The sequence below is a fragment of the Rhipicephalus sanguineus genome, chromosome 9 (genome assembly GCF_013339695.2).
Source record: "Rhipicephalus sanguineus isolate Rsan-2018 chromosome 9, BIME_Rsan_1.4, whole genome shotgun sequence".
Taxonomy (NCBI): domain Eukaryota; kingdom Metazoa; phylum Arthropoda; class Arachnida; order Ixodida; family Ixodidae; genus Rhipicephalus; species Rhipicephalus sanguineus.
Window position 1 is genome coordinate 56943978 of NC_051184.2, and position 72089 is coordinate 57016066.

General features: G+C 47.2%; 1 long non-coding RNA gene across 2 annotated transcripts; it reads right to left on the reverse strand.

Moving 5' to 3' along the window:
• Positions 1-1589: 1589 nt before the first annotated feature.
• On the reverse strand, positions 1590-58774 carry LOC119405204 (uncharacterized). Of its 2 annotated transcripts, none has more exons than XR_007417535.1 (3): positions 58692-58774; positions 9041-9086; positions 1590-1694 (listed from the first exon to the last, which is right to left on the reverse strand). It is a non-coding gene; the product is annotated as an uncharacterized LOC119405204 (long non-coding RNA). The 2 variants fall into 2 exon arrangements; XR_007417536.1 differs by lacking the exon at positions 58692-58774 and adding an exon at positions 14146-14289.
• Positions 58775-72089: the final 13315 nt, after the last annotated feature.

Sequence of the window (72089 nt, forward strand, 5' to 3'; positions counted from 1 at the left end):
TTACGCTCGCCCCGAGAGAGTTGCGGCCGGGCTAGAGGGGAGACAGGACCCACGTCTGGTTTCTCTCTAGGCTGGACGTGGTGTGATTTCTTTGCTTAACTCTTTAACATGCCGCAGATGGCGACTATAGCCAAAGTTCTGCGTCTAATGAGCGACGCTCTTCCAGCTGCCACACCGCTTTCTTTGATTACGCTCTCACCGTTAACTACTACAGCTACCACAAGGGTTTGTTTAATCATTGATCACGAAGGTTAGTGTTCGGGATAAGGATGTACCACCAAACGTCAGTGTGGGTCCAGTCACTTTATTCGGTGCAATAGCTGCCAAACACCAACAGACATTGTGCAAGCTTTCTTATATCAATGTACAGTAAACATTAAGCTACTTCTGTAAGGACATGTTTTACTTTCGTGTTATACCGATTGCTATGACGGAAGGATCAACGATGTTGATAACAGCGACACTGTTTAAGTAGCCCTAATATGAATGTCGTATCATAATCCATTGGGTCACCAATGTTGGACAGACTAAAAAGCTCCTCCCAGTCCACGTTAGAACAACAGGGACTTCTACTTTGTGATGAATAACCGTCTTCTTGGCTATGGAGCTGCCGAGCCAATTATTGATTTGCCAAAGATACAGTCGCTTGGTTATGTAACACAAGCAAAGACTTCTCGTTAATAATTCCGGTCTCTCTCATTCATACTTGGGGACACCTTTGGTCAAACCATTCAACCGGCTACTGTGCCTAAATATAACGTCGTAATACTTGGCTAACGTCGTAGTACTTGGCTGTAACGTCATAGCACTTGGTTCAACCTAGCTATAACGTCGTAGCACCTAGCTAAATACTATCAACGACTCAGAAGCAACCTAGAAACAACCCTGATCTCCTAGCTAAGCCCTAGAGACAACCCAGAACCAAACAGATTAGACTCCAGAGTCATCCAGTTTTGCACTATCAAGGCTTGCGCGGCTTAGTGCTTTGTGCAAGCTTCGCTAATTTTTTTTATTTGGCTGATATTATTTGGAATACATTGCTGCCTTATTCAACAGTATCCTGTTTTGGGGTAAAATGTGCTGCATAGCTAATTCCGACTGCATTTTCGTGGAGGTGAAATGCGCGAAACGTCCGTTTGCTCTCCGATGCCACAGCGCATCAAGGAACCGAACGCGTACAAATTCCAAGTAATTTACTGGGGTTTCTGTCATAGCTTATTCGCTGAGTAGTGGCATAAAAGGCTAGATTCATAATCGTTCCAAAATGAACAGTCATGCACGCTCACACATGTAATAAAATCAGACCAGCGGCAGCGTCGTGGATGAACCGCACTGACCCGCCCGAGTTCCTTGTCACCTGTCAGCAAGTCACGATATACATGACACAGCGCGCGTCCTAGGTACACGTTGTTTTGAGTATAAAAAGGTCAAGGGCCAAGTAAGAAACGGTTGAGCTTCCTGTCGCTACTGCATTGTGTCACTTCAGTGGCAACGACGATAGAATCGTGGCCGCCAGAGTTTGACGAGACAGCAAGCAGCTGGGATGCCTACCGTGTGCACCTGGAAGCTTACTTCGAAGGCAACGAGATCGCGGATTCTTCAAAGTGTCGGGCACTTTTGGTAGCATTGCTCAGAGACAGCGTGGTGCGAGCCATTCATGGACGATTTCCATCGACGCCCGTGAACAGCTTAACCTAGGAATAAATAGCGAAGATGTTAAAAGCAAAGTACAGCCCGCAGGTGAACGAGACTATTGCAAGTCGGGCATTTTTCGTGCGGAGGCAAGGAGACAATGAGAGGCTAAAATATTTTGTGGCGTACTTGAAAATCTTGCAGAAGACTGCAACTTTGGCAGCTTTATAGACAAAACGTCACGTGACCGGATAGTCGTTGGGATCCGGGACGACGAGGTCAGGCAGTTCCTGCTGACCCAAAGAAAGCTGACCCTGTAGGAAGCTGAGGAATTCGGAGTGTCGTCATCACCATGCGAAGGGTTGCCCAGCAACCATATAAATACGCCATAAATAGACATACTGCGCATGTGCATATCCTCGGGATCGTTATGAAAGAGGTGCGTCTGGTCATGCCGAGAAAGTTTATAGCCATGGTTGGTTTCAAAGTAAAACCGCACACCTGAAGAAGTTACTGCCTCTCGCGATGCTCGACGTGCTGCAGGACGAGAACGATATCAGCGGCGGTGATCCGACCCAGCCTACTTGTAAAACAAAGCGGCTGACATGAAGACCGAGAGATGCATGATCCGAAACATACGGTTACGACTTTTTTTCCCTTTTTAACCAGAACACCCCAGCAATGGAACCACATTCCCAATGACATAGTCCCCATCAATGATAAGTTTTTCGAAAGGCGGTAGCTAACGTTGTTTGAGACCTTTTTACATGTTCTTTTTGTCGGGTTGCTGTTTAGTAATTCAGAAAAGTCAGCTAACATTGTATATAGAGGAATTCATATGTTATCTTGTTTCTTTACATTAGTACTTACAGTCCTTCGCGCAAACCATTGCATAAATGCTGTGTATGTATTACCATACCTAGTGTGTTGTTTCATTGCGCTACTATATCACTTTCTTACTGTATTATATTTCTACCCAATTGTTGTATCATTTCTCTTTTACCACACCACTTACAATACACTCGGGCGTTGTGAGTGCAATAAATAAATAAATAAATGATAAATAAATACTAGGCGCTAGAATGAGCGGGAAGCGGCAAGGAAACGAGCCGGGTGCAGTCAACCCGTAGCTGGACTGGCCAAATACGAGTGCCGAAAGGCCCGTGCGAGCAGATGGAGCCAATTGTAGGTTTGCAACTAGAACATAACCCTATAGAAGCACTGTTGAAAGCCGCAGAAAATGCTTAAACACAGGTAAATACCGGATAGTTGGCGACAAAGTAGAATGAACTTAATCTATAAAGGCAAGGAAGAAAAGGATAGCATACGCTCGTATCGACCACTAACCATTACATCGGTACTATACAGGTTGGAATTGCAAGCAGTAAAAATGAAAATACAAACATGAGGAGAGCATAACGATATTTTGGGCGAACTTCAGAATAGATTTCGAGTCAACAGGTGGTTAGACGATAACCTGTCTGTTCTCACTCAGTGCAGAGAAATATCTGACATAGAAAATAAGCGCTTTTACGCGGCTTTTCTAGGCGTCCCTGGGGCACACGACAACATAAATCAGGAAATTTTGTGGGATATATTGAAAGGAATGGGCACTGGCGACGACTGTATACAGATTTGAAGGAGATATACCAAGAAAAGACAGTTTGCATAGCATGGGAAGGAATATGCAGCAAAGAGAACATTGATATTAGCAAGGGCCTGAGACAGGGATGTCCTTTGTAACGGCTGTTATTCATGCTGTACATGGTGGGCATGGAAAAAGCGCTAGAAGGTAGCAACATTGGATTTAATTTGTCACACAAACAGGGCGGCGTGACTATTGAGCAGAAGCTTCCAGGTTTATTTTACGCGGACGATATCGTCTTATTTGTAGACAGTCGAGATGATATACAGCGGCTGGCGGATGCATGCGGAAGGGAAGGGGAAGCTCTAGGACTAGGATTTAGTGTAACAAAATGTCCATTGATGGTATGCAACGATCCTTGTGATCAGGCGGTGTCAATACAGGGCCAAGAAATACCGAGAGTGAGCGAAGTACCTCGGAGTCTGGATAAATGAAGGTGACAGGTACATGGAGGTACAGGAAAAAGCCTCGGCAGCAAAAGAAATGAGGAATGCTGCAATAATGAAGCACAGAGCGTTGTGGGTATACAGTAGTTTCAAGGTGCTTCGAGGTCTGTGGAAAGGTGTAATCGTTCCGCGGCTTACTTTTGGAAACTCACTGGTGTGCATGAGGGCAGAGGTGCAATCGGGAAGGGATGTAAATCAAAGAACTGTGGGACCCGTCGCATTGTGTGAGGCTGTAAAGGGCGATATGGGATGGGGAGGTTTTGAGGCGAGAAAAGCTCAGAGCAAAATATTGTTGGAAGAAAGGCTAAGAAATATGAAGGAGAGTAGATGGGCAGAGAAGGTGTTCCGAATATTTGTATAGGAAGAGCGTGGACGCACAGTGGAGGAAAAGAACTTCGAGGCTCACTAGTAAATACATGGCTTGTAGTGTAAGCAATATGTCAATAAAGAGCGTTAAGCGAAAAAACCGGCTTTCAGTACCTACCGAAAAGGCAAAACTGAAATAAGGAGGGAGGCATATATTACGATAATTGAAGGGAAAGTGCTTTACTGTTTGAGGCGAGATCGGGTTGCCTTAGAACGCGTAATTATAAAGCAAGATTCAGTAAAGAACAATAAAAATGCACATGCTGCTGGGAAGATAAGGAAATGGCGGAGCATGTTCTTATTAAATGTGGGAATATCCACCCTGGTGTACGTTTGGGCACGAGTCTAATATTATGAAGTTTTTCATGACCGAGTGCAAGCTTCTTAATTATTTTTAATGGTTGTAGAGCTGATGTGTAGAAGTATAAGTGGACAAAGTTTAAGAATTACAAAAAGTGGCGCTTTTTTAATTGTCTTCAGAATTTTCGATTGATCGGTGTTTCCAGGAAGTTAGCTCGATCGTATTTCTTTGTTGAAAACATGTACAAATATAAGCTTGAGCAGTTTGATGAATAAGTATGCTTAAAAGGTAATGCGGAACTCTTGCCGCTCTGCGGCCAGCCTTTTTTGAAATAAAGCCTTGCAAAATAAAGCGGAAAAACTTCTCCTGGACCGATTTTGAGGATTTTATGAAAGCATCTACGCTATCCGTAAAAACAAAACACACCTGCACACGAAGATCGACATGCATATAATTAGTTAAGGAAACTTAGGCTACCCAAGCTTAATAAATGGTGGGCATTTCGTAATCATAGTTTGCCGAAATAGCAGAGCAGGCAAGCGCGGCACTCCGCCTCTTCTTTATTATAGATTCCCAGAGCTTCTAAAAAACATTTTGGCAACAAGACCAATTCAGGATTCCTTCTGTCCACTCAAGTAACAATGTATAAGAAATTGAAATGAATTTAAAAGGCTGACCAGCCATTGATTGATTGATCCTTACGTGGAATCGCCATTAATGAGGTGGGAAGAGTGAGGATTGGTAGTTATGTGAAGGTGAGGAGGAAGGAAAGGTTAAAGCATGGCATAGCTTTGGGTAGTACACATCTTTTCCGATTCTCACGCCAGGTGGCGCCATATTGAAATGCGCGCACTCTAACGTGCAAGTTTGGCGAAATCGCCATCTTGGTCTGCGCGTACTCGAACCCGTGCGCTGTCCGTTGGTGTGAGATCTCTGCTAAAGCCTGTGTTTGCTGATTTTTCGTTTCTTTAGACTGTTTTCTTCGATATCGTCACTCGATATCGTCACAGTCTGAACCGTTCAGCGGCGCGCATTCGCGCTTGCAACGCAAGAATGAGCTCTGCGTCTGCGAACGGCAGTGCTTCGTCGTTGGTACCAGTAGCAGCAAGCGCAGTACAAGGTCTACCACGGCGTGAAGTGTTAATAATCGGTAAATAGAGCGTTTTTGCAGCTGTCTAGCGCTATCCTTTATCGGCGTCTACGGATTATCCATCAGTTTCACACCTCCGCGCATACTCTTTCACGGCGCGTAAGTTTGTTAGCTGTAAACTGTAAACATCGCACAGATACCTTGACCTACATTCACCCCGACGACGTCGAAGTCTAGGTCGAGGACATGTGTGAGTGGCCAGAAATACGGCGAGTGAACATTGTTGAGGCGAATGCGTGGGGTCTTTGTCAGGTGTGCAACTACGAGGCACTGGAGTCGCACAACTACGTGCAGTCTGGCTGGGTGGGTCAGTTGCTGGCGCATAATGTGAAGGAAAAAAGTTGTGCTGGTGAAGGGGAATTTGACGCCGTCGCGAGCCGTCAACAGTAGGCCCCATCACACGTGGGTTTCCTCGAGGCCCTCCGGTGAAGTACGGCGCGCGCAGGCTGCACATGCGTAACCGGACAAGGAGAAGTTTGCAGCCATGTCGGGCGCTGTGTTATAGACGATATAAAGTACGAATCCGTAACATTCTTACGAGTTACTAGGTGAGTCATCAGTGGCTTGCGTACCTTCCTATCCAGGATGCTGCACGAGAACGTTGTTCTCGTCGGTTTTCTCGCCGCCAACGAAATACCGGGAAGAGAGGCGAGACAATGGCGACTGCGGAAGTTCTTCCGATTTACTGAAGCCACCCACTGCTGCCGCAATTCAGGCGACGACGGAAAACGGTGCAGCGCGAATGTGGCACACTTGCACTCATCGCGTGGCGTATTGTGCTGTGGACACACGATTGCACCTAAAATATTTCTCTTCTGCTGCTTGTTCGTTCACTCGTACATGACATAGCGATGGCCAGATGACTTGATATGCGAATGTAGTAAATTTTCTGCCATGATAGCCACTTCGTATCGGAGACAGGCGCACAGCACAGTCACAAAAACGCGTACCGAAGCAACACAAACGCAGCAATGGCACAGCCCAAAGCACAATGGCAACACTGAGAGCATGCCCTCTAACCCTGCAGCTAACTGGTTCGAGGTTTCTCCTGTGAAAAGGTCTGTAGTTTCGCAAGCAGTTGAAAAGGGAAGTAAGGCTAAGGACGATCGCTGTTACGCTGCGTAGGAGAGACAGGAGGATAGAAAGAAGGGGTTGAACACTGCATAACACCGTACAGTGTAGGAAACGTGCAGTGAGCTGGTGGCGCCGCAGTGCGGGAGTGAACGAAAGCTACCGGCCCATTAGCGGAGCCGTGTCAGGTTGCTAGCGGTGCTTCGCAGTGTTGCGTATAAATTGCTGTGTCGTAAACTCCGCCAATAACTATAAGAACTATTCACCTGGAGCAATATTTTCAGTTTTCCGCTGTGACGATGCTTGAGAAACACGCGGGAACGCTGCATTAGTGATCCTACAAGTACGCTTATAAAGTGCATGCAGCTATTTCGCTGCGAATTCACGCTCCACGAAAATTAACTGATATGTTTGCCCTGCTGACAGAACCTAGTGGCAGCGGGCAATGTGATCTCGAGTCCGCGTACATTTCCATCGACAAGCCATCGACATGTCCAGCAATTTTCCTTCGTACGTTGCTACTGTTTTTCCATCGGACCGCAGGTCGCAGACTGTGCAGCTCGTAAGCTCGAACAGTTAGCGAGAAGCCCCCTCATGCTTGGCGAAATGCGTCGCGAACCAATTTATTCCCCTTGTACTACCATTGTTCTTAATGTCACTGTGCCTGCAAGCAAAGCCACACCACGAAATTTTATTGTGCTACGTCATAGCTAAGATGTCACGTACAAAGCTAGCATGTGACAAACTTACTCAGCGACTCATGTAGCCAGAGCAACGTATACGAACGAAGCTCAACTGCAAGCACGGAAAACTTCGAGGAGCTTCCACGCCTTACTAAATGAGGCAAGTGCAGATTGGTGATTGTACAGTTCGCTTGAGCCTATCGCAAGGGGTTATCTAACACACTTCAGACGCAAATGTGATGGTTTACTAAAAAAAGTCACAGTTTCGCCGCAAGGGCGAAGCAATGAATGCGATAGCAAGAAATTAATGCTATACGAAGTGAGGCTCGCCAATGGATACTCTCAGTTTGAACAGCGCTCCTGTTGCAAAGGCGGCCGAAGCAGCGAATGAAACTAGCGTGCTTCAAGTGCCGAGCTGTGACACTTGATAGTTCGCGCTCATCTTCTGTTTGTTCGTTTAGCGGCGTCTCTTGAGCTCGAGTGACTTTCGTACGCTCCGTAACATGAGCGCGGACATCACGGTGAAAGCTTGAAACATTACTCTTCCCCTTACCACGAGAAAACCGCGCGACCAGACAGCGGAAGAGCAAGGTTGTCCCTGCGCAAATATAAGAAGAAGCGAGTGAGCTCGCCGACGACTTTTAAATGCGCCAGTCGCGCTCCTAGCACCATCTCGCTGGTAATGAAGAAACGCTTATCATCTCCTGCCGTCTCTGGGTGTGTATATAACGCCCGCCGTTAGCTACGTGGAGGATCTGCGTTTCGTGGCGTAGTGGATAGCACCACTCGCTGCGGAGCAAGAGGTCCCTGGTTCGATTCCGCGCTTCGGAAGCATTTTTCTGATTTTTCTTTGGGGCTTTTATATATATATATATATATATATATATATATACATACTTATACATATACGGTGCATGACGGCGGCGACGGCGACGGCAAAATCCAGCCGAGACTGTCCATATAATTGCTATCGCAATAAAATAAGCAGGCGCAATGACAAGGAAGAATGGATACAAACATCGATGGTGACGGCCTACGTTTTGAGGTTTACGCTGGCCGGCCGAAGTAATCGTCCTTTCAAAGCACTCCGTCGGACGTCTGTGCTTTCTGTCACATCGAAAACATGACTGATTCCATATACTTTGTCCTTTCTCTTCGTCTGAGACCATAAAATAATTCTGCACTGCCAGCTTTCTGAGACCCAAGCCTTTTAATCAAATATGTCGCCTTCGCGCGAACGCACAAGCATGCAATGTGGGCGTAGCAGATGGAGAGACGACTGCTCGTGGCACGACAGTTGAGAATGAAGTAGCCGCAAGCGCCTACGCGTGGCGCTGGTAGCGCATTGGTGCTCGTAAATCATTGCGCCACCTGTAGGTGCTGCACGTTTTCCATGGTATTGCAGCGGGTGGGTTACATAAGTAAGGATGAGGAGGATTGTTGTAACGTTTAGGAAAAGCGAAAGGAGAAAAGAGGCTAATATGGAAGTAGGTAAGAAGGAAGGATAAATGAAAAAACATGCAGGAGATAAAAACGAAAGGAACATTAAAGAAAGAAGAAGGAAAAGAATGATGAAGAAACAACTCAATCCGCATTCGCTGGAATGTGGCGCCTGTATGATTGCCAGCACCACTGTTTACTCAAATTTTATACGCGTAGTCATGGCTTTAGATTTTTTTCCTATATAGGAAAATGAAATGTGATATTTACGAGGTATATGTAAAGAATTGGCAGCGTAATACTCACATGGTTGAAACAAGTTGTACCTGAGCTACCAGCGCTGCAGAGGTAACTGAAAGCGTAAAAACAGGTTTTTTTTTCTACTAGTGCCGTTAAAAACGGCACTGCGTATTTCTACGCAGTCCATATCTCTACATGGCATTCAGTAAAGGCAAGTGAGAAGCTCAGCATTGGAAATAAAGTTCTCAGCTATTTTAACCATTGACATCCCAACGAAGTAACAATGCTTAGCAATGATTGTCCACTTCACCCATTGATATTTTTACTTAACACGAAGCTGTAGCAAGGAATATTATTAAACACCTTCTAGGCCTGTACGTGCCAATTCCACGAATTGATTATAAGGCATACCGTAGAGTACTCCGAAAATGTTCCCATCAGGTGTCCATCAGGCAGTTTTTATGGAGAACCAACTGTGTGTTATTGTCAATGTTTATGAAGGTTTGCTTAGGATTTGAGATGAAATTACTCTGATATTTAAAAATAGACGAATGTGGGCAGCTTCCAATAGTGGGACAAGGTTGGGCTAACAGTGGAGTTTGTAGCCGAACTAGATTATTAGCGAGGTGTTAAATGGAAAGGTCTGAATGAGCATTATTTTGATTAGAATTGTCCTAATAGTGAATATAGTAAGTTGCAGGGTCCTAATTAGCATGGACTCAATGAGCGAAAGCTTAATTAAGTAGTTCTTATTTATCAAGGCCTCAACTAGCATGGTCTTAATTATAATATCACATTTAGCGCGGTCTGTCTCTTTCTATCTCTGCATATTTCTTTCTCAGTTTCTCTCTTTGTATCCCACATATCACTCCCATGTGTTTATTCTGTACTACTCTTCTCTTCAGGCTGCACACGCATTGATTAAACGCAAACATTGCACATCCATCGTGTCGTCCTCTATGTATGTGCAGGCCACAGGCTTTATTACTCGCCAAATTTCTAGGTGATGCAGAAAAATTATACTATAGCTATGCTCAATTCTCGAATGTACGTACATCCTAAGAGCAAACTGCAGGCAAGAGCACCTCTGGTTATATTCGGTCATTTATAAGACGACAGAAGAGGACAAATAAAGGGCGCGCCGGTCGAGTTATTATAGAGGCGCAGTTAGAGAGGTGCAGTTGGGCCCGTGGAGCGGCTTCTGCAAGCGGAGCCCTGGTCTGAGGGCCCCCCACCGCAAACCAAGAACCTCCGAATACCCGGACCCTCTCCGCAGAAATTTTGTTAAAATATATTTTCACCACCACCACCAGTTATAGAGCGCAGCTTTGTTTCCTGTTAGTGCAATATGGCGGAACGAAATGCTTAATTAACACCGCTGTTAAAAAAACACAGTTTCGCCGCAAGGACAAAGCCATAAATGAGATAGCCACAAATTATAATGCTGTATGAAGCAAGGCTAGCAGCTGACTGCAGATTGCTCCAGGATGCGAAACGATTTTGGTGCTGTCTATCGTCTGAACGTGAAGCCAGCGGCTCAGCACAGCACGTACATGGTTATACGAGCCTTCTGATGATACTGCCGAGATTATGCGCCCGCATGATCAAAGTTCGCAGCTGCGGCCTGTTCCGGTGACGCCCCTCCTCCTCCCCTCGCCGACGAAATATGGCCGGAGCGTATACCCCCTGCTGCAGGCGCGTTCGTCGCCAGCACTCGCGCGCTTTGACTCGCGCGTAGATGATAAGAAGCTATGGGATATGTTATATATTTTTGCACTTTATGCGAGTGTGATGTGCAATGTTGCGTGTGGCCGTGACAGGACGAAATCTAGGACAAGCCATCTTCTGGCGATGATCAGTGTGGGGCCACGGCAAGAAAACTTGTAATGTTTATTTTAAAAGAGAAACATTACGGACCACGAAAAACGAAGCGTGTTTTAAAAATTTGCTATTATTTCTTTTTTTATCTATACGCATTCTTGAATTACCTTCGAAACGTTAAGATGCAACGTCTTGGTCAATCCCCCAGTGCGGGTGTGTGCCACAATGTGGAGGAAAGAAACAACCATGCAATGCGGATGAACGAGATGATAATATTAATTGTTCGGGTTTTACGTTCCAAAACCAGGAAATAATTATGAGGAACGCTGTAGTGGAGGGCTCCGGAATTTTCAACTACCCACAATTCTTTAATGTGCACATAAATATAAGTACACGGCCTGAAGCATTATCGCCTCCACCCGCGAGCTTCGGGTCGGCAGTCGAGCATCGTAACCACTAGACCGCCATTGGGGGTGTGAGAGCGAGCTGTTGTCTCGAACGGCAGTTCGCTCACCGATGGATTGAGCATGGGCTACTGGCGACCACATGCGCTGCTACAGTTCCGATTAAGGCCGAGATCCTTCTCATCGCCCTGCTCTTCTGTACACCAGCGTCCTGCCGTCACAGTGGCCTGGAGTGGTGTCTCCAATCCAGGGAAACCTCCTGTCTCCAGCGTTAGCCAGTTGCCGTAGTGGCCTGGCGCTTTTTCGGCCTGCTTAAATTAAATGATTTACGTCCGACCATGAACGGAGTCACGGTAGTGTGTAGCCATCACAGGTAACCTCACCAGTTGTCCGGAAGTGCCCGAGAACGCAATGACAACCTTCACGACCTTTAAGCAGACGACATACACCGGCGAATTTCGGGATGAATGTGTCCTAGACACGCCGCTATATAAAGAGACAAGCGTCTTCAGAACAATTTTCCTAATCCGCACGCATGTAAACTGTTTGTAACCTGTTAACCTCTCTGTGCATTGTCTCTATTGCCTGTAAAAAAAACTTACATTGCTGTACCGTTCACTAAAAACATCCTTGGCCCATGTCTTTTTTTCCATCACATCTGAACATGACGGCGATGCCGACAGCAAAAACCCGTCCGGTGTGTTCATTTAGTAGCTATCGCAATAACAATACCCATAACGTAGCCTGATTTGCGGCAGCATAAGAACAAATTTGCTACAAGAACCGTAAGATATAAAGCGTGTTTTATTTCAACATTTAATGAATACAACCAATTTGACCCGAGTGCATTCGTGTAACCGTAGCCGAAAAACAAATTCAAGCTGCAGAAAATGAATACTACAGCTCCACGAAATACGCTCGGCAACATTGGAAATGCATTTTAATGTATGGTAAGGCGGAACAAAATGAGACGCGCGGCAAAACGCGACATTTTGAATTTGCCGCCTTCTATAGCTAATACAAAAAGCACCTTTTCTTTTTTTTCTCTATTTCAGCGATAGGTGCCGGTAGTTTTCGACATTTTATGTGTAAAAGTTGATGATTGCTCGCAGCGTTCGCGCGGGAAAAATTACGCTGCTAATGTCAGTGTGTTCATGACACGCCAAAAAGGGGCGAAAATCTGCTCGGCGAAATTTTCGGATCCCTGCATGAGGCTACTCCGGCATCAGTACAACAATGAGTTTTTATGTTGTTACTTTATGCTACATGTCAACAAAAGTTTAGTTCATTTGGTGCAGTGGGCCAAAGGGGAAATTTTTTTGATTTCAGGCATTTGACAGGGGCAAAACGGGACAAAAAGACATTGAAATGCCTTAGAGAGCGTCCTATTAAGTGAACCGTTTATTTACGCTCATTATATATGATATTTTTTGTTAAAGATGGTGCGGACGTACAAGAGAATATCATCTGGAGTTTCCTGGGGGAAAACGACATGAAAGAAAGCACTGAATGCTTTTCACGAGTTTCGGAGCAGCACAGCGCCGGGTTCTGTGTGGATTCAATGCGTGGAGTGGAAAGAGTGGGCGCATGAAGACTGCGTGGCTTCCCACGGAGTGAATTTGAAGTGCTTCTACTGCAAGAACTGAAAGGATAAAATTTTTTCACGCTGTATCCTTTTGCCTCACGCGGCGCCTTGTTTTGCCCCGCAGGTTGAGGCAAAATGAGACGTGGTGGATTTTTTGTTTCTTTTTAAAATAATATTTTGAAACATCGCAGCATGGCCATATTTATGCAGCACATACCTTGTGCCCAACAGAAATTACCCGTGTCGACATCTTACAGTAACGAGTGAAATAAAAAAAAAGATATTGCCTAGTTTAAAATTTTTGTCGCATTTTGCCCTGCCTTACCCTGAATTATATTCTAATTTGAAGTGTATTCTAATGATTTAAAATTTGAATTTGCAACATGTAGCGGTAATGAATTAGCTGATAATCTGCATAGACTCTGGAAGTGCACATTCTTGCAACGAGCGGGAACCAAGAATTTAGATCATGAGGGCGCGGTCAAGAGAGCTAGCGCGCGCAATATCGACAGACATCAGTAGAGGGCTCGTATACGCGCTGCGCTGTTTTCGCTTACTTCAAATTGATACGACAGCACGAAATCCGCTTCACTCCCTGCAGCGTCTGTAATCGTTTAGACCAGCGTTTCGTAGAGGTAGGAAATATTAGATCCAAAATACTTAGTTGCTAGCCTTACTTCGCATAACATTATGATTCGCTGCAATAGCATTCATTGTTTTGGCGTTGCATGGAAGTCGTGTTTTTTTTTTCAATCAAATTTACTCTTCAGGGATTCCTCCCATTGCTCCTTCGTAAAGGGTGGAGAGGCATTAAGGGTTGGGCACAGCCAGAGCATGTGGTCGAAAGAACATGAGTAGCGATTTACACACCCAACTCCAGGCCGTCCAGAGGGCCCACGACATCGCGACGGAACTTGGACTTCCAGTCCTCTCGTGGGCGGGAACACCAACTTGATCTGGGGGCCTCCGGCTCCCCAGATTCTTGTTCCTCAGGACTTCAAAAAGTTCTTGTCATGTCATGTAAAAATTTACTTATTGGTATTTTTTCGTACCAGCCCTGGGAGTAGTCAAAAATGCTTGGCACATCGAGGAATACAGTAACATTTTACCTTCAGTATTCACTGGAGCTAAAATTAGGTGGTAGAAATCACGTGCGGCCTTCCATTATGTCATGTCTCATAGCCTCAGTAGATTTGGGACGTTAAAACGCAACGAACAATCAAACAAACAAACAAACACGCAAACAGAACACATGGTATGCACTAGTTCGAGAAAATTCAGCCTAGCTATCAGAAACGTATGTTATCTACTTAGCTCTAGGAATAGCCAGAACCTGAAAGAAATGAGCATAATTCACTTACACAGCAAAGCAGAGCATTAAAATCAGGCAAATTACTGTATGTCTATTCATGGCAGTTGTCTGGAGGAAGTCAAAGAACGATTCTGCATCTTACCATGCGATAGCTTCTCCCATTTATAGTAGCACTTACATTACGTGGCAAAAAAAATAGATACAAGAAGGCGTACATCTCATTGTAATGCTGCCAGATGAGAGGTCGATTTCACTGACGCACAATTCAATTGAAGCTGTTGAATTGCCGGTCCGCGTTGTCAAAACAATCGGAACGATGACGTCCTTTTCTTACTCCATATAACAGTATCCAGAAAAAGAGAAAAAGCGGAAGCAGCAGACTGCAGTGCCAAAAGGTTTCGACATGTGGGGCACAAAGTTCAGATAAGAGCCGATATGTTATTTTGGTCACATCCACAATTTATTTTTAACAAGGAATAGTGTAGATTTGCGCAGACAAATATATTTACATTAGGACTAAAGTCGCAGTCCCCGAAGGAAGCTTTTTTCATCTGCACTGACCTGGCAGTCGTGTTACTGACCAAAGATCCATCTGTCTACCATAATTAGTTACTGCAAAGGGAAAAAATTGCTCTCATGTTTTCCATTAGAGCTCCGTCATCATATGTTTCTAAAGCGTGTCAGTTCTGTAGGCAACTTCTGTGAAGCACTTTGGCAAATCATGATCAAACTCACATTATATTGAATTGCCTAACACTTCTCCTGCTGCAAAAAAAAAATGTTTCCATACTTCACGCATAAGCGTAGTAAGTTCCTATGGCACCAGCTTGAGGTGTTCCCTGTCCTTGCCAGTGTATATTGTGGTATAAGGGTCGTATAAAGGAAAATGGGGTGCATGACAAGGTGTGACGACCCCGTCCACTAGTTGTGAAACCGCCTGCCACGGTCTCAAGCTTTATTATTTTACACCGAATCAATATACGGCCAACCTCGAATCCCTGATATGGTTATGAGAGACACCGTGGTGAACGGATCCGGATATTTCGACCACCGGGGGTTATTCAACATACGCTTAATCTAAGTGGACGGGACTGAGGCCTTTTCGCCGCCACCGCGAATGCGGCTGCCGTTGCCGGCATTCTATCCCGCGAGCTTCAGGTCAGCAGTCGAAGGCCATAACCCTAAGACCACATTGGCGGGTAACTTGCGAAAACAACACTGCATTTTAAAGTAATCTTTTCAGTTTAACAAAACTAAATGCGGAGACATTTGGCAAGTTTATTTATTGCAGCATAATAAACGTGTAGCATTTCATAGCCAACCTTTGGCATTTTGAGCGCTTCTATCTATCTATCTATCTATCTATCTATCTATCTATCTATCTATCTATCTATCTATCTATCTATCTATCTATCTATCTATCTATCTATCTATCTATCTATCTATCTATCTATCTATCTATCTATCTATCTATCTATCTATCTATCTATCTATCTATCTATCTATCTATCTATCTATTGAATAAAGGTGTCGTCGCCGGTAGAATGGAAACGAACAAAGGTTTAATGACTCAGATAAAAAAACACGTCCATGCTAGGCAAACGTTCGTATTTGCACACCCTGCTTGAGCTCTCCTGTCTTGCCCACATTTCTTTCTCTTCTTTCTTCCGATGCACATTCAACAATATTCCATACTATCTATCTATCTATCTATCTATCTATCTATCTATCTATCTATCTATCTATCTATCTATCTATCTATCTATCTATCTATCTATCTATCTATCTATCTATCTATCTATCTATCTATCTGTCTGTATGTCTATCTATCTGTCTGTATGTCTATCTATCTATCTATCTATCTATCTATCTATCTATCTATCTATCTATCTATCTATCTATCTATCTATCTATCTATCTATCTATCTATCTATCTAGCCGCCTACGTCCAGGTGCTCTCATGATTGCCTCCTTAACATGGTGGAGACCAAACTTGGTATGGGAAGGGTAAGAGCTTTGATAAAACGGCTGCTTGGGCGAGTTGGTTCATGATTAAGATATATTTACCAGCGCAAAAAAAGACATGACATTTGGGAAGGATACACACACATAGCGCAGCGCTATGTGCGTGTATCATTCCTAAATGTCCTGTCTTTTTTTGCGCTGGTAAATATCTTAATAAGGGTAAGAGCATTTAACGAATATGACTGTCGGGTCATGACATGAATAATGTGAAAATCCGGTCGCGTACGTCATCAAACCCTTTCCTCAGGATACGTGTGACACATACCCATTTAGCATGGGCGGCGGTGTACGATTATGCGCCAGAGCCGATTGACAGTTTTAGGGGCGAAGCTCCTAAAGCCGTGGGTCTGTCCCTCCTAGCTCGTACGTGACCGCCTATGACGCGCGTATGTGCCAGTGCTGATGGCAACGAAGCAGCGCCAGTGTTTTTGGCCCAGCGCAGGGACGAAGAAGACGTTGCAGTTCTTTCTCTGATCTATAAAGCGTGTTTGTTTGTCGTGCTCCGTGTCCTCGTCGATCCCACGTCGTTACACTGGTGGAGGTGCGGGGTAAGCTTCATGCTTGGCACTCCATCGTGGAGCCGACAATCGAGCACGGAATCGCCACCACACGTCGAAACACCGGTCCACCGATTCAGTCGCCGTCTGCTAGTCGACGTCATGACCGCGTACCTCGCACCCAACCTGTCTATCGGGGACGTCAAGTCGTTTATAGACGCTGCGTTACGTGACTACGACAACAAGTACAACCGTCCGTTTATGCTGGTTGGGGACTTCAACGTGGACCTCATTGCCAATGACTGGATCGTGCAGCACATGCTTTCCAAATACGCACTCAGATGTATCCGTATGCAACCTACCACGATCCGAGGGACGTGCATAGACTTAGTGTTTGCAAACTTCCCACTGCAGCCAGTACAAGAACCTCTCTCGCTTCATTTCACGGACCATAAAGCCGTCATAATGAAGGGACCTCGCAATCCAGCCATGGCAACGACCAAGAAACGAAACAACAAACGAACAAGAACAACATAAAAGTTGATTTTGTATAATATATGCGCAGTCTTACGTCTTTCTAATGATGTAATGGCTAACTTTCACGGGAGAGTTACGGTTTTCCGATGATCTCCCCCTCTCGAGCTTCGCGCACTTATCATCATTCATTCCGTGGATATGGCGTGATTTTTTTATCTACCCAGGAACGACGAGAGCAGACATTGGTAACGTAAATGCGAGAGCGTTTAGAAAAACCGACATCGGCATGGTGGACCCGACCAGTGCAAAGAATAAAAATTTGGATCCCAGCAGGAACGGAACCAAAGCATTTTGCGTGGGATTCGAGTAGTCTACCACAGAGCCGCGCCAGGTCTAGAAACTGCTGGCTATCTGATTTTACAAGAAAGCAATAAACACTACATAGTTACTCCTACGATACAGGCGTCATATTAGATTAACGACTTTGGTTGCAGTGTTGGCTGCGCTTTTATAGCAGTCCAATAAACAATAAATATCATTTCTATGATTCAGCAAGCTATATTGAAGCATTGATCGACTTCGGAGGAATACATTATCGAAAGTTACGTATGATATTCATATGATTGCCCCATGAAGTGCACTTGGTTTTGATAATACAGGCGTATGTACTGTAACATGAGGGCGACAGTACGTCGCACAATAAGTTACCCTTTAAACGCCAGTGTTGTCGACGTGCCTGGTAAGTCCACGATGTGCGCACAGCTACTGCACTTACAAAAACACGTCGATCCACCTGTTAACGATTGGCTCAAAGCCATTAAATACAGCATTGAAGTACTTGGTGACTGCTTCGCATGAAACCTATTCTCACAACCCGTGGGATCTGCCGAATTCTTTCTTGCACAGGTTCAAAAATCTACCACATCACCAGAGTTAAGGGTAGCTTCATTTTAATTTGGAATTTACAAGTTGATATGCAGATAAGTGCAATACTTACATCACAATTACTGCCCATAGGCTTCTCCACAAAAAATGTAATAACACTGCTTATATTACTGTTTAGAGTGAATTATGTTTTAGAGCGTAGATACTTCAGTTTACTTTGGCTTTATTGGAATTCTGCAAGCTGGTTACACTAAAACTTGCAGAACGCAGCAGCTACAAGATATGTTCTGTATTGGGAGTAGCAAGCGAATTGTGGGCAGCCTTTGTTAACCATGATACAGTTCTTGGTATATTTATGTTTTCAAGAAATACAAACCCACAATTAATGAAAATCAGTCTACAAATCCCAGGAGAGTTGAACACTGATACAGCGGTGTTTAAGGTGCATTTTGTCAATCATGTCGAAAACGCCAAATATATTTTCGCTGTCAGAGAAACGAAGGTGATTAACGGCATTCTTTAAATGTGTTTAGCAGGTGCTTAGCAGAAAAGAAGTAACAAATATCACATGAAAATGTAGAGCAGCCACCAATCACACAAAAAGACACTCAATACCTCATGTAGTGTCTATTTCCTACGGGCCTGTAGTAAAGTTTTAAAGAGGAGACCGGACAATGTTAACAAGCAAGTTGGGGAACGCCAGAACAGTGTAAAAATGAACACATGTCACTGCGCAGTACAGCGCAAGGAGCGTGTATGCAAGGATTTGTTTCATAAAGACAGATTTATAATAAATGCAAATATGAAGAAGAATGGCCTCGGTGTTCAAACAATGTTCGTCATCTTGGCAGCAGGAGCTTTAATATACGCGAAAGAAAAGTTCATCTTGCTCCGCCTACGCGAATGCTCCAAAAGTGTGGGCGTGGAAACGAACTAACCGGAACTACGTCATAGTCGGTAGTATTGGCGGAGCCGCGCAGGGCTGTCGTATCTCCAACCGTGGCCTCCGTGACTAGTTCCTGCTGCACCTTGCTAGAAGTGATCGCAAAGGTCATGCTTTAACAGAGCTGATGGAGCCGATGTCGCGGCACATCGAAGATAACGTCACCACCTTCGCTCGGTAGCTCAAGAAGCCTTGCGGCTGCAGCCGCTCTTTTTTACTAAGAAAGGCAATTTGCGTTCACTTCTGTGAACTCTTACATTGGTTTTCGAATTCAGCAGGGATCAAACTGTGATTACACATTGCAAAGTCATCTTTTTAAAGGGCTTCAGCTACCCTTTAAAGAGCTCGTATCGCAGAAATTGCGGCGTCGCTTGCGTTGCTTGTGAGCGAACAATCATCATCGTCCCTGACCGTAAAATCGAAATAGATGCAAATAAATAAATAGTAAAAATAATCGATCCGAGCAGCAATAGAGACCAGGCATTCTGCGTGGCAAGCCCGTGCTCTACCACAAAGCCATGCCCGTGCTCGAAATTGTCTGGGAAAAAGAACTATATGAATGTTCAGTAGTGCGAGGGGTGTCAATATCACATGTAATATTGTGTGGCAGCAGCGTAAGACTTCACCAGACGTCAACACATATGAGTCACGACGCGAGTGGGCCGCTTCGAGATCTACCCATAACAAAGCGCTTAGGCATAATTATTGGTCATCATCAGCGTACAGCATCAACAAAATGAGCGGATGCGAAGGTGCGCGTGTTGCCTTACGGACGCGTAGTGGGTACATTGAGAATTGGTAAAAGGAATACTTACGGCGTAGTGGGCATTCGCAACTGCACTTGCAGTGGGCATTCTAGGATAGTTTGAAAGGGCCTATGTTACGTGCACAGACGTTCCTTTCCTTGCGGCACAGCTGAGGTGTCTACCGAGAAGTGAAGCCTGGCTAGTTATTTAGAAGTCTACGTGAGTGCTGCCCGATTGCGCTATCGTGGTTTACTCTTGAAGGCGAAGGTCACGAGTCCCCCAATTTTTACGAAAAAATAAGTGCAGTTTATAATTGCCTATGCACGCACGCACGCACGCTCACGCATGCGGCGGTGAAGAGCAAACGAACCGGCAACCTATTCCGTTTAGTGACGTAACCATTTTTTTATTGCGCAGGGGCATATGGTACAAAGGCGGTCCAATTGCGCCTCTTGCGCAATTGTGCTACAATTCGACCTCTATGCTTATTTCTTGCGCCCATTTAACTGCATCTTGCGCCGACTGCGCAAACCTTCATATTTCGCCTGCGTAAATGGCATTGGAGTGCTTCTAAGACAAAATATTCGTGGTTTGGCACAATATGCACACAGCTCTGTTATTGGCGCTTGAAAATGTTGTCTAAAAGTCTCGAAGCTCACCGCTCTCAGGACTTGCAATTAGGCCTAAGTGATTTTCGCCATGCCACGGTATGCTTATTTTAACGTGGCGCCCGCCGTCCATCGGCCACCGTTTTAGGTCCTGGGCTGAAAACAGTGTGAGCACACATAATGATCAAATTTGTCAGGCGTTATGTGCCACAAGCACATTGCGTTTCATGTACATGAAGATTCGTACGCGCAGTAGTTTCATAACTTGCAAACAAAAAAGTGTTCCATGAGCAGCCAATGTGGTCTGGTGGTTATGGTACTCGACTGCTGACCCGCAGGTCGCGGAATGGAATCCCGGCTACGGCGGCCGCATTTTCGATGGAGGCGAAAATGGTTGAGGCCCGTGTACTTAGATTTAGGTGCACGTTAAAGAACCCCAGCTGGTCGAAATTTCCGGAAGCCTCCACTACGGCGTCTCTCAAAGTCATATCGTCGTTTTGGGACGTTAAACCCCAACAGTTATTATTATTAAAAGTGTTCAGTGTCAATCGCGGTGCGCCAGGATCTACGGCATAGCGATCGTAACACAAAGCCTGAATGCGCGAGACGCGTCAGGCACGAATTGGTGCCGCTACCGCTCGCGCGCATGAAAGCGCTCGTCGCGTGCTTTCATTGCGAAGAAGACAAGATGTGGTGGCAAACCAGCGCACATGAAAACTGAGCCATTCGGACTAGAGCACTGCACGGGCCGGATTTTACGGCCCAGGCCCGGCCCGGGCCCGCTTTATGAAGCCCGAGCCCAGCCCGGGCCCGTGGTTCCAAGCGCGGGCCCGGCCCGGGCCCGGGCGTACATGACCGAACCCAGCCCGAGCCCGGCCCTGGCCCGTCGTTCCAAGCCCGGGCCCGGCCCGAGCGCGGGCGTTCATTACTAAACTAATCCAGGGCGCGCTTGTTCATGACCAGGCGCGACCCGGGTCTGCTAGAGGATATTTGTTGTTGATGATGATTATTAATGATGCCGTGCGCTTTCCGTCCGTGCGATCGGACGGAAAATCCGGTGTGTACATGCATCGAAATGTTGCTTTGCCCACGGTGGTAGCTCAGCGGTTAAGCTGTTTCGCTGCTAAGTCCTAGGACGCGGGTGCGATTCCCGCGGCCACGGCGGCCGCAATTTGGTGGGGGCGAAGTGCAAGAACACCCGTGTATATACTTATCTTTAGGTGCACGTTAATGAACTCGAGGTGGTCGAAATTGATCCGGTGCCATACGGCGTATTGGTTTGCTGGATGGCATTTCAAATAAAATTCGCGGCCAAATTTCAATACTGTTCCACAACTTCCTCAACGGTATTGCAATTGATCCACAATGTATTTTCAATGCCATCTGTTGAAATTGCTCAAGACGATCTCTTTGTTTTTTCAATAAGAATTTTTGTAAGCGTAGCCACATTATCTGAACTTCCACGTGAAGTGCGAACACTTTTACGAGTACATTCTCCTGCAAGAGGAAGTGTTGCGAGCAGTAGGTAGCCAGCTCAAGTACCACATCGAGGCCACAAATACAAAAATAATCGATTTGTCTGGAAGATACCGCAATAAAGAAAGCTTATTTCGCTGGCTCCCTATGTTAGTGTAAGCAGCCCATCCTCCCCCCCGCCCTTCAATCCAAGTGCCAATTATCTTCATTGCAGAGTTGTTAACAGTAGAAAACACAAATGTGGTAGCGAAGGGCGAATGCTAATCCACAAAATGTACTTTGTGTGTTGAAACTGAAATGCGTGCCTCTGAAATTTGGTTCAAATTTGAAAGGAATCTCAAAATAGTGTATACCGATCAGTAACAAAATAGAAGCCCTGCAATGGGTCCTGCCATTTATGTCGCGTAAAAGAGCTGTTGTCATGTGTTCAGTGTCGTTCCTTTTCCCATTTCGAAGACGCACTTTCCAGCATTTCACGAAATACGTTGTCATTGAAGTAACGAAGGCGGAAAGACCACAGAGTCTTTGTAATGATTTTAGTTTCCTCTGTCAGTAACTCCGTTCGTTAGAAGTCTCTCCATTTACAAGCCAATATTTACGACGTTCGGAAGCATTTTTATAGCATCGACCCTCACAGGAGACTCAGAAGCAAGGAACGCGCGCATATAGACAAAACATGTGTTCGCACAAAGGCAAACACTAGATCAATGTTCAATGAAGATATAGACGAGAACGACACGCGCACCACACAAATTCTCGCGGTGTTTGAAACCGCCCCTGCCCGCCGAACATTTCTTGATATTTCCGTCGTAACGGGAGGGTCAGGTTTTACTATTTATAGAAAGACGCGGTCGAGCTGAGAGAACCACGAAGAACGTATACAAAAAGAAAACAAATCGTGGAGTTTCAAAGGTTAATAATGGTAGGTCCGGTCCGGTCTGTAGGTCCGGTGCACGTGTCGTTTGGGAAAAGAAAGGGCGCACTTACGAAAATTGTATGTTCTACTAGTTCAGTCAAGTTTCGACTTTCGCACGGCGTTCGTGCCATGCTACGGCAGCAATGTTCACCAACCGTGTGTGTGTGTTCTTTCGGCTGACATGTATTAAAGTTTATAACGCATTAACGGACCTAGCTGAAATAAATGGGGATTTGCAGGAGTTAGCTGCACGTGGAGTACATCACACCCCAAGGTAGATTAAAAAGGGCAGTCAATGACTCCTCAATGGTATATCGTCATAACTGCGTCAATGATTTTTTTACAATCTACTCAACAGAACTATTGTTGATTAAATATATCCTGAATAATATTTAAAAAAATGCGCGAAAGGAATTTTTTATTGGAAAGTGCTCAACAAAAATATTCTTTACTCAATAATCCCTCAATAATATTTAGATAAAAATTATTCAATGAAGTTTTCATTCCTAAAGGCTCAACAGAAGTTTTGTTGAGGAATATTTCCCGCAATGGCCTTTTAATAGGAATGAGCCAATGACATTTTTATTGCGAACTGCTCAAAAGAAATGTTTTAACGAAGTACTCAAGCAACTCAATGAGCATTGCGGAATCACTCAGAATCAATAATGTTAATAATTGGATAACAATCTGACTATAGAAAACCTACATTTATTTTCATAAGGGGTGAACATTAAAAGAGTTGACTGTTGGGCTAGTTGGTGTTTGACATCGAAACCATCGTAAGTAGCGCCACTGGACAGGACGCACCACAGTGCTCGCCTGTTCCTTGCTGTGTGTCCCGTCTAGTTGCGCTACTTACGATGATTTTTATGTCATAAGCGATGGCGTACAGCGCGCGGGTGTCCGCAGGGCTCATGTTTCATGTGCACTGGTTTGTCACCAGATCATGTCTTTTTCACAATTAAAACATGCGACGAGCGCAGTGATGCGCGCGAACGGTAGGGGCACCGCTTCGTGACCAAGGCGGGCTCGCACATTTAGGCTTTGTGTTACGATCGGTATGCCCAAGATCCTGGCGCAGCGTCATTGACATGGAACAATTTTAGTTTAGAAAATATCAAACTATGGCACGCCCGAATCTTCATGTGCAAGAAACGCAATGGGCTTTTCGCACATAAAATCTGAAAAATTTTATTATTATGCGCTCTGGCACTGTTTACAGTGCGCGGTGCTTAAAACGGTAGCCGCTGGACGGCGGGCGCAGTATTACAATGACCATATAGTGGCATTACAAAAAGCCAATTTCTATGTATTATTTCAAGTTCTGAGAGCGGTGAGCTTCGAGAAGTTAGACAAAATTTACGACCGTCAATAACGGAACTCACCTGCAGATGTTTCGGATAGGCTCATTAAAAAGATATTAAGAGGGGGAGCGGCAGTGTGGAAAATGTGTGTGTATTTGGTGCCAAACCAAGAATTATTTGGCCCAGAAGCGCTCCGCTACCGTTTACGCAGGCGAACTATGAAGCTTGGCGCAGCGTGCGCAAGATGCACTTGATTCGGCGCTCACTATAAATGTGCATAGCGGTCGAATAGTAAGAAAATGGCATAAATGGCGCAATTGGACCGCCCATGTACTGCATGCCTCGGTGCATTGTCAAGTGGTTAAAAGGGGAATCGTGATGCTAAGTTCTTGGAAAACCGTAAGAGAGTCTTGTCCACAGAAGACACAGTCAAATCCTCGCCACCAGTATGAGCGGTCGCCGGTTGGTGTAGAGGCTCGATGCACGTCACATGTTAAAGGGCCCCTCACCAGGCCACATAGCAAATTTTAGTTAAACGCTGGAAGTTGTTGTGTGCCGAATGAAGAGTCATATGCCACAAGAAGTTTTCAAATCGGTTCATTACGAGCTGAGAAAAACAATAATTTGTGGCGGCGCGAAACCATGATGCGAGGAGGCGAGTTTCAAACCCTTGCCACTCGCCCCGTGTAGCTTTAGCAATTCAAATCCCTTCCCTGTCCTCTTCACTTGACGCATACGCTTGAACACGTCATGCGCATGCATGGTCACGTGCGCATGACGCGCCCGAGCACGCGAGCGGCGTTGCACGTACGGCCGCTACCTTTTTTAGGGGCGAAGCTCCTTAAGGCGGCACCCGTTCGTCCCTCGTCGTGCTCGTAGTAGTGAGTAACAAGTCTTACCCTTTGACCTCCAAGGTGGTGCCGGTGGGAGATTTCTCCTGTGCGTTGTTGAACAATAAAAAATTCGCAGCGTGCGCGTTAACTAAAAGCCGAATTCTTCTGTCTCTGTAGAAGTGTAAGTGTTAGCTAAAAGCCGACTTCTTCTGTCTCTCATTCCCATTAGCAGCCATTGTTTACCTCCAAGGTAGTGCCTGGTGAGATTTCTCCTGTGCGTGATTAAACAATAAAAATTTTGTTCAAGACGCCGTTGATTGATGAAATAAACCAACGAAAGACGCCAGATGTTTTGTAAAAACAAAACGAAAGAACGCCAGATGTTTCTAAAGCAAAACGAAAAAGACGCCAGCTGCTTAACGAAAGACGCAAGGTGTTTTCTAAAGCAATGGTTTTCTAAACAATGAAAATTCACAGCGTACATGTAAAATTAAAGTGAGCTGCAAGTCGTCATAACTCATCGAACCTTTAGTATAAACGCGCCCGATCTCACGTCGGTGATGATGTACTGGGCAGAATTCACGGAAGATTCACGGTTTACCGATGAACCTCCGCAGCTTCGCCCACTCATCATCATTCACTCCATGGATATGCTGTGATTTTTTTATGTAGCGGCCGTGGGCGTTTTGTCGGCGTTCTTTGTGGTGTACTGCCTGTTTCTTCGGGACGGGCATGAAAGTTGAGACATTTGTACGGGCACGAGAGCGGCGGTATCATGAGCCAGTGTCGCATTAACGTTTACTTCGACGCCGTAGAATAAATGAGCATAACGAGTGCTCGAACGCGCCAGAACATTACTATCGTTTCCAGGGCTGGCGTCTGCTCGATGCGCTAACCGCGGGGACACGAACGCATAGGAAAGGGAGGCACATTAGCCCCGCATCTCGCTGCAATTCACGAAAAACAAATGCAAAAGACGCACGCATTCCCTTTGTGTGTCTCATTATTTCTCTCAACTTTTAATAATCTGTTCAAGCAACAAATTACACAAACTACACATGTCGTGTCAAATAATTATCGCAGTGTCACGTGCTACTGTTGGCGACGTCAGAGCACAGTCGTCTACGTAGAGGAGCGACGTCAGAGCACTACCATCTACGTAGGGCCATTTTCTCATGTACGTCATCCCCTCATTCTCTAAAGCGCGCGCCCGCGAGAGGAAGGGCAAGCAGCGTTCACCTTAAAATTTGACCCATTTCCGCGGCGCGTAGCGTTGCAAATTTTGGCAGACGTGATCGTGAACGCCCAGTGTATACATTGCGCTCGTTAGCTCAAAATTGTCAAACCTGGTGAGGGGCCCTTTAAGGCGCATTCGCCCTTGCTTTCGAACGAGGCCAGAGCGGCAAAACTGACCAGAAATCCTTTCGCTTTCCGCCTATGTAGCCGGAAAACGAGGCAGCGAGCCCACGTGCAAAAAAATCGGCCCGACACCGATTTTTCCGCCACGCGATAGCGGAAGGCCTTTCTGCTTCAGGGGAAGCACTTAGTATGACTGCACTCGCATGTAAACCAAGTGATATACACATCCGGCCGCAAACTCAAAATGGCAACCGAAATGCCTGTGGTGATTGTTATCGGCGCACTCGCAAACTAGCCGTGCTGCCCGAGAAAATTCACAAGCTTTACAAGGGCGCGTTCCTAAAGAGCCTGATTTGGAGTAGGATTGTCCACAATGTAGTGAAGAGGAAGAAGCCACGTTCGATCGTCTGTTGCTGTGCGCGTGATCTGCGTTCCTGTTGGACCGGCGCTACTTCGACTGCACAAGTCGTCAGTACGTTGTTAATAAACCGTCGTACGACATCTGGTGGAGGTTGCTGCAATCCCTGACCTCAACCTGGAACTTCGTAACCGAACGTTGCCCGCTCCTTCAACCGCTGCGATGACCGACATTGCCACCAGTCAGCCCGACACCGCCGCGGCTTCCAGCTCCAGTGGCGCCATTCAGCGGTACCGTGACCCTCCTATTTTTAGCGGAACAGGTGAGGCTGACGTGGAAGATTGGCTTTCCAGATATGAGCGCGTCAGTGAGACCAACAACTGGGATGACCCGGCCAAACTCCATGTCGTCATCTTCTATCTTTCTGACGTCGCCAACCTCTGGTTTCACAATCACGAGCGTGAGATCCATACCTGGTCTGAGTTCAAGACAGCGATCGCAGAAGTCTTCGGCTGCCCGACTTTACGAAAGCTGCGCGCTGAACAACGTCTACGCCAGCGTGCTCAACAGCCCGGTGAGACGTATACGAGCTACATCGAGGATGTAGTAAATATTTGCTCCCGCGTCAATGCCTCCATGACCGAGGAGGAGAAAGTTAAACATATCCTCAAAGGCATCGAGGACGAGGCATTTCAGATGCTTCTTGCGCGGAACCCTGCTTCTGTCGCGGACGTCGTTACTCTTTCACAGAGTTTCGATGAGCTGCGTCGACAAAGGGTCCTTGCACGCAGCGCTGTCGCAGCTGCCGAACCGCTCTCGAGCCTCACATTAGCCTCCCACCCGTCACCCGCTACGTACATCACTCTCTAGCCAAAAGACTTTATTCGGGAGGAGGTGGCGCGCCAGCTCTCTATGCTGCCTCTGGGCGATCGATCCCTACAGCCTGACGCATCACTGGCTACTCCCATCAGGAGGGCCATCCGCGAGCAGCTTGCCGAATCGGTACCTGACCCAGCCATGTTGGCCCAGCCCATGTTGCCCCAGCCATGTCCCAGCCAAGTGACCCAGCCATGTTTGTCTGTAGGTGCACCTCTGACCTATGCCGCGGTCGCGGCGCGACCTCCGCCGCCGACCTTCGCCTTCTCTGAAGCAATGCACCCGCAAACAGCCCAGCGTCCTGCGCCTCCTCCAATGCCAACTCGGAGTCAATATGCTCAGAATCCCTGGCGCGCACGCGACAACCGGCCCATATGCTTCGCTTGCGGTTTCGCCGGGCATGTGGCGCGCTTCTGCAACCGTCGCGTGTCACCTGCAAATCAAGCAGCCGCAACGCCCGGATACGGCTACCCATACGCTACTGGCGACCATGCCACGCGTCTCAGCTCCGACGTTTCGCCGCCTCCACGACGACCTTTCAGCAACCATCGCTCCCCGTCACCCCGTCGTCGCTCGCCTTCACGCTTACGCAGTCGGCAGTCACCTAGCGAGGGAAACTAGTTGCTGCAGTTCCGCAGGCACGAACTGCTAGCTTCTCAACTTCTACAAGGCCTGCACAGTCACCACGCAATTTACTCGACGTCATAGTAGAAGGAACTGCCGCAACTGCGCTTATTGGCACCGGGGCTGCGATTTCAGTCATGGACGAGAACTTTATTCGAAAATTACGTAAGGTCACAACGCCGTTCTCCGGCATGCTACTGCGCACCACAAGTACGCAGCACGTAGCACCGGTTGCTGCATGTACCGCGAGGGTGGTTATTGACGGCGCGCTCTATATCGTCAAATTCCTTGTGCTTTCTTCATGCTCCGACGACATCATCCTCGGCTGGGACTTCTCGTCTCAGCATCGTGCCATCATTGACTGTGCCCGGGCCGAGGTGGCGCTCTTCCCGTTCTCTGACGACGCATTGCCTGACCTTTCTAAAAGTACAGCCCAAAAGCTCACTGTTGTGTCCGACACGGACATACCACCGGCAATGTCAGTGCTTGTGCCCGTCTCTTGCTCCTCCGCGCCAGATGCTACCATCCTTTTTACGCCATCGCCTATTTTTCTGCGTCGCAGGGCTCTCCCTCTCTCGTTTGCCGTTCTGACTACTGCATCTGGATCATCGGCTATGCTTGTGTGCAATCCGTTTCAGCACCCCGTCACCTTGCTTCGAGGAGAATCTCTTGGTCGTGTCGATCCTGTTGATCCGTTTCACATCATCGAGACTTCGGATGACACGCCTTATTATGAGCTCGAGGCCCTTACTTCTCCCGTTAAGCGCACGTCTTCTGCATCATCATCAACTTCGCCTTCATCAGACATCTTGGAATCTGTCTTGGATGCCGACCTGCCACCTCCGTACCGCATGCAAGTACTCGAGCTTCTGCAGAATTTTCTCTCATCGTTTGATTGCGATCAAACGCGCTTGGGCCGTACGGAGAACGTCAGTCACAGCGTCCACACAGGTTCTCATCCTCCATTACGCCAGCGACCATACCGTGTGTCGGCAGCCGAGCGTAAGGTGATTAACGAGCAAGTCGATGAAATGCTGCAGCGTGGCGTCATTCGCCTTTCCCACGGTCCTTGGGCGTCACCTGTGGTGCTAGTACGCAAGAAGTACGGGTCAATACGCTTCTGTATGGATTACCGTCGGCTAAATAAGATCACTCGTAAAGAGGTCTACCCGCTGCCTCGTATAGATGACGCACTCGACTGCTTGCAAGGAGCGGAGTACTATTCTTCTTTAGATCTTTGCTCTGGGTATTGGCAAGTGCCGATGGCTGAAGGCGACTGCGAGAAGACAGCTTTTGTGACGCCCGATGGCTTATACGAATTTACCGTAATGCCTTTTGGGCTCTGCAATGCGTCCGCTACTTTCGAGCGCATGACGGACGCCATCCTTCGTAACTACAAGTGGAAAACATGTCTGTGCTATCTTGACGACATCATTGTATTTTCATCAGATTTTCCGACGCACCTTGTTCGCTTGCGTGAGATACTGACCTGCCTCACCACTGCCGGCCTCCAGCTCAACATCAAAAAGTGCCGTTTCGCCGCCCGCAAGCTGACAATATTGGGACACGTTGTATCGAAGGATGGTGTGCTTCCTGACCCAGCCAAGCTTCGCGCCGTCGCCGAGTTTCCCAAGCCCACAACCCTTAAGGCGCTCCGCAGCTTTGTAGGCCTCTGCTCGTATTTCCAGCGCTTTGTACGTAATTTTGCAACCATCATAGCACCACTGACGAATTTGCTTACGGCTAGTAACGGTATGTCCGCTTGGTCAACCTCGTGCGACGAAGCCATCAAGCAACTACGTCGCCTACTCACTTCCCCGCCTATCCTTCGACATTACCACCCCACAGCACCACGGAGATCCATACCGACGCTAGCGGCATCGGGCTTGGTGCAGTCCTAGCTCAGCGGAAAGACGGCTACGACGAGTACGTCGTCGCCTATGCCAGTCGCACTTTGAAAACGGCCGAAGCGAAGTATTCTGTGAGAGAAAAAGAGTGTTTGGCCAATATTTGGGCTCTCAGCAAATTCCGTCCATACATATATGGTCGTGCTTTCGACGTTGTTACCGACCACCACGCCCTTTGCTGGCTTTCTTCGCTGAAAGATCCGTCAGGTCGTCTCGGCCGATGGGCGCTTCGCTTACAAGAGTATGACGTTCGCGTTGTCTACAGATCGGGCAGGAAGCACTCTGACGTCGATGCGCTATCTCAATCGCCGATAACTTCGGATGTAGCTTCCCCATCAATGCTCTTCGAAACTATGTCAACCATCGACGTCACGAATATGCCGCTTGAACAGCGAAAGGATCCCCTGCTTTCAACTATCCTAAACGTCCTGCAGGATCCATCGGCCACAGCTTCTAGAACGCTTCGTCGCCAAGCCGCTCACTTCACTGTGCGCGACAACATCCTTTACCGCAGAAATTACATGCCTGATGGTCGCAAATGGCTGCTCGTGATACCACGGCACATGTGGTCTGACATTTGCGCTTACTTCCATGCTGCTCCTCACCATGGTCACGCCGGCGTTCTGAAAACGTATACTCGGCTAAGGCAACGTTTCTACTGGCGGGGAATGTATCACTTTGTGTGCCAGTACGGCGGGCCAGCGGCGTTAAGTTCACCAACGCCCTTCCGGCGAGTTACAGCCGCTACCCTGCCCTGCTCGTCCCTTTGATCGCGTCGGCATAGACCTATACGGCCCACTTCCCTGCAGTTCATTGGGTAACAGATGGATAATTGTCGGCGTCGATCATCTGACGCGCTATGCAGAGACTGCAGCACTCCCAGCCGCCAGCGCTCGAGTGGTTGCATTATTCATTCTGCGGAATTTCGTCATTCGACATGGAGCACCACGAGAACCGCTCAGCGACAGAGGGCGCGTCTTCCTCTCCGACGTCATACAAGCCCTTCTCGCTGAATGCAGCATCGTTCACCGCAAGTCTACAGCCTACCACCCATGGATGACAAATGGATGACAAATGGAGGAACATGGATGACAAATCAATAGAACACCTCACTGAGTTCATCAACAAGTCATGGAGCAACGGAAATGTTCCAGCTCTATGGAAAAAGGCCACCGTCATCCTTATTCCCAAGCCTGGAAAGCCACCCAGTCTCGACAATCTTAGGCCTATCTCGCTCACTTCGTGTGTGGGTAAGGTAGCCGAGCACGCAATCCTGAACAGGCTCTCCGGATACTTGGAAGACAATGACGTCTATCCCCACCACATGATAGGCTTCAGACCTGGGCTTTCTACTCAAGATGCCATGAAGCTAATCAAGAATCAGATCATTGATCGCAACACGAGAGACACGAGAGCCATTCTTGGCCTTGACTTGGAGAAGGCTTTCGACAACATCCTACACTCTTATGTTTTGGGAACGATCTCGAGCCTTGGTCTGGGCAAGAACTTTTATGACTACACGAGATCCTTTTTGGCGGGCAGAGAAGTCACCCTCAAAGTGGGAGACCTCGTTTCAGAGTCCGTTAAACTTGGTTCTAAAGGTACGCCACAGGGGTCGGTCATATCCCCGACCCTCTTTAACCTCGCCATGATTGGTCTGTCCAAAAAACTCTCGGAGGTCGACGGCATTAGTCATACTATATATGCAGACGACGTCACCATATGGTGCACCGGGGGCAGCGATGGATATTTGGAAACTGCGCTTCAAGATGCCATTGAGGTCACAGAAAGCTACCTCAGACGTACTGGACTCCGATGCTCACCGCGGAAATCAGAGCATGACTTTATCGCAATGACGGGAACGTCATGGTGCGATGATGTGCATATACAAGTAGCACTCGTCGTCGTAATGGAGTAGCGCTCGAACACAGCTTGCGCAGTCTTAGACTACATATTTAAAGGATATTACATTCTTATAAAAGCGGCTAGCCCCCACAGTATCCACGATTGGCGTTGTCCCGACACGACGCCTGATCAGGGTATTTTTCGAAGCAATTTCAAGCACTGGCGTGGGTCTCTGGTAGAGACTAATGTGCGGAATGCCAGGGTTCGATTTCGGCTAGAGCCGTGATATTCAGTTTTTTGCCTTTATCGGGATTTTTCGCCCATTCACAACGCCGCCAACGCTGGCACCACATTTTGCGCAATACGGGCCCCTTAACCAGTGTTGGGCAGTATCGAAGATGCATATGTCTTAGATAATATCTTAGATAATCTTTGTGTACCTTGTGTCTGTATCGCGATACCTCTCGTGTGAGTGTATCAGTATCTGTATTTCTGATACATTGAAGAATGTATCGTGTATCTTAAGATACAAGATACTGCGATCGCAACACCACCGTGCGAAACCACAAATGCTGACTGAACTCCGCTTCTCAATCTGATATTATTGCCAGTAAGCCACCACAACTAAACTAAAGGCGGCGGCATCATTTTATCTTTCCGCCAGAGTTTTAAAGCGAGTGCAGGCGATGAGCTGTGAGCGTCCCTATAATGGAGCAGAGTCACCTGGTAGAGGTCGCGCCGTCTCGATAGACAAGCGCACGAACGTCTACGCCCAACAGACCTTTCTTTTTCTCGTTTTATCTTGTTTTTAGTTGTGTCGGTACCATGATACTTGGCTCTTAGCCACTGTCTTGTGCGACACACTTCAATGAATGCGGCGTCTTTCGCACAAATTCTGATGTATCTGTATTGTAGTTATCGAAGTTTCTATTGCGTTGTGCTTCATTACGAAGTCTGAAGAATTCAAGAATGGGGTTGCTTTGCGTCTCGTCGATTTCCATCATCGGCGATTTGAAGGACATCGTGGATGTAAACTAGACTTACATGCAATGACATTGACTTATATGAAAATAACATTCTAACATCTATAGAACCACAGGTAGCAATGCTGCATCTAACAGAACAGAACATTGAGCTAACAGAAGCTATATTGGCGTACTCTTTCTGAGCTGTCCTCCTTTTCCATCCCATACATTGCATATGTGTCTGTATTGTTTTTTCTCGTCTGATTACTGCAATATGTCTTTAACGTGCTGCCAAGGCAAGCTCTCTGCTTTATTCCTACTTTTAACTTTCTGCGTCACTTCTGCTACTGTTTGCGCACATATATTCTACTTGCGTTTACTGTTACGTCAAGGCGATGTTGAGGACATATATATAATAATCTGCGCATGCCTGGAGTATGCTCACATGCCTGCTCACTACATAGCAGAATAGTAAAAGTGAGTTTGCATTAAAATAACGTAAATCATTAGGAGCCATCTTACGGATGTTGGAAAAGGAGAAACATTGTTCTACAGAATGATAAATTTTTCTCATGAGCATCCCAACGAGTGTTTTTCCGCTATTTTCCATAGGCACTGAATTTTCTGTTGCCTTGCCTTAAATGCTTAATTGCCACAGCTATTAGGGGTTACCCGCCGCGGTGGTCTAGTGGTTATGGTGCTTAACTACTGACCCGACGGCCGCGGCGGCCGCATTTCGATGGAGGCAAAATGCTAGAGGCCCACGTTAGGTTTTAGGACTCCAGATGATCGAAATTTCCGGAGCCCTCCACTACGGCGTCTCTCATAATCATACCGTGGTTTTGGGACATAAAAGGCAAGTATTATTATTAGCTGTTGGGGGTGCCGAATGTATCGGTTTCTATACTTATTCACTGTGTTTGATGCGGAACCGCTTTTCTATTTTACTTAGATATATTTGTTTTCCTTTTTTAGCCTTCCCAAATGCTTTTACTGTTACTAATTAGCACGTAATGGAAGCTATAGGTGACAATATAGTGGGAATAGCGGCGGTGTGCTGCAGCCCTTTGTGCACCTATACAATATGTCTTAGATATTTCCGGGCTGTACATATTCTCTCGTATAAGAAAAATTGTTAAAAAATTGGGCATTACTGAGTACGTTGCTAACGAACGCTTGACGCCAGCAGAAAAGTAGAATGTAAAATCATTGCAGTTTGATGTCCTCTGTGTAAACACAATGCGTAGCAAAGAATGTCGCTGTCAGCGTTCTTACTGCTGCACCCCTGTTCGGTGACCCGGTATTGCGACAACCGCAATACGTTTACGGGCAAGGTACAACTCCCCAACGCTATTTGCACCATCATGCGGAGGCTTCTTATTGAAGTTGTGATCAGATGGCAACCCACTAGCTCGTGGGCAAGCAGAGCAGCGACTGCCACCAATTACACAAGCGACAAGCAAAAAACGCAATCAGCGAAGTTTATAAAGAGTTGTCATCTTAAGCAGTTAAAGCAACGCCAACAAGTTGTTTCGGAATGAAACAAATGTGCCTTCGCCAAGAAATACAAAGCTTTTGAGATATTAACAGATATTGTATTCAAATAAAACAAAATTGATCGCACTTAATTATTTTCAAGCGAACATGTCTGCGCGTAGACGTTTAGTGCTACATTATCTAGGTATATAATGACAATTTAGCGAATGAATCGATGTACCTTAAGACACAATTGGAAATGTATCGTGTCGGATACAATCGGTGTTGTGGTATCTTGTGTCTTTATCTCAAATAATTCTTGTCTGAGTATCTTGTATCGTATCGCGATACAATTTCAAAGTATCTTTTCCCAGCCCTGCCCTTAACGCCAACGCAAAACTCTGTGTTGATAAACTCTCAACTGTGAACATTTGATACAATGAACCGCCGTATACGGGTATGTGCCACACGTGACTGGTTGAATGGCTTCATCACGTACGCGGCAGGGAGTTCACGTTATTCACGTCATGACCTGCGAATCGTGTTTCCCGTGCAAACATGTCCTCCTATACCACTTTTGGTATCTACCAAGTTATGGAGGCGACTGCGAGAGCGCCAAGACATAACCTATGTTACATAGAGCGATAGAAATGGTGAAGGTGCCTTTGGTTCGCTAAGAAATGCTTCGCGTTTAATAATAATAATGATATTTTCAGCATGGCGGATCGCAGGTCACCGCCTCATTATAAAGGGGACGCTGTTACCATTTGTCTATCCACTGTCATTGAAAAAACTCGCATGGTCCCCTATGCATTCGCCTAGGATGACTCGCAGACCGCAGATGACGGAACCGACCGGCGTTAGCAAAATAAAAATCACCCCCACGCAACTAACAAATGGAAGACAGCGGAGAAGGTAAAAAACCATGCATGTGAACAAACAACAATACTAGCACCGGAATGTGTGACTCATCATTCGTCTCTGCCCTATGCTGGGGACATGTGAATTGAGACAGTTCCAATTTTAATGAAAGAAATATTCAGTTTTCGGATCGATTTAGAAATTCTACTCTCGTAGATGTCCCATCGATTGTCTATATTTTTTGCGGCTCGATGACGAGCGAAAAGTGGAAATCACCCTGTCTTATAATAAAATCGTAATACCGATCATCTACCCCACGTTGCCCGAGAAATTCTGGAAGTACCCTACAAATAGGGTAATTACCCTACGGTTAGCAACACTGCTCAAGCTGCGGGTATGATTTCCCATATTGTTCAACGAAGCAATCCATTTGCGAATGTCAACAAAGCGGGTGGTAATAATGAACGAGGACTCGCTGCAGTAACAAGGCGAGGCTTTACAACGCCACCTTCGATGTACAGTTTCTTTCCGGCTGGAGAAGCAAAATCTTTGTTAATAAAAATTGCTTGGGCATTACGTTAAAACCAAGATATTATTGTGATGGGCGCCGTAATGTAGGGCTCAGGAAATGTTGCCGATGTGGTGTTATTTACCTTGCACCAAACCCTATGTACACGAGCCTCTGGCATTTCGTCGCCATCGACACGCGGCCGCCACGGCTGGGATTCAGTCCAGCGAACTTTGGGTCAGCCGTGCAGCATGATAACCACTAGACTACTGCGGCAGGCCAGCAATCTCGTAGTTAACATATTATTATTATTAATATGCTCTGAACAGGTCACTACCATCTCTACATAAACATTTCATTACCCTAGAAGACTCATCGTAAAATGTTCCAAGCGAATTCCAGTCCTGGTAAGTTTCTTATAATATTTACTGCCCTATAGAAGAACAGTGTTTTTTTAGTATTGCGTAAACGTATTCACCTAATTAGAAGACAAACTCAGATTATGACGGATGACTAATTTCGCACACGAATGCATATTTTGTGTACACTTGTGTGATTCCCAACTGTGGTCTGCGGTGACCGTCGTATATTTACGAAATCCAATAAAGTGATGCTTCTTGCAAGAGAAATGAAATAAGCCAGTCACCAACAGATGCTGACTTCATTGTTTATTTAACATTTCATTTCATGAAGTACACTTTTCTCAATACAATCTTTGACATTGTTGACCAACAAATGCTGCTCCATGACGGCCTGGGCACGTGCAGCCTTCTGGGCATGTGTTGTTGACGCATTCCTGAAAGAGACGTTAGAGCATACATCATCGATCATCCTTACACCAGAAAAGCTTACATGTATATTTTTTTCCTGTGCAATGACTGTTTTAAAACGATAAAGCTGCACGGGGCCTGACCAGTTGCACTTACGTGAGGTGGTTCAAACTAGTTCGTTCGAACACGTTCTTTATGAAACCTTTCAATAGTTCTAGCGGTTTTTTAAGCTATTGGTGGCGAAGACTACCAGTGGATGGTGTGGCGCTGCGGGCATTTTACTGCAGCAAGCCGAATCACGTGAAAATTTCTTTACTTTTCGTAGTGCTGTCACGATTTCCAGGAGCAGGCATGCATTTGCGTATTCATTCAGGAACATTTGTCTCTAGTACTTCGCAATCATCGAATGCCACAATGGCAGCAATAAGATCGTTTTTGGGCCCTCGGATGACGGCTTCGTACGTTTGACAAGAAGCTCTTACAGACAGCGTTTACATTGGCCGGTTTTTGTGTCCTTGGTGCAAAAGAGACCAGCGGAGCTGACGGGCGCACTCTCGCTTCTGCTTTCATCGGCGTTTTTCATAAGCGTGCTCCTCCTCGGGCGTTCTCGCAATGTGCGTGGACCCATACTTGACACGCATGACAGCGCCAACGCAACACGTGGAGTCGACTGACGCGGCGAAACGGGTACGAAAGGTGCATAGCTAAGTTGATTTTGCTGCACAGTGTTACGACGAGCTCTATCATTCTTCTTGACAGGCGCCATTGTGCGTGTTCTTGTGAATCAGGCCTGTCATTCGTAGGGTTTCCCCATTAGTCGGTGCTTGGACCGAGGCACAGAGCGCCACATTTTTCGGGAGAATGCTTACGCCCGCGTGGTCCAGCGAGCATGCAATGCCGCCGCAAACGGGCTCCGAGCAAAACATCAGAAAAATTTCGGACACCCCTTTCTGGCGCGGTGTTGTCGGCATGAGATGGCACTTCTCGAGAGGTTCTCATCAAGCCACTGCATTCCTTTACTCGACTGCAGACATGAAGGTTTGCACGGGCTCAAGTAAGCGTCTCCATCTTCCCCGAGGGCAACGACACCTATCGTCAACACTTTCAGACTTCATCCTCGCTGAGGTTCAGGATTGGAGTCGTGAGGGCGTGGCGCGTGAATTGTGTGGTGCACTGGCATTCCCCAATCGGACTTCTCGACCTACGAATGCATTATGTTACTAAGTGCCTCCTTTCTGGAGGCCTGACGCCGAGACGGCAAGCCACAGGATTGGCGGGAGCTGCGGACACCGGTTTCGAGGCCCTCAGTGTTGACAGACTCGGGGCTTTTATAGGCCGAAGAGTTCTTGTAAGAAGCTATCGCTGTCTTGATATCTCTCATCGTGCATTTATGTAAATAAACCTCTGTTCTCTCTAGTACGGACGCGCCTTCCTCTCTGCAAAAGATAGGCTAACGGGTACGTAGCGGGGGGTCCAGCTAGGGTTGACGTGACCCGTCGGACCTGAGTTCTAAAAAAACCTCCCGGGTCAGCGCACCTTTGACAGATAAACTAAGCCATTTGATCATGTCATCCTGTGACGTCACGATGACATCATTGCTTCCTCAGCGGAAGTCACGTGGTTTTTTTTATCTGCTCGCGGACGGACGCCACAAATCGAGCAACTGTTCTTTTTCCAGCGGAACAGGAAGAATGCTACCAGCTGCGTTACATATTGCCACGTGCGTTTCTTGTTATTACTTTTGCTGTATTCGGTTTTCGCCCACAAAGGCTGTCAGCAACGCTCAGCGCAAACCGCGCGTGATTGTTCGAGAAGCTTCGCGATTATTGTAGATCGTTTTCTTAAGATTGCGCGCAAGACGCGAACACTCGAGCTTATTCTAGAGCTTGCGTGACAACCAGCGATAACGCTGGAATATTCGGCGGCATATGTATAAATGCCGACGCGCTTCACCGCTTGTCGACGGCCGATGCCCTGTTCGCCGCTCTCAGTGCATACCATATGTATTGCTGTAAATAATCTTTCCTTTTCTCGGCCACAAGTTCGGCCAAATAAAGAGGTTCATCTTGGACACGTCGCCTATGGTCTTCGTCGACGTCACGACCACGTGAGAATATAACTGGTTCAAGACATGTTTTAAACAGAGAAGCTGTTTACAAATCGTTCCTCGTGAGTCGATCGCAGAAAGCTATGATGATTTTAACAGGCACGTGCCACCGTGCGGCTACTTGGAAGCAAGAATAGAGAGAGAGAAAGAGTAAGAAAGAAAGAAATAAAGAGGGAGAGAGAAGCAAACAGAGAAACGGAACGAAAAATATAAAGACAGCGAAAGGGAAAAGTTCTTGCCGAAAAAAAGTTATTTACAAGGCGGGATTCAAACCCGCGTACCCTCCATCCGAAGGCGAGCGTCCTAACCACTCGGCTGTCCAGGCACGCTAGCAGAGCATATCATATCCTTATATAGTAGAGTGTAGCAAGGGGGTTGGAAAGGGAAGTGAGTGTGAGGAGGAGAGATGGGATGGTGAGGAGGAGGCTAAGGAGTTGAGGAGAGGGTAGAGCGTAGCACGGGTAGAATGAGAAAGAGAGAAATAGAAAGGAATGCAGAAAGAAAAAGATAGAAACAGAGAGAACATCAGCCAAAGAGAGAGAAAGAAGTAGATAGAGAAAAAAACAAGAGAGAAAGTAAGAGGAAGTAAGCATCGCGTCGTCTAGAGACAAGATACCGCACCACCTGGCCAGTCCGCGCATGAGCAGTATCAAACCACGCCCCCCGGCGAAGACACAGTGCGCAACCTCGGCTCTATAGTGCATAGCCTGGCTGCGTACTCCCTGGAAGGAAGCCGCGCATCTCGAAGTTAGACGTGTCGATCGACAAGGGGGGTACGAGCGGCGAAGGGACCATGCTTCGCTTTGCCAAGCTTAGCGCGACGTAGTGAAAACTGCCCGCAAAGTTCTCTACTAACACATCATGCAGATCTCGCGTCGTGGGGTCGTACCAAAGCATTTTTTAAGGACTTCGTTCATTAAGTGCGGGCAATCAGGTTACTGAAGGCGTTTGTCGTGGCAAAAGGGAACATCATTAGGCCTGCGTGATGTTCTAGGCGGCAAACTGAATTATGAACGTCTTTGATAGCATGGTACCAGAAGCGCAAAAGATTCTCCCATTTCCAAAAGAGAATGTAAAGTAGTACCACCATGCGAAACTATCCCAGTCTTGCGATATTTCGTCCCCTCTACTGGTGCGCGCTGTACAAATACGATAAAATCACACTGAATTTCGTTATTGTGTCAATATATGCGGAGAAACGTCAATAGTGCACGATTCACTGCCTATATTCACGAAGGTTTATATTATTGAATTCAATGGTCACATTTAGAGGTAGTAGAACTCTCCAATACATGTGTACACATGACTGCCTTTTGGAATATATATTACAGTAATCATAATATTGCCCATTACATCTTTGAATATTCAAGTCTTGGCTAAAGGCTAAATTCCGATACAATGGAGGCCTACATAACTGACTTTTCCGTGATATTGAAAAAACAGCATGTATAAGTGAAACGGGTAAATGCCATAAGTTCCACGGACCTACAAAGCCACGGCTCAGCGAATAACCGCACAGGTAAAACAGTTCTTTTCTATTTCGGAAAGGAGGCTCTGTAGTGCCAGTTAGCGACACGCCGAACATTTAGCCACTACGTTCCAATCTCACGCGCAAGCAGCTGCCTCAAGGGCAGCTGCTTATTTATTTTTGGTGTGGTATGCAACAAAGATACCTAGTTCAAACGAAGTCACGTTGAAGCAGCGAAGATAACAATGTTTACATAAATTTATCGAAGAGCCAGTGTAATGGCAAAAAATGGGCCAGTTTCAGTTCATAAAAACCATCGGACCGTGAAACTGTAAGTGCGCGAGTGTATTTGATTGGCTATCGAGATCACGTGATAAACCAAGGCAAGTCACGTGGGCGTGCAAGAGGGTCATGAAGCTAACAAGGGGCACACACTTGGCTTGATTACAATAGAGTGTACTAGAACAGGGGAGTGCTCGGAACGGCCGCAGCACCAATGTACAGAAAGTGAAGCCCAAACAGAGTCAATCCACCTGCGGCCCTGCGATCGGTAGTCTGCAATGTGTCATCATTTAGGAGTTGCGCGCGGCTCCGCCAAAGTGCTGCAGGGGTAGAATGCCCGCTTCCCACTCAAAAGGCCCGGGTTCGAATCGCAGCTGTAGATGGTGGGTTTTCATTTTTAGTGTCACCTTTTATAGCTGTGTTGGTTTTCCTTTGTTGCTTAAAACTAGCTTCTGTTGTTACGTATTGATACAAAAAGTAACGTAAAAATGTGAAATCTCGTTTTTAGTCTCACATTCACGAAAATCTCGGAAGCCATATTTTAAGTTTTTGTTCTATCACGGGTGGTGGCGCCGCAAATAACTGCGTTCACTGTCAAATTCCTTCTATTTTACTTCATATTTCGCGTTATTTTTTGAACCAACACGTAGCAACTGAAGCTAGTTTTAAGAAACAAAGGGAACCAATGCAGCTATAAATGGTGACACTAAAAATAAAAAACCACCATCTACAGCTGCTATTCGAACCCGGGCCATTTGAGTGGGAAGCGGGCATTCTACCGCAGCGCCACTTCGGCGGAGCCGCGCGCAATTCTTAAACGATGACACATTGCAGACTGCTGATCGCAGCGCAGGAAACGGTTTGACCATGTTTGGGCTTCACTTTTCGAAGCTCGTTCCGTGCACTCCCCTGTTCTTGTACACTCTAATTACGGCTACGCCGGCGGAAAATCACGTGATGCCAGGAGTTCGCTGAAACGCCATTGCCTGACTCCGCAGGTCACGTGACATCGCTTAGACAAATGAACAGGAAACGTGCGTATTCCAAATCAGGCGATGAATTTACGGCAGCACGTAATCTCGCAAGCCAATCAGATGCATTCGGGCGCTTACAGCTACACTGACCGATAGTTTTTACGGTGTAGAACTGGCTGCTTTTTTTAACAGCAAAGCTGTTAAGCACGGCATGAAAACGGCCCTGCTCTGCGAACAACTATGATCATCACGAACGGGTGTGTGCAACAGAATTTGCGCAAATCCCACTAATCACCGCTCCGGCATGCCCTGTGGTAAACCTGTAAACCTAATGGATCACAGAACGACTACAGCGATGGACAAAGCAAAAAGAGAGAAAGAAAAATCGAGAGCGACAGAAAGAAATAAAAAATATGCAAAGACAAAGAAAGAGATAAATTTTGCAGAAAAAAAAATTTCCACGAGGCGGGATTCGAATTCCCGTACCCTCGATCCGAAGGAAAGCGTAATATCCACTCGGCTATCTAGGCACGCTTGTAGAGCATAGCATAGCCTAGTAGAGTATAGTGTAGCAAGGAGGTGGCAAAGAGAAGCCAGTGTGATGGCAGGAGTCAGCTTGAGGCGGTTCTGCACTGAAAAACTATGTGTACAGGAATGAAACCAATCTGAATTCTCGAATTATTCAAACAAACTATTGCAGCCCAGAAACAAATTCTCATGTAATGAACTAGTTCTCGATGCCCCCACAATTTTAACACGAAAGTGTTTTATGCCGGGGCCCACCATAGGTGCTATGAAGGATGGCCCGAGCTCGAGGATGGCCCGAGGAGTTTGCTTCGCGCTCGCACTACGGTGGTCATGACAGGAAGACTGTGCGGAGCACGCGATAGCCGCGTTTATAAAAAACGGCTAGAAGTACGAGCGTGGCGTCACAAATGCATGTGCGGCATTTGCGGCGGTTTTCAAAGGAACACCGCGTGCTAACGCGTCAGCGCCGCCACTCACTCAACCTTTTGACAGTGCAGCGACGTCAGCGTGCATGTTGCGCTATCCTTTTGCCAACCGATCATCGCGCCTCCCCCGGGCGTATTCCTGGGCGTCTGTCTTCTTTGGAAAAGTTATTTCGTTCCACCTGCAGCATGGAAAGTTTCACTTTCGAAGACAACTAGGGCGCACACGCAGCAATTTGGTGCAGATCGTTTCACTTCACTGGAATATTAGAGATAAATAAATGGACAGGCTACTACTATACTGACATCACACGTCTGAAGATTTTTCTGTAGTAACGAATCAGTAGAAACAATATCTCGCAAACAAGTAAATAGTAACATTTCTCGGCTCAAATCCCACCAGGGGCGCTTGCTTCACGGCTGCGAGTAGTAAGTCTTGAGCGCGGTGAAATTGAATGCGAACATCGTAGCCACGTGATGATATTATAAAGACGTTTATTAGCGGGCACTCGGCGAGGATACACGACTACGACAGTCAAGGCGGGATGCCGACTCTGAGCGCGAGGAGCGTGCTGTCCGAGAAGAGCGGAAGAGGACGACCCACTAGTAAGCGCTCGAGAGGGCGACCCATTACAGGCTTCCAACGCTTCGCTACAATTACCCCGGGTACGAAAAGGGAGCCGCCTGGCGACCTAACTGCTTGTCACTATGAGCGGGTCATGGTAGGGTTTCAGGCGCTCCCCGTTCACAATGTCGAGCCCTCGACGGCGCATGTCCGAAGATGGTTCAAGGGGTTCGGTCACGTAGTTGGCCGGGGACGTGCGTTCGACGACACGGTAGGGGCCGTCGTATTTCGGCAGTAGTTTTGAAGAGAGGCTAGGTGCAGTGGTAAGGACCGAGAGCCATACAAGTGCTCCAGGGAGGAACATGGGCGCAGAAGTGGTGGTGTCACCGCGAATGCTCTTCTGCCGCTCTTGGTAATTCATATTAAATGTCTTGGCAAGCTCCCGACAGTCCTCAGCAAGTCTTGCTGTGGCAGAAATAGGCGCACACTCAGACGGGTCCGGCTTGTATGGAAGGATTGTGTCGATTGTGTGCGACTGGTGCCTGCCGTACAATAAGAAAAAGGGCGAGAAACCAGTAGTGCTCTGCGGGGCGGTATTATAGGCGTAGGTAACGAAAGGCAGAATGGCATCCCAATTTTTGTGATCGGCGGCGACGTACATCGAGAGCATGTCGCCGAGCGTGCGGTTAAAGCGTTCGGTGAGGCCATTCGTCTGCGGGTGGTAAGCAGTAGTTTTCCGGTGAACAACCTTGCACTCTTTGAGAATGGCTTCGAAGGTCCACCCCCAGGAGCTGAGCAGCTCCTGGGGTGGACCGTGGCGCAGCATGAATCGGTGCAGCAGGAAGGAGGCAACATCGCGCGCTGTAGCCGCTGGGAGGGCGGCAGTTTCGGCGTACCGCTTAAGGTGGTCAACAGCGACGATGGCCCAGCGGTTACCAGCCGACGTTAGAGGAAGTGGTCCATACAAATCGATGCCAACGCGCCCAAACGGCCGGTCAGGGCAAGGTAGAGGTTGCAGACCTGCCAGCGACAGGTGCGTTGAAATTTTGCGGCGCTGACAATCGATGCAGGAGCGAACGAACTTCTGCACGTAGCACGAACTTCATCCCTCGCCAACAGTACCGTTGGCGAATGCGGTGGTAGGTTTTCGATACCCTAGAGTGTGCACACTGCGGATCAGAGTGGAACGACTCGCATATGTCAGAACGCAGACTGCGGGGTATTACGAGTAGCCACTGGCGGCCGTCGCCGTAATTGCGTCGGTGGAGGAGGTCGTCGCGAACGGCGAAATGGTGCGCTTGACGACGCAACGTGCGAGTGAATGGTGTCGCCGATGGATCAGTCAGCAAGGCTATCAGTGAGGCAATCCAGTGATCCTTGCGCTGTTCAGTGGCGATGGTGTGAATGTCGATAGACGAAACGGCATTGGGAGACACTGAGCTGGAAGTATTGTCGTCAGGCAAGGGGGAGCGCGAGAGTGCGTCGGCGTCAGCATGCTGGCGTCCGTTGCGGTACAGCACGCGGATATTGTAGTCGTGTAGGCGAAGTGCCCAGCGGCGAGGCGGCCTGAGGGATCCTTCAATGACGACAACCAGCATAGTGCATGATGGTCGGTGATGACATCAAATGGGCGACCATACAAATAAGGTCGGAATTTCGTAAGGGCCCACATGATCGCCAGGCATTCCTTTTCGGTGACGGTGTAATTGGTCTCGGCTTTAGTAAGCGTACAACTTGCATATGCCACGACATATTCAGGGAACCCTGGTTTGCGCAGCGCAAGGACAGCGCCAAGGCCAACACCGCTAGCGTCTGTGTGTACCTCTATAGGGGCCGCAGGGTCGTAGTGGCGTAGTATGGGAGGCGACGTCAACAAACGACGGAGCTTTGCGAAAGCGTCATCGCACTCTGACGACCACGAATGGAGGGGCTCGTTACTTCCGAGAAGCTTCGTCAGTGGCGATATGATAGTCGCGAAATTTCGAATGAAGCGCCGAAAGTAGGAACACAGTCCTACGAAACTGCGCAGTTCTTTGACGGACGTAGGTTTGGGGAACTCGGTCACGGCCCTAAGCTTGGCTGGATCAGGAAGAATTCCATCCTTGGACACGATGTAGCCGAGGATTGTCAGCTGCCGTGCTGCAAATCCGCACTTCTTTAGATTCAGTTGCAGACCGGCGTCGCTCAAACGCGTCAAAACATGCTGTAGGCGTTGAAGATGCGTGGAGAAGTCCGGAGCAAACACGACGACGTCGTCGAGGTAGCACAAGCACGTGTGCCGTTTCAGGTTGCGCAGAACGGTATCCATCATGCGCTCAAAGGTGGCGGGCGCATTACACAGCCCCAACGGCATGACGTTGAATTCGTACAGGCCGTCGGGCGTGACAAAGGCGGTCTTCGGCCGAGCGCCATCGGCCATAGGTACTTGTCAGTACCATGAGCGCAAATCGAGAGATGAAAAGAATTCGGCGCCTTGCAGGCTGTCAATCGCGTCGTCTATTCGCGGCAGTGGATACACGTCCTTACGAGTGATCTTGTTGAGTCGTCTGTAGTCCACACAGAACCGCACAGAACCGTACTTCTTCGCAACAAGAACGACAGGAGACGCCCAGGGGCTGTTAAAGGTGATTACACGGCGTTCGGCGGGAGATACGTGATATGGACGTTGCCGCAGTGGCAGGTGGTCGCCAGTGTCGATGCCATGCGTAACGGCCGACGTGCGGCCGAGAGAAGTTTGAGCGACATCGAAAGAAGGGCGAAATTCTTCCAACAGGTCCAGAAGCTGGGAACGCTGGACCTGTGTAAGGTTGTCAGCTATGGAGGAACCAAATACGCCAGCGTGTGATGAACCAGACGTCGAAACAGCACTGAGCCTACTCGAACTTCTGCCGTGCGAATCATCGGGCTCGTCCATAACTTGTGCGTGTTCCAGGGGTTCTACGCTGCCCAGACATTCCCCTCGCACCAACGTAACACTGTACGGGGAGGGGTTGATTACAAAAATAGAGGTGCTGCCCTGGGGGACTTGAACGGTCGCGAAAGGCACCAGCAAGCCTTTCCTCGTGCAAACACGGTCATATGGCGAGAGGAGTGCAACGGTGTCGGATAGGCTGGCGCAGTAGACTGACACCGCCGTTGACGAGTTTGCAGTCACTTTTATGTCGTCTTTGACGAGTACCTTGCTCGCAGCCGATGGACTGTCTGCCGGCGTCAAATTAGAGAATGGTGAGAGCTCTATTTCGGCGGGTGCGCAATGAATTACGGCGTCGTGGCGGGAGAGAAAATCCCATCCGAGGATGACGTCGTGAGAGCATGCAGGAATTATGATCAATTCGACGGCGTACATAGCGTCCTTAATCATGACGCGGGCTGTGCATACCGCTGTAGGGTGAATGCATTGGGCGCTGGCTGTACGGAGGGAGAGCCCGGAAAGTGGCGTCGTCACTTTTCGCAGTATTCGGCTAAGCTTTGCGTCCATAACGGATACGGCGGCTCCAGTGTCGATAAGGGCAGATGCATGAACACCGTCCACAAACAGGTCTATCACGTTCGATGGGCTTCGCTGAGGGCTTTCCCAGTTCGACAGCATCGCAGCCCTTGCCTCGTGGACTGCGACGACTAGTTTTCCTGGTCTCGCGGGACCAGACGTGGCCGCATCGGTGACAGCGAGCGGCGTCGTGGGGGGGGGGGGGAGGTGATTCTTAAAAGGAAGAAGGAAATGAAAATGGAAATTGGGTGTGGAGTGCACGATAACTGTCTCTCAAGTGAGGACACCTCAACCGATACACTCACGGGGGATTGGGGATTAAAGGGACAGTGAGAGTGAAAAAAGTATGGTAAAAGAAGAAAAATAAAGGTATGAGTGAAAAAAAAAACAGTGAGGGGGTGGGGGGGGCAGGAGAACGGGCGTCCGAGTCACCGTGGTGAGCGGCTAGAAAATTCGTTCGACTAGGCCGGCATCCTCGAGAAAAGCTAGTAGGGCCGCAAGGGCTGATCGGCGACGGTGTACGTGGCCGGTGGGATGGAGCAAGTCCTGTAGGGTCGCACACGGCAGTCCGACGAGGCGGTACTTCATGGCGAGCCGCTTCCGCGCAGTGTTGAGAGACGGACAGTCAAACAATAGGTGGCACAGGGTTTCGATCGCGCCGCAATCGGTGCAGTTCGGTGCAGCGGCGCCGCGAAGACGATGCCTGCGTTCCGCGGGCCACACAGAACCGGTCCTCAGGGCAAGAAGAAGCGCGCGCTCGCGGCGAGTGAAACCAGTGGCTGGGATGAGAGGAGGGGGGTGTCCGGAGGCGACCCGTGCGTCAGGATGCTCGCGCACCAGCTCCCGGCGAAGGTTGTTGCGTGCCGAGTCGAACGAGCTGGCGTAATCCGTCAGCGAAGTCTCGGCGGAGTGTGCTCGTTTTGCGAGTTCGTCTGCAGCCTCGTTGCCCGCGATGCCGACGTGTGAAGGGATCCACTGAAGGACCACATCACAGCCTCGTTCCTGGAGGGCCAGCAGGCTGAGAGCGGCACGCTGAGCAAGAAGGGGGCCTCGTTCCTCCCTCGCGAGCTGGCGGAGTGCAGGTTTCGAGTCGCAGAAGATTGCTGCGCTCGTGACGGCCGGCGAATTGCGCAGGAGGTCTGCAGCCAGCTGGAGCCCGACTAGCTCAGCTGTTGTTGAGGATGCACAGTATCGCAAGCGGCACTGTCGTTCCGAGCTGAGCTGAGGGGCTATGCAGGCGGCCGCGGCTGAGCGATCCTGCAGGACGGACCCATCGGTGAACACCTGCGTCCTCCCGGCCAGGTCCTCATACATCCGCGCCGCGGCCTCCTGAGCAATGGCACTGATGGGGGTGTGGCGTTTGGATCGAATGCCCGGCAGGTGCAAGTTCACTCGAAGGGGCACTCGACGGTGAGGGGGTGGCCAGCGCGAAAGGCGTGCGGGGTTGTCAGCCACAACACCGTCGTACACGTCGATAAGTTGGCCGACACGTGAGTTTGGCACAGCACGTAACCGCGAGAGGAGGGGACCTGCATCAGGCGCTCGGTGGAGACGCTGCAAGTGGCACAATGCGCGCAGGTCCGCCGTGAGCGACGCAGGCCACGCACGAGCCTGACGGTGAACGGCGGGTAGATGGAGCGGGGCGAGACGTCGGTGACAGAGTCGTAGGTGGGTCGTAATATGGGCGGTTGCCGGGCTGGTGGCAGGCGACGCGACTCTAGGCGGCTGCACGCGATTGCAATAGCGCGCCACGTGGCCGGCGTAACCGCATGCGAAGCATATGTGGCGGTTGTCAGGTGTGCGCCATCGGTTCGCTAGGGCAGGGCCCGCCCATGGTGCAGGACGGGATTGACGGGGCGGCAACTGATAGGACTGGACGGTGGGCTGCAGTCGTGGCCTGTGCGTGACGTCGGCGCAGGTTACCGGTACATCCGCTGCGTCGAGCGGAGGCTTCGGCGTAAATGTGTGGGGCAGCCGTAGGGATTGCTGGGGGCGTTCTTGCGACCACTTGGGCGTAACTCAAGGGTGCAGGAGCCGTATGGTGCTGGTGGTACTCGGGCATGACCTCTGCGATTTGTTGCTCAATTGCTCGAAGGAGCGGAGGCAGAAGTGTGCTCGACGGCTGTTGAACGTACTGCGGGCGAGCAAAGTCCAGCAGAGAGAATTGGCGCACGATTTCCTCGCGCACGAATGTCTTCATCTCTGCGAGCAACGTGGAGTGGTCGGATATGGTCGACAAGCCAGCGAGCTCGGCGTCGCGTGATGGAGAGCGACGGGTCATGGATCGCTGCCGGCGCAGCTCCTCATAGCTTTGGCAGAGCGTTATGACCTCAGCCACTGTGCTGGGGTTCTTGGCGAGCAGCATGGTGAAGGCGTCGTCGTCGATGCCTTTCATGATGTGCCGGATCTTGTCAGATTCGGACATGGTGGCGTCGGCTTTCTTACAGAAATCTAGGACGTCTTCAATGTAACTGGTGAATGATTCACCGGCCTGCTGAGCGCGTTCACGTAAGCGCTGTTCGGCCTGCAGCTTACGAACGGCAGGGCGGCCAAACACATTGATAATGGCGGTCTTGAAGTCGGACCACGTTGTAAAATCTGATGCGTGGTTGTTGTACCACAAGCCCTCCACACCCGCGACGTAGAAAACCAGGTCAGTCAGTTTTCGTGCCTCGTCCCATTTATTGGGGACACTCACGCGCTCGTAAATCGCGAGCCAGTCCTCCACGTCGGTGTCATCTGCGCCTGTGAAGACCGGAGGGTCGCGGATACGAGGCACACCTGGGCATGAGGTCGGTGTAGGCGGGGCCGTTTGCTGGGAGGCGTCTTAAGGCATCGTAGGCGGCAAGGGTACGAGATCGAAGAGCCAGGGGCATCGAATGAGGGCCGAAGTTGTTGTGAAAGCCCAACACCCTCCACCAAATTATAAAGATGTTTATTAGCGGGCACTCGGCGACGATACACGACTGCAACAGTCAAGGCGGGGACTGAGCGCGAGGAGCGTGCTGTCCGAGAAGTGCGGAAGAGGACGACCCACTAGTAAGCGCTCGAGAGGGCGACCCATTACAGGCTTCCAACGCTTCGCTACAATATAACTTTTAGTTCTTCGTGCGTCTGTGCATAGCCTGTGCGATTAAGCTAATAGATTAATCATGCCGCTCGCTGGCATTGTGGCGTGAGCACTGCTCCTCGGCTAGAGCAAACTTAATGGGCAGACCCGATCTTCGCCGCGGGCGTTTGTCAATCAAATTGATTCACGCGCGAACTCGGGCACACACTCGTTGATTCTTAAAAGGCCCCAGTTGAACTCGTGACTGCCATTGTGCCGGTGTGCCAGGGGCGTAAGCAGAAGTTTTTTTCGCGGGGGGGGGGACCTTCTTGATCTGAATGGGGGCCGGGTAGGGAAGTGTGCTCTAGTGACATTTTGTGCGTGTATCCCATGGGCAAAAAATTCGAGGGGGGGGGCACGGGCCTTGTGTGCCCCACCCCTGGCTACGCCACTGTGGTGTGCCTGTAAAGTGTTGCATGCGCTGGACGCTACTCATCAGCTTCTCTACATATAAAATAATTTGGTCAGCTAGCACTACATTTGCAAGGCTGGGGCCATCGGAGGAGCTCGTGATCATCTAGCTTCTTCCAGCTTTTTGCGTGGCTCGTCTACTCAGTATGCTTGATTTGCTTCGGAGTAATGACCGTGTCAGTTCGGTCACAATATTGGTGCTATGGATTAGGTAGGTCTTAACTCATATTTTATTGAATAACCCTGTCTTAATTGTTAAACATTTAATTACCACGACATTAATTACTCAGGTTTCATTAGCAAGATCCTGAACAGTACAGATGTAATTCGCGCGATCCTCCAACACAGTCTCGGTGAGTAAGGTCCTGATTATCTTGGTTTAAATTTCACGCTCCTATTTAGCGTTGTGGTAAATGGCATGATGTCAATTAGCTTGTTAGTTTTACATGGCTTCATAAGCATGCTTTTAGTAAGAAGTGGCTTAATTAGCTCGGCCTTAGTATGATTTGGCTTAATCACCTTCGTCATAGCATGTCCTGACTTAGCTAGCTATGCCACCCAGCCAATTAGCTAATCAGCCGGGTGCACATGCTCGGGGAGCGAGTAGATGATGAACAAGAGGACGAAGAAGGCGCGCGCCGGCCGAGGAACGCGCTAGAATGTACAAGCGGACCATGGTGATTATACACGTGGCCTCGGCGATTAGCTCCAGCCGCGGTGTTGTTAGGCGCTCGGTCGGAACTAATCTCAGAGGTCATGGTGCTGACTATTCTAAGGATAGTTAGTGCAGACAATAAACGCTTGAAAATGAACTCAAACGGCCCGCACACACATAAATAATGTAGTCAGTACAACGTTTTGCCACTTTTTTTGCATGGGTGCACTGCTTCACTCAGTGGAACGACAAACGAACGAAAGAAGGTGAAAGAAGAAGCAACGCGCGTTGCGTAGAATGTCGTGGACTCGAATCGGCGTACACAAGTCAGTTTCTCGATGATTTAGACACATGTAATTCTCTCCAAATTCTTGATAAAAATTGTATAACAACGTGCTTGCAGAATTTCGCTTTCGCCATTTGTTTAGCAGCGCTAAATTTCACGAAAGAACAGCGCGTACAATACCGCAGCCGTGCGCCCGCAGCGCAGAAAGCCTATATATGGCGGACGGCGCCGCTGCGGAGGCGTGGCGGTGACGTGAACGGCGTCATCGCCGCGCCGCGACGTCAGTGCCCTGCCCATTCGCCACTCTTCCCATATACGGTTCTGCATGCACTGAGCTGGTGGCGCCGCGGTGCGGAAGTGACCGGAAGCTACTGGCGCGCTCCACGCAGCAGCCGACAAATCAGCGGAGCCGTGTCAGGTTGTTAGCGGCGCTTCGCAGTGTTCCGTGTAAATTGCTGTGTCGTAAACTGTTCTGATAACTATAAGAACTACGCACCTGGAACAATTTTCTTCAGTTATCCGCCGTGACCATGCTTCAGAAACACGCAGAAACGCTGCATTAGTGATCCCACGTGCACGTTTATGAAGTGCATGTAGCTAGTTCGCTGGGAATTCACGGCCCACACAACTTAACTGATATTTTTACACTGCTGACAGAACCGAGTGGGAGCGGGCAATGTGATCTCGATCGAGTCTCCAGTCTACATTTTGTTGTCGGAATGTCATCGACAGATCCAGCAATTTTCCTTTGTACGCTGCTGCTGTTTTTCCATCGGACCGCAGTTCGTAAGCAGGAACACTTAGCGAGAAGCCCTTCATACCTGGCAAAGTGCATTGCGGAGCACAAGAATTTTAAAACGTATTCGCCTTGTACTGCCATTGCCCTTATAATCACTTTGCGTGCAAGCAAAGCCATGCCACGCTGTTTTATTGCGTTACGTGACAGCTAAGATGTCACGTGCAAAACTAGCACCTGACAAACTTACTCAACGACTCATGCAGCCCGTGCAACGTACACGTACGAAGCTGTACAGCACGGAAACCTTCGCGGAACTGCCACACATTACTAAATGCAACGCGTGCCGTTCGGCGATCGTACGGTTTACTTGAGCCCATCGCAAGGGTTTGTGTAACACATGTCAGATCCAAATGTCATCGTTTACTCACGAATAAGCAGCCACAATGGCAAGACAGAATGCGTACAAACATCGTTGGTGACGGCCTATGTCTTGAGGTTTACGCTGTCCGGTCGCACGAATCACCCATTCAATACACTCCGTTGCACGTCCGCGCTTTCGGCCACATCGAAAACAAGACTGATTCCATATAATGTGTCCTTTCTCGTCGTCGGAGGCCCTAAAAAATTGTGCAGAGCCAGCTATCTGAAAGCCTAGCCAGCCGTTTAAAGAAATTTGCTGCCTTCGTGCTAACGCATTTGCATGCAACGCGGGCGTAGCAGAGGGAGAGAGCATAGGCGTGCGCAGGGTTCCCCATAAGGGGGGGGGGGCGAAGGTTCATCGCAGCGCCCCCGCACCCTACTAAGTCAATGTATGGGGCAGATTTTGCGCCCCCCTCTTAGGTGATTAGGGGGGGCGGCCGCCCCCCCTGCCCCCCCTGTGCGCACGCCTATGTGAGAAAAGACGGTTCGTCGCATGCCAGTTGAAAATGAAGTGGCCGCAAGTGGCTACTCCTGGCGCTGGCAGCGCATTGGTGATAGAGTTACTGTATATGCTACCTTTAGGTAGCAGAGTTGCGCCACTGTTTTCCGGACGCAGCTCGCTCTGCCTTCAGTGATTCCAGCAACGCTATTCGCTGAGCGCCGTCACGTGGTCATAGGTGGCTCCTTTGCACTGCGACGAAGCCAACACTTCGCAGGCGACGCCGACACACCGTAGATTCCGGCCGCTCAAGCGCGGTTGACAACGATTCTCACCGCGCTTCTACGGTGCCGCTGGTCGAGAGACGTGTGAGAGTAAGTGCATTCTTTGGTGAATTGTATAAACAGGCCATGTGATAGACGCATCGACAGTTTTTTCGCTATGACGGGGTGTTGTATTTACGTGAATATAACGCAGCTTTCAAACCTTGAGCGAAAGGAATGTTGCACGCGACAGCGCTGTTTAACTGCCCTGTCGCTGCCTCTGGCCGTGATTGTAAGCATGCGCGCATAACACGGGTGTCACACGGCCACTTTCTATTGCTATCAAGCCCTATTCAGTTGAAAACTACGTTAACGGTGGAAGGAAGGCAGCTGTAATCTAAAGGAGCCAAACGCGTCAGAGAAATTCCGTCCCTTACTTTCTCTATCGCGATCGAAAGTGCAAAACTAAAATTCACATCTGCAAATGGGAAAAACAGCGGAAAAGGAGACGAGGCAAATGTGTGACCAACTAGCTCAACGAACCACACCTCGGCTATTTCATATAGGCGGTGTATGTGTTCGTCACAAGATGAATTTTATTTAATGCTTTACTAGGAACGCAAACGTAAAATCAAGGCTTGTAAGCGTTGAGCTTGTTAATTGAGTTTTTCTCTCAGCATATTAAAAATATAGAAAGAAAGCAAAAAACAAACCAACACTGTTACTCTGTCGCGCGAGCGCGGCTCCAACGCGGGTGGTGAGTGGATTTCCCGCAACCCTTCGGAGCCCAAGATGACGTACCTTGGCGCAACTCTGCTACGTAAAGGTAGTATATAGAGTAACTCTATTTGGTGATAGTGATCTACTGCGCCACCTGTAGGTGCGGCACGTTTCTCAAGGGATAGCAACGGGTGGGCAAGATAAGTAACCATGAGCAATTAGTGATATGACGGTTAGGAGGAGCGAAATCAAGGGAGAGGCTAATGTGGGAGGAGGTAGTTTGAGAAAGCTAAAGGAAAAGAGGTGTAGAAAGAGATCAAAACGAAAGAAACATGAAAGAAAGAAGAATGATCAAGAAACAACTCAATCTACATTCGCGGGATGGTGGCGCTTGCACAATTGCCAGCTCCACTGTTTACTCAAATTTTACAGACGTGGAACTGGCTTTAATTTTTTTTTTTCGTATAGGAAAATGAAATGTGATGTTTACAAGGTATTTAATAAAGAATCCGCAGCGAAATACTCACATGCTTAGAACAGTCAACACCTGAGCCACCAGCGCTACAGAGTGAACTGCAAGCGTAAAAACAGGTGTTTCTACTAGTGCCGGCAAAAACGACGCTGTGTGCATTTCTGCGCAGTCTCGTTTTTTACGTGACATTCCGCAAACCCAGCTTTGGCAAAATGTTCTTGTGTATTTTAACCATTGATCTCCCAACGGATTAAAACTGCTTAGCAAAAATGCTCCACTTCACTCATTCACAATTTTTATTAGAACTAGGGGTGTGAAGGATAGTATCAATAATGCCAATTCGGGTTTGACGTGCCAAAACAATGACTTCATTGTGAGGCATGCCACAGAGGACTACGCAAATGTTGGCCATCAGGTGTTCATCAACGGGGACTGACAATGCTCAGAACAAGAAATGGGGATACCATGTTATATCATAGCATGATTAGCTTCACGTTACTGGATAGGTTTTAACAACATTATTTTTAGCAAGACGACTTCAGATGCGTGGGAAGAGCACACAGACGTTTTTTATGAAGAACAAACTGTGTGTTATTATGAATGTTTATCAAGGTTCGCTCTTATATTACTCCTATATTTAAATAACTCTTGTATTTAAAACTAGAAAAATGTGGCCAGCTTCCCTTAGTGGGGCAAGGCTGGACTAACAGTGGAGTTTCTTGCCGAACTAGATTATCAGGGAGGTCTTAATCAGAAATGTGTGAATAAGCAAGGTTTTAATTAGCACTGTCCTAATTATGAATATCCTAGGTAGCAGGGTACTAATTATCGTGGTCTCAATGAGGAAAATCTTAATTAGCGAGTTCTAATTTATCATGGCCTTACTAAGCAAGATCTTAATTATCATGATCATAATTAGCCTGGCATTATTAGCGAAGCCCTCTGTATTTTCTCCTCTCTGTTTATCTCTCTGCCTATTTTTTTTTCCAATTTCTCTCTTGCTGTTTCCCTCATTTCTCTCCCATTTTTCTATTCTGTACTACTCTTTTCTTTTCGCCAGGACGCAGACGCATTGATGAAACGCAAGCATTACACATCCATCGCGTCAGTCTCAATGGATGTGCTGGCCACAAGCCTTATTATCCGCCAAATTTCTAGGCGATACAGAAAAAAAAATGCACTATAGCTATGCTCAGTTCTCGAATGCACACCCCAAGAGCAAACTGTCTTTATATGTAGGAAATCTTAAGATGAGAGAAGAGGACGAAGAGAGGGCGCGCCTGCGAGTTATTGCGCTCGACACGCTAGGCGCAGCTTTGTTGTCTGGTAGCGCGAAATGACGGAACGAAAGGCTTAAACGGGTCCGCTGTTAAAAATCACAGTTTCGCAGCAAGGGCGAAGCAATACATGCGATAGCCACATATTGTAATGCCTTATGAAGCAAGGCTACCAGCAAACTCCAGACCGCGAAAGGATGCGAAACAATTTTCGTGATGTTTGTCGTCTGAACGCGAAGTCAGCGGCTCAGCACAGCACGTACAAGGTTATACGAGCCTTCTAAAGATGTCTGCCGAGATTATGCGCCCGCATGATCAAAGTTCGCAGCTGCGGCCTGCTCCGGTGACGCCTCCCCCCCCCCCCCCCCTACCCTCCGCGAGGAAATATGGGCGGCGCGTTTTACTATCTGCTTAAGGCGCGTTCGTTCCCAGCACTCGCGCGCTTTCATTCGTGTGTAGAACATACGAAGCTACGGCAGATGTTAGCTATTTGTTCTTTATGCGAGCGTGATGTGCATTATAGCGTGTGGCAGTGACAAGACATAATGTGGAACAGGCTACCTTGTGGCGAGGATTAGTGTGGGGCCACGGCAAGAAAACTTGTAATGTTTATTTTAAAGAAGAACATCACGAACCACGAAAAATGAAGCGTGTTATAAAAATTAGCTATTATTTCAATTTTTATCTATACGCATTCTTCAATTACCATCGAAACATTAAGATGCGACGTCTTGGCCAATCCCCCAGTGCGGGTTTGTGCCACAATGTGGAGGAAAGAAAGAACAACCGTGAGTGCGGAAGAGCGAGCTAACAATAATAATTGTTCGGGTTTGACGTTCCAACACCGCGAAATAATTATGATGAACGCTGTAGTAGAGGGCTCCGGAATTTTCGACTACCCACAATTCTTTAAAATGCATATTTCTTTAAGTGCAAAGTACACGGGCCTGAAGCATTTTTTTCCTCCACCGAAAATGCAGCCGCCGCCTCCGGTATTCGATCCCCCGAGCTTCGGGTCAGCAGTCGAGCATTATAACCACTAGACCACCATTGCGGGTGTGAGAGCGAGCTGTGGTCTCGAACGGCAGCTGGCTGACCGATGGATTGAGCCTAGGCTACTACCGATCGTATGCGCTGCTACCGTTCCGATTAAGGACGAGGTCCTGCTTGTCGCCAACCTCTTCTGTGCACTAGCGTCTTGCCGTCACAACGGCCAGGTGTGGTGTCTCGAGCTGCGATCGAGGATAACTGCCTGTCTCCCGAGTGAGCTGATGTACTGGCAGCCAAGGTGTTCCTAGGTGAGTGACTAGCCGCTGGCCAGTTGCCGTAGTGGCCTGGTGCTTTTTCGGCCTGCTTAAATTTAATGATTTATGTCCGACCATGAACGGAGTCGCGGTAGTGCGTAGCCGTCACAGGTAACCTCACCAATTGTCCGGAAGTGCCCGATAACGCAATGACAACCTTCACGACCCCTAAGGAGACGACATACACCGGCGAATTTCGGGATGAATGTGTCCTAGACACGCCGCTATATAAAGAGACAAGCGTCTTCAGAACAATTTTCCTTGTCCGCACGCATGTAAACTGTTTGTAACCTGTTAACATCTCTGTGTATTGTCTCTATTGCCGGTAAAAAAACTTACATTGCTGTGCCGCTCACTAGAAGCATCCTTGGCACATGTCTTTTTCCCATCACAGCCGAACATGACGGTGACGCCGACAGCAAAAACCCGTCCGGTGTGTTCATATAGTAGCTATCGCAATAACGATACCCATAACGTAGCCTGATTTGCGGCAGCATATAAACAAAACAAATTTGCTACAAGAAGCGTAAGATGTAAAGCGTGTTTTATTTTAACATTTAATGAATACAACCAATTTGACCCGAGTGCAGTCGTATAACCGTAGACTAAAAATAATTTCAAGCTGCAGAAAATGAATACTACTGCTCCAAGAAATACGCTCGGCAACATTGGACATGCATTTTAATGTATTTTGAGAAGCGGGGCAAAACGCGACCTTTTGACTTTGCCGCCTTCTATAGCTAATACGAAAAGCACCTTTTCTTTGTTTCTCTATTTCAGCGATAGGTGCCGGTAGCTTTCGGCATTTTATGTGTAAAAGTTGAGGATTGCTCACAGCGTTCGCGCGGGAAAAATTACGCCGCTAATGTCAGTATGTTCATGACACGCCAAAAAGGGGCGAAAGTCTGCTCGGTGAAATTTCCGGATGCGTGCATGACGCTACTCCGGCATCAGTACAACAATGTAAGTTTTTATGTTGTTACTTTATGCTACTAGCTACATGCCAACAAAAGTTTAGTTCATTTGGTGCAGTGGGCCAAAGGGGAAATTTTTTTGAATTCCGGTATTTGACAGGGGCAAGACGCGACAAAAAGACATTGAAATGCCTTAGAGAGCGTCCTATTAAGTGGACCGTTTATTTACGCTCATTATATATGATATTTATTGTTAAGGATGGTGCGGACGTAGAAGAGAATATTATCTGGAGTTTCTTGGGGGAAAACGACATGAAAGAAAGCACTGAATGCTTTTCACGAGTTTCGGAGCAGCACAGCGCCGGGTTCTGTGTGGATTCAATGCGTGGAGTGGAAAGAGTGGGCGCATGAAGACTGCGTGGCTGCCCACGGAGTGAATTTGAAGTGCTTCTACTGCAAGAACTGAAAGGACAAAATTTTTTCACGCTGTATCCATTTGCCTCACGCAGCGCCTTGTTTTGCCCCGCAGGTTGAGGCAAAATGAGACGTGGTGGATTTTTTGTTTCTTTTTTAAATAATATTTTGAACCATCGCAGCATGGCCATATTTATGTAGCACATACCTTGTACCCAACAGAAATTACCTTTGTCGACATCTTATAGTAACGAGTGAAATAAAAAAAAGATATTACCTTGTTTAAAATTTTTGTCGCGTTTTGCCCCGCCTTACCCTGAATTGTATTCTAATTTGAACTGTATTTTTATGATTTAAAATTTGAATTTGCATCATGTAGCGGTAATGGATTATCTGAAAATCTGCATAGACTCGGGAAGTGCACATTCTCGCAACGAGCGGGAACCAAGAATTTAGATCATGAGGGCGCGGTCAAGAGAGCTAGCGCGCGCAATCTCGACAGACATCAGTAGAGGGCTCGTATACGCGCTGTGCTGTTTTCGCTTACTTCACATTGATACGACAGACAGCACGAAATCCGCTTCACTCTCTACAGCGTCTGTAATCGTTTAGACCAGCGTTTCGTAGAGCTACGATATATTGGATCCAAAAGACTTAGTTGCTAGCCTTACTTCGCCTAACATTGGGATTCGCTGCAATAGCATTCATTGTTTTGGCGCTGCATGGAAATCGTGTTTTTTTTTCAATCAAATTTACTTACTGGTATTTTTTAGTACCAGCCCTGGGAGTAGTCAAAAATGCTTGGCAGATCGAGGAATACACTAACATCTTACCGTCAGTATTCACTAGAGCTAAAATTAGGTGGTGGAAATCACGTGCGGCCTTCCATTATGGCATCTCTCATAGCCTTAGCAGATTTGGGACGTTAAACCCAACAAACCATCAAACAAACAAACAAGCAAACAAAGCACACGGTATGCACTACTTCGAGAAAATTCAGCCTAGCTATCAGAAATGTATGTTATCTACTTAGCTCTAGGAATAGCCAGAACCTCAAAGAAATATCCATAATTCACTTACACAACATAACAGAGCATCAAAATCAGGCAAATTACTGTATGTCTATTCATGGCAGTTGTCTGGAGGAAACTCAAAGAACGATTCTGCATGTTACCATGCGATAGTTTCTCTTATTTATAGTAGCACTTACATTACGTCGCAAAAAAAAAAAATAGAAGGCGTACGTCTCATAGTAATGCTGCCAGATGAGAGGTCGATTTCACTGACGCACGATTCAATTGACGCCGTTGAAATGCCGGTCCGCGTTGTCAAAACAATCGGCACGATGACGTCCTTTTCTTACTCCATATAACAGTACCCAGAAAAAGCGGAAGCAGCAGACTGCAGTGCCAAAAGGTTTCGACATGTGGGGCACAAAGTTCAGACAAGAGCCGATGTGTTATTTTGGTCACATCCACAATTTATTTTAAACAAGAAACAGAGTAGATTTGCGCAGACAAATATATTTACATTAAGACTAAACTCGCAGTCCCCGAAGGAAGCTTTTTTCATCTGCGCTGACATGGCAGTCGTGCTACTGACCGAAGATCCATCTCTCTACCATAATTAGTTACTGCAAAGGGAGAAAAAAATTGCTCTCATGTTTTCAGTTAGAGCTCCGTCATCATATGTTTCTAAAGCGTGTCAGTTGTGTAGGCAACTTCTATGAAGCACCTTTGCAAATCATGATCAAACTCACTTTTTATTGAATTGCCTAACACCTCTCCTGCTGCAAAAAATGTTTCCATACTTCGCGCATAAGCGTAGTAAGTTCCTATGGCACCAGCTTGAGGTGTTCCCTCTCCTTGCCAGTGTATATTGTGGTACAAGGGTGGTATAAAGGAAAATGGGGTGCATGACAAGGTGTAACGACCCCGTCCACTAGTTAATCTTTTTTTTATTATTGACATAGAAAACAAATGAAGGAGTTGTTGTCACCATTGCTTGGTGACGGCTACCCCTTTCCACATGGTTGTTAAGATAACAGAATAAATAAAGAAGTATATCTATATATATATACATATCTACAGTCGTACAAGTTCAAGAACTCAGTAGCTATCGCAAATATTAGTGTCTTCAAAATAACGCTGGAGCACTTTCATTGCTTTACGGTTTATCCTAGTCGGCCACGGGCCTAGTATTTTCGCTAAGGAAAACGTTCGCTCAGAGTCCAGCGTGTGAAGTTCTTGTTCGAGTCGCTGTCTATGCGTGTCGTACTTCGGACAGTCGAGCAACAGATGATGCACATCCTCGTCGTCGTGGCCGCATGAACATGTTGACGATGATGCACGATGAATCCGAAATAAGAAGTGCTTTGTGTAAGCGGTTCCGAGTCTTAGGCGATGAATGAGTGTGTCGATACGTCTTGAGAGCTGGGGGTCTAATTGGCACTCAAGGTTAGGGTCAACAGCGTACAGAATCGATTCCTTTGTGCTGTCTGGGAACCAGGTGGATAAACATAATTCACGTTTCGTTCTTCGTAAAATTCGGTTTATATCACATTGGGATGCAGGAATGAGGTGGGTTTGTGTGTAATTATGAGCGGCTTTTGCCAACTCATCTGCCATTTCATTTCCCTTGATTCCCCAGTGACTGGGAACCCACTGAAATGCCACGTGATGACCTGACTCCGTAGCTTCTGAAAGCTCTTTCAAGATCGCGTATACTGTACGTATATCTATTTTTCCTGAAGTGGCATTTTCCACACACGCAAGAGCCGCCAGGGAATCCGTGATTACGACCCACCTTCTGGGCCTCGTTGACAGTTTAATAAAGCTGACCGCTAGCAAAATAGCTACAAGCTCCGATGTTGTTGAAGAGGAAAGATGACTCAGTCGACATGCACGTTCCTCATGTAACTCCGGAACGATGAATGCTGATGTCGCAGTCTGTTTGTTGACGGAGCCATCAGTGTACACGTGAGTGTAGCCTTGGTATCTGTCAAACAATTGATGTGAGGCCAACTGCAGAGCGGCAATGGCTGGTACGTCATGTTTACTACGCAGTCCTTCTATTGACGTTTCAATAGTTGGTAGCTCTAGCAACCAGGGCGGATAGGTCAAGTCCGGCGGCCAATGTGTCGACGCAGGAAGCCGTGAAATGTACTGTTGGTACACACGGTGTATTTGCGTGCCGGGACGGTTCTCAATTTGTGTTATGAGTGGATGTGAAGGGTGTTGCGTGACTAGGCGAAAGAGGTGCCGACAGGTCTCCACATTTCGAATCACTATAAAGTTGGGTTCCCGTGCCTGTGCTAATGTCAAAGAACTTGATGTTGCCTGTGGAACCCCCAGACATACGCGCAGGCTTCGTGCTTGTAGCAGTTGAAGTCGCTGTAGAGACGTCGGGGATATGTTGTGGAGAACTGGTGCGGAGTAGGCAATCTTCTGTCGGATAAGAGCGCAACGGACGTGTAGTAGTGACACCGATGTTCCTCCCCATTTTGTCCCTGCAATGCGACGAAGAACATTTATGGTGCCATTCACTTGGTTTTCGATATCGGCTATATGTTGACTCCACCTGAGTTGGCTGTCTAAAGTAACACCAAGGAATCGACGCTTTCGTGCGATTTCGATTCTTTGGCCGTCCGCAAAAAGTTTCAAGTTCTTCACTTTCTTTCTCGTGAACGGTAGAACTACTGATTTGGCGTGAGAAATCTGCATGCCTCGCTCCTTGAGGTAATCGCTTGTTAGATTTAGTGCTTGTTGAAGTCGATGCTGGATGATTTCCATAGATTTGTGAGACGTCCATATGCAAATGTCCTCTGCGTACATGGATATGTTCAAGGCTTCTGGCAGCACTTTTGGAAGACCTGCCATTGCAGCGTTGAAAAGAAGCGGACTGAGAACGCTTCCTTGGGGTACACCTCTGTTCACGTTGAACAGATCGCTTTCGCCATCATTGGTAGAAATGTATATCTGCCTGTCATGCAGGAAGTTGGCGATCCATTTAAGAATACGGCCATGTACCCCAAGTGAAGTAAGCCCGTACAGCACAGATAGGTGGCTGACAGAGTCAAATGCTTTTCTTATATCTATGAACACCGCAACAGCGATGTTCCCACAGTTCATTTCGTGTTCCACAAATGTGACTAGGTCAAAGACGCAGTCCATAGTGCATCGTCGTCGTCTGAAGCCAGCCATCTGTTCTGGAAAAGTGTTGTTAGCTTCAATCCACCACTGCAACCTTATGTCAATCATTTTTTCCATGACTTTAGATAAGTCACTAGTTACACCGAATCAATATACGGCCAGCTTCCGGTCCATTGACAAAATAATCGTTGGCGGGGATTTAACCTCAAATCCATTATATGGTTATGAGAGACACCGTGGTGAACGGATCCGGATATTTCAACCACCTAGGGTTATTCAACATACGCTTAATCTAAGTGGACGGGACTGAGGCCTTTTCACCGCCACCGCGAATGCGGCTGCCGTTGCCGGCATTCTATCCCGCGAGGTTCATGTCAGCAGTCGAAGGCCATAACCTTAAGACCACATTGGCGGGTAACTTACGAAAATAACACTGCATTTTAAAGTAATCTTTTCAGTTTAAGTAAACTAAATGCGGAGACATTTGGCAAGTTTATTTATTGCAGCATAATAAACGTTGCAGCATAATAAACGCATAAAGGCACATTGAGCGCTTCTATCTATCTATCTATCTATCTATCTATCTATCTATCTATCTATCTATCTATCTATCTATCTATCTATCTATCTATCTATCTATCTATCTATCTATCTATCTATCTATCTATCTATCTATCTGTTGAATACAGGTGTCTTCGCCGGCAGAATGGAAACGAACAAAGGTTTAATGACTCTGATAACAAAACAAGTCCATGCTAGGCAAGCGTTCGTTTTTGCGCACCCTGCGCGAGCTCTCCTGTCGTGCCCACATTTTTAAATGCGAATGCATTTCTTAGTAGGGGGTTGTCCTGCGTCCCTGGCCGGTGTGCGCACAGATCTCTCCGCGCGCGCTCCTCCTCGCCCCTAGCAACAGATGCGCCCCGCCTAGCAACCGGAGCAGGTGGTGAGCGGCGGAGAGTAAGGGAGAGGAGGAGTGTACCCGGTAAGGGCGCTCGCATCGCGGAGCTCGCTCGGCGGAGAGAGTGCTCGGGCGCTCCTCCTCTCCGCGCTCGGATATATATATCATGCAGGGAGCGCGCGCTTTGGTGTCTTGATAGCGATGGAAGTCGAATCTCTCGCGGCAACGATACCACTAGGGCGAAGCGTAACACAATGCAACTCGAGCATTACGCCTTTACGTGCACACTCTCGTCTCTCTTCATTAATTAATCGCACACTCATCGGGCGCACCCAAATGCATTCGCATTTCCTCACGATCCACTTCGGGGAGGTGCGGGGATTTTTTCTCTTCTTTCTTCCAATGCACATTCAACAATATTCAGTACTATCTATCTATCTATCTATCTATCTATCTATCTATCTATCTATCTATCTATCTATCTATCTATCTATCTATCTATCTATCTATCTATCTATCTATCTATCTAAATATCTATCTATCTATCTATCTATCTATCTATCTATCTATCTATCTATCTATCTATCTATCTATCTATCTATCTATCTATCTATCCACCTACATCTGGACGCTCTCCAGGTTGTCTCCATAACTTCTAATATACCAAAAGTGGCATAGCAGTGGAACTGGCTATGACGAACACGATTCACTGGTCATGACATGAATAACACAAAATACCTGTCGCGTACGTCGCGAACGATCTGTAAACCAGAGTTACTGTTTTGCCGGTGTGTGGCACAGGTGATACGGAGTCTCAACCAACACAGTAAGCGCAAACGCACACATTGACACGCAAGGAAAATAATAATAATAATAATATTTGTTGGGGTTTTATGTCCTAAAACCACGATATGATTCTGAGAGACGCCGTAGCAAAGGGCTGCGGAAATTTTGACAATCGAGTATTCTTTAACGTGTACCGAGATCGCCAGTACCGGGCATCTAGCATTTTGCCTCCATCAAAACGCGACCGCTGCGGCCGGGATCAAATCCGCGACCTTCGGGTCAGCAGGCGAGCACCGTAACCGCTACATCACCGCGGCGGACGGAAGGAAAGTGAGGAAGCTGCAGACAGAACGCCCCTGGAAGACGCTGAACTACCATCCACTCGTCCACGTGGTCTACGTTGAGGACCACGTGGATTACGCATAAACCACGGTCAATGCTTCCTACAATAAATCTGCTGAGAGAACCAGGCCTCTCATCATTACCGGTGACTTCATCACTGATTTATCAAGACCCTACAACACTTGTCCATTTACTGCGTGAAAGACGGTTTGCATATGGACAAGGCATCAAAAGACCTCGCTGCCACGTCCAGGACAGGAGGCATCGTAGATCATTTCATCGTAAGAGGCATCCAGGATTTGCACCAGCTGCACTATACCTCGCACTTCACTTAGGCTCCTCATAGCCGCGATCACGAACTGATCCGATTAACAAGTCCAGTCCAGCTGCGGGTACTCACTGATCACGCTGATGATGACCTTGTTCAAGTACTGTCGAGAACCCCTTCTACACAACACATGGGTTCGTGAAACGTGCGTGCATTCTCCGTCACAGCGGACAAATATAAGCATAACAACTGTGACACTGACTGTAACGTACGTGCAGCGCGCAGGCGCGTGCCACTCGCTGTGAATACATCCAGGGAAACTTCTTTCCTGAATGAAGCTTAGTTGCGAGAAACTTCTGTCTGGTGTTGGTAACAGCCATGCTGCTGTTGCCATCGTTATGCAACTGTAAACACCTGGTTATATAATACATATGCGACTCAACATAGCAGTGTGCATATACCACTTCCAGATTTCTGTAGCATCATCCCGTTACCTTTCGCTCAATGTAAATTTTAGGCCGCAGTCACCATCCCACGCATGCTTCGCATAACATCGATTCCCACGGTACGTGGCATCTGCCGATATTATTTTATGTAGCGGCCGTAGGCGTTGTGTCGGCGTTCTCTGTGGTGCGGGCGTTCTCTGTGGTGCCTGTTTCTGCTGGACGGGCATGAAAGTTGCGACATTTGTATGGGCACAAGAGTGGCGGTATTATGAGCCAGTGCCGCCTTAAAGGGCCCCTAAACCACCCAGAGGTCGAAATTTAGTTGTGGCGTTGCAGTTGCGCACGAGACTACAGCGAACGCTGGCGGAGTTGCACGTGCTTACTCGTTTCGCTCTTTCCTTCGCTAGGCTGCGTTCGCCGGCTCGTCTATGCACATCTCCAAGTGCCCTTCGTCAGCGTCCGAGATGGAAACGCAAGAAGCGCGCGCATCTGTTAGCAGAAAACAGGCTCTTGCTCGCCCACTGACCGCGTCTCTTGCTCGCGACGTCACCTAATCATACAGGTGACGTCACGGCGGCTGTTGTCGACAGAGCAAAGGCACGGAGAGGAGCAGGCGAGCGTCTGTTGGTGGTTTTCGTTGTGGTTTAGTGGCCCTTTAACGTTTACTTGGACGCGGTAGAGTAAATAAGTATGATGAGAGTGCTCGAACGCGCCAGAACATTACTTTTGTTCCCAGGGCTGGCGTCTGCTTGATGCGCTAACCACGGGGCGCGAACGCATGCGATACAGAGCCACATTAGCCCCGCATCTCGCTGCAGTTCACGAAAAAAAAATGGAAAAGACGCATACATTCCATTTGTGTGTCTCATTATTTCTCTCAGGTTTTATTCATCTATACAATCCACAAATTACACAAACTACACATGTCGTGTCAAATAATTATTGCAGTGTCACGTGCTACTGTTGGCGACATCAGAGCACAGCCGTCTACGTAGAGGACCGACGTCACAGCACTATTATCTACGTAGGGCCATTCCATCGTGTACGTCATCCCCTCATTCGCTGTGCCCGCGGGCCCGAGAGAAGGGGCAAACAGTATTCAGTTTGAAATTTAACCCATTTCCGCGGTGCGTAGGGTTGCAAATTTTCCCAGACGTGATCGTGAATGCCCAGTGCATGCATTGCGCTCCTCAGCTCAAAACATGACAGGTTTGACCAAACCTCCTTGGGTTTGACAAACCAGGCCATATTGTTTTTGTGATATAACTGGACGCAAATCAGCATCTAATGATAAGAGCCCGCCACGAACTACCTTAGTGAGCAGTCATTCTCGCATAATGATATTATATACAGTGAATCTTTTCCCTAAATATCTCTCTCGAACAGTAACTAGTATTCATGCAGCGAATATTAAAAGCGTGATTGTAAAACAAACCACGTACAGAAATTGTATGTGTAATTTAGAGGGAAACCTGCTTTTGTCAACATGCTTAGCGAAGGAAGGCTGCTTTAAGCCTCACGTTCTAAACTTGCCAGGTGGCTAAATGAGGTCGCTTCATCGATAACCTTAATGACGCACAGAATACATTTTATGGTCGTCAACAGCCTTGTTTTCTACTTCGGGAGGGAGTGTTCGCATGTCGTTAATACAATTTCATTATACTGTTTCATAAAGCTTTTCTCCTTGCTTGAAATGTCTAATAAAGATTTAGTATCTAGAGTGGCGTGGCATTTCCTCAAAAACTGAATTATTTTTAACGAAGTGTAAGGCTTCATTCGGTGTTCCTTAAAAGAAGAGCGAGAAAAAAAAGATAGAAGGTTCATCCTGATAGACAAATACCATCGGACTATAACGGCATTCTTTAACTGTAATTATATATTCTCCAATAACGGCAATACATGGCACCTTACTCAAAACATTGAAAGTGGTGCTCCCCCATAAAATTGAAATTTCATAATACTAATTTCGTGTTTTAAGAAATGCTACCCTGCAAACCGTTTTATTTGTCTACTGATCCGCGTTCTATAGTATACCACATGAGTACTGCAAAACATCGCTCAAATCAGACGCACAGTTCCAAAATCTATGTGGAGCAACCACATCGCACCAGAGTACCAAAGGATTACTTTTTGGATTACAATAGATTACAATGTATTATAATGGATTACAATGGATTACTATTTTGAAGATATCAGAGAAGAATAAAGTGGGTTTCTGATTACATCCAGACTTTTTATAAGCAGTGTCACCAAGTACCATAACTAGCTTTTTCAATTGCAATGTTTTAAGTCAAACCAGTGAAGCGAAAATTAAAACCATGGAGAATATCCTTCATCTAACCTAACATTTATCAATCACATTTCTCCACTTGGAAGGCTCAAAGGACCTATTACCGAACGTTTCAAGAAATGCCTCCGCTAATGCTGAAAATTTAGGAAAATGATTATTCTTCTATGATAATATTGATTAAGATGATTATTTTTTCTATGTTACGGCAGATACTTTCAGAAAATGGAGACATCGCCTGCGTCAGTAAATAAATAAATAAATTACCTTTTTAGCTGGTGGAGACAGGCTGTGCTCGAAATTTGTGTTCTCTTGTTGTTTTTTTCAAAAATCACCGAAAGTGTGCGAGTGTGCATTAAAACATGCTAGTAGACGTTAACACAGAGTGATGAGAATGTTAATGTGTTGGTGCTTGGCACGTGCCTTGGCATCACTATCCTTTGTTAGGAATCAAGGTGTCGTTTACTCACAGGTGCTTGCACCCTCCAAACACTACCTGAACGGATCACACTGCTAAGCAGTGTCATGCTAGGGAGGCATGACACTGCTAAAATATGTCCTTCGTGAATTTCCGTAGTGGCTACTGGTTTATAGTATTGGCTTTCATAGACTTATGGAAGATATAATACAAATATTTCAGCAAGTTTCAACCATCACCTCTTTTGCTGCACCTTACGACATGTGATAAACAAGCAGTGTATTCATAAACTATGTTGCAAAAGGTTTTATTCCAGCTGGTGGCAATCTGAAATTATGATGCCTCATTGAGAATATTATTGCTTTGAAAGAATGGGCAAAAGAAAACGGAGGTACTTCTGTACTTGGAGGTCCAAGCTGACTTCACTAGGCCTGATGTACACACCTGCTTTCATTTACGTTTGGCCGTCCTCTCAAAGCAAAAATAATATCGGTTAGGCACCTAAAATCAGCTGCGTTTCAATGACCTTTCACTCTTGAAAGTGAACACCCTTTCAACAACACCTAAACTTGACATTCATCATTTTTAAATGCGAAGCATTTCTTAGCAAACCTTTGGCACTTTCAGCGTTTCTTTCTACGTATGTATCTATCTAGCCGCCTACGTCTGAGTGCTCTCATTATCACCTCCTTAACTTGGTGTAGACCAAAATAAGCGTAAGATAAGACGATTTGACGAATATGACTGTTGGTTCATGACATGACTAAGGTCAAAATCCTGTAGCGTACGTCTTTCCTCCAGCGTTAAGAGAAACCGACGTCGGCAGCATTGACCCGACGAATGGAAAGAATAAAAATTAGTATCCTAGCAGGAATCGAACCCAAACGTTCTACGTGGCAATCAGGTCTTCTACCACAGGCCTACGCTTCGTCTATAAACTGGTTTGGAAAAGCAGCCTATGCGGGCGTAATATCGGTTCAATGTCAATTGTGGTTGTGGTCATGGCTGTCTAATTTTAAAAGAAAGCAATAAGCACTGCATATGTACTCCTGCGGTACACGCATCGTACCTGATTAACGTCTGCGGTTCCAGCGTTGGCTCCGCTTCTATAGCAGTTTAATAAACATCACATTTTTATATCTATGATTGAGGAAGCTATGTTGAAGAATTGTTTGATCCTGGAGGAATACATTAACGAATGTGACGTATTATATTTTCATGATTGCACCGTAAAGTGCAGTTAGTTGCGATAATACTGACGTAGCACTCTAACGTGAGGTGTGACGCTACGTCGCAAGATAAGTTCCCCTTTAAACGCCAGCGTTGCCGACGTCCCCGGTAATTTCACGATGTGCACACAGCTACTACACTTATAAAAACACGTCGATCCACTTCGTAACGCTTGTCTAAAAGCCATAAAATACAGCATAAAAGTACTCGCTGAATGCTTCACATTTAACCGATCCCGACAACGCGAGGGATCTGCCAAATTTTTTAATGAAAAATCAATATTGAGCAGCTCGATGGCCTTTTGATGAAAGGTCTCGGGGCAATTTTGAAATACTCGTCAACACCTTGCTCAACGATATTTCAATTGATCCGCAATAGATACTCAATTGTGAATTCATTTACCCTCAACGATAAATCTGTATTGATTTGCTTGATGGCTTTTAAGTCGTGGGCCAATTTTCAATACTGTTCAACAACTTCCTTAACGGTATTTCATTTGATCCACAATGTATTTTCAATGGCATCTGCTGAAATTACTCAATAACATCTCTTTGTTTTTTCAATAAGAATTTTTGTAGCGTAGCCACTTCAGCTGAACTTCCACGTGAAGTGCGACAACTTTTATAAGTACATTCTCCTCCAAGAGGAAGTGTTGGGAGCAGCACTTAGGCAGCTCAAGTACCACATCAAGAGCCCTCAACAATAAAGAAAGAATGAAGTTGCCTGGAAGATACCGCAATAAAGAAAACTTATTTTGCTGGCTGCCTATGTTATTGTAAGCACCCCCTCCCCTCCATCCCCCGTCCCGATTTTCTTCGTTAAAGAGTTGGTAACCCTAGCAAGCACAAATGTGCTAGCGAAGAGCGAATGCTAATTCACAAAATATACTTTGTGTGTTGAAAAGGAAACTTTAGCCTGTCAAGTTGGTTCATATTTGAAAAGAATCTCAAAATAGTGTACGGAGTTCAGTAACAAAAATAGAAGCCCTGCAATGGGTCCTGCTATTGAGGTCTTCAAAAAGAGCTGTTATGTGTTCAGTGTCGTTCTTTTTCCCGCTTCGATGGTGCGCTTTCCAGCATTTTACGAAATACATTGTCCTTGAAGCAACGAACACGGAAAGCCCACAGAGTATTTGTAATGATTTTAGTTTCCTTTATGAGTAACTCTGTTTGTTAGAAGTCTGACCATTTACAAGCCAAAATTTACAACTTTCTGAAGCATTTTTATGGTATCATCGCTCACAGGAGACTCAGAAGCAAGGAACGCGCGCTTATACGCAAAACATGTGTTCGCACAAAGGCAAACACTAGATCAGTGTTCAATGAAGATATAGACGAAAACGACACGCGCACCACATATTTTCTCGCGATGTTTCAAACCACCTATCCCTGCCAAACCCTCATTCATTTTTCCGTCGTAGCTGGAGGGTCAGGTTTTACTAAAAAGGACCGGTCGAGAAGAGATAACCACGAATAATATGTACATACGAACGAAAGAAAACGTAGAGTTTTAAAAGTTTATAAGGGTAGCAGGAAATAACGTATGTGCGGTGCACATGCAGTTCGGAATATTGAAGCGCGAACTTACAAAAATTGAGTGTTTTACTGGTTAATGCAAGTTTCGTCTTTCGCACGGCGTTCGTGCCATGCCACGGCAGCAATATGCACCAACCGTGTGTGGACTCCTTGGACTGACATTTATTGAAGCATATGAGGCATTCACCGAAATAGCTGAAATAAATTGGGCTTTAGAGGGGTTAGTTCCACATTGACTACTTTACATCTCCGGTACTATAAAATGGGCAGTCAATGATTCCTCAATGGTATTTCGACGTAAGTACATCAATGAAATTTTTATTGCACACTACTCAAAAGAAATGTTGTTGACGATGTACCGAAGCAAGTCAATGAACATCGCGGAATCATTTATAAGCAATAAAATCAATAATTCGATCATACTCCGGCAATGGAAAATAAATACTCATTTTCCTAAGTGCACGTGGATTTCGGCGCGCGGGTGTCCTTGAGGCTCTGCTTTCATGTGCGCTGGTTTGCCCCCACATCATGTCTGCTTCACAATGAAAACACGCGAAGAGCGCAGTGAAGCGCGTGATAGATAGCGGCACCACTTCGTGAATGACACGTGCTCGCCCATTTTGGATTTGTGTTGCGCTCGGTATTCCGAAGATCCTGGCGCAGCGCGATTGGCATGGAACAATTTTAGTTTGCAAAATACCAAACTATTGCACGCCAGAATCTTCATGTGGAAGAAACGCCACGGGCCTTTCGCACATAAAGACACAAAAATTGTATCATTATGCGCACTCGGACTGTTTACATTGCGCGGGGCTCAAAACGGTAGACGCTGGACGGTGGCGTGATATTGTAATAGGCATACTGTGGTATGGTAAAAAATTCCTTTTCTACGTATAACTGCAGGTTCCGAGAGCGGTGAGCTTCAAGACGTTAGGCAAAATTGGCAACCATCACTAACGGTGCTCACAAGCACATGTTCTGTTTAGGCCACTTTTAACGACAATAATTTTAAAAGGGGGAGTGGGTTCGGCGGTAGTAGGGAAAATGTGTGTGTATTTGGTGCCAAACCCATAATATTTTGGCCCAGTCGCACGTCACTGCCCTTTACGCCAGTGAAACATCCAGTATGGCGCAGTCTGAGCAAGATTCACTTGATTGGGTACAATAAATGTGCATAAAGGTAACATAGTTTCAAAATGGCGCAAATGGTGGAATTGGACCGCCACTGTACAACATGCCTCGGTGCATTATAAAGTGGTCAAAAGAAGAATTGTAAAGCTATGTTCTCTGAATACCGCAAGAGAGTCTTGTTCACAGAAGATACAATCAAGTCTTCGTTTCCCCTCTTAGCGCTTCTTACAAGCTCGATACTCGTTACATATACAGTGCCGGCCACCCTTAAAGGGGCCCTGCAACACTTTTTGAGCAGAGTCAAAAAGTGCTGCCAATCGGTAGTCAAGGCTCCCGAGGACACGCGAACCAAATATAATAGCGAAGCGAGCGGCCTGGAATTTACAATAAATTCTCAAAGTCAGCTGAAAATCGCTTCCTCTTCTCTCGACAAATGACGTATTAGTCCGCAATAAATGACGCGATTGTCGGCAGTTCCACCATTGGCTGATGTTATAATCACGATAACACCCTCATTATTACCTTCGTTGTTAATTTTGAGTTCAATAAGTAGATAATATGTATGTTTATATTGTGTTATGCCGTTAGAACACCGAACAAACATTAATATTAGCACTTCCGGTCTCACCGACAGCTCGTCTGCTCGTAGTTGCGTGGTTGCGTTTTCTTCACCATGCGCAGTGCCGAAATCGTGAATATTTCTGTGCTTTGGCCATCGCCGGTTGCCGTTGAGAGCGGCAGCCGTTCGAGTGTTGCCTCGTCAGCTGGAAACTGCATCGTCGGCACGTTCTCACGACCGACCGATTCAGCGGTGCAGCATTTCTCCGATAACAATGTTGGCGCCGGCTAGCTTAGGATAGCTGTGTTCGCTGTATGGCGAGAGTCCCGTTCGCTGTCTGTTCAGTATGTCATCGAGCCGTACCTCGGCGTATCCTCCCCGTAGTCTCAGGTTCCCGAGAAACCGCGACACAGCAACCAATCAGACT